This window comes from Abramis brama (genome assembly GCF_963993115.1).
Source record: "Abramis brama genome assembly, chromosome: 9".
NCBI classification, from domain to species: Eukaryota; Metazoa; Chordata; class Actinopteri; order Cypriniformes; family Leuciscidae; genus Abramis; species Abramis brama.
In genome coordinates this window covers 15,153,178-15,225,266 of record NC_139971.1, presented here as the reverse complement: position 1 = coordinate 15,225,266, position 72,089 = coordinate 15,153,178, and the positions used below count along the sequence as shown (strand labels likewise).

Genomic DNA, 72,089 nt, shown 5'->3' with positions numbered 1-72,089 from the left:
ATATGTCACCTGATGAATGGGAAGATAGATGGCCCACTAAATTTGACAGACACCACTTTAATCATACAATTGGGGATTTTATGAATAATAACCACCTGATATTTGGAGAAGTTTAAATTCAGGAGTTAAACAATACTCCTGGTTTAAACCTAATAACACCTGTAAATCCAGAATTGACTACTGGCTCGTTGATCACTCACTTAAAAAATTTGTCTCAGACATCTTGATTTCCAAAGCCCCATTAATGGATCATTGTATTGTAGAAATTAAATCCAGTTGATAAAATAAGGAAAAATAAAGGCTACTGGAAATTTAACTCCGGTCTGTTAAAAAATAAAGATTATTGTACAAAGATAAAATAAATAATATTTGAAACTGAAAATAATGAGACTAGAGAGTTTTTGCAATAAATGGGAATTTGTAAAGTATAGAATTCGAGAATGTTCCATTAAGGTTAGCAAGGAGATTGCCAGGGAAAAAAAGAAGAGAAGAAGTGAATCTGTTTCAGGAAATTAGTAAATATTTTGATAAGACAGAATTAAACAGTGAAGATAGAAGCAAATTATTGATATTGCAAGCCAAATTAGACGACATATTTAGCAAAAGAGCTCAAAGGTGCGTTTGTGAGATCACGGAGCAAAGTGGATAGAGGAAGTAGAAAGGAACACCTCATATTTCAGTAATTTAGAGAAGAGAAGACAGGAAAATAAGGCAATATCAAGTTTACTGATAAATGGAGTAGAGTGCAAAGACAATAAAACCATGGAAAATGCAGTTTTTACATTTTATAATAATCTTTACACCTCTGCATATTCCAAACCAGATTCCTCAAATTTTTTAAATGAAATTAAGGACTTCATACCCAAGATTGATGTTTCGTTTAAAGAATTCTGTGAGTCCGATATGAGAATAGAAGAATTGGATGACGTGAGCTTGAAATTGTCATTGAATAAATCTCCAGGTACCGATGGGCTCACTGCCGAATTTTATAGATTCTTTTGGAAAGAAATCAGAAATGTATTGTAAGGCCCGTTATATTGGCCCAATTGCCGGTTCGCCAATACACGGGGAAGGTATCACGTGTTCTGTCCTCACTCATTCAAAGTATTGGTTGGTTAAATTTACAATACATTTAGTTATGTATTCTCTCATTAATTCATCTGACTCCATAAATGAAAGGGTTTAATAATATCTGTGCCTCACTAAAAGTGAGCGAATGTTTGACTATTCCGTTTAACTCTTCAATGAAAATAATGTCAAAGTCAGTTAGAATAATCAAATGTAACAATTTATTATGTCAGGTAAATGTATCATGCCAATTTCATAATCAATTCAAAGATAATCGATACAAAACATCAAATGCTCTGGAATAGAGATAAGATGCAAACCCAACATTTAAGAAATACGTTAGGCTGAGAGATCTACATCTCCCAGCCTAACGGACCCATCTGAGGTACAGAAAAGGCCCCGATCTCCCTGCTGCACTTCCTTAAATAGACAAACCTTTTCACCTGGAACCATGTAACAATAGAAATTTGCATGCAGTGGTTGCATCTTCATGGGGGTGTGGGACCATTTGCTTAGAGACCACCTTCCTTTGTAAATCAGTTATCCATAAGCTCTTAAAAACCTTATTACCTTTTGTTTTATCTATCTGGATATGAGATATCTGTACCAGTCGCACTGTGACATTTTAAATGATACCAAACATGAACATACTCTGTGATAATCATTCACATTAAACTATACATTTTCTTGGGTGATTTCAGGTGATTATCTGAGCATGAGAGAGGGGTGAGGGGAGAGGGAAAGAGATGTAGATTAGGATGACTCGGAGGTGAGACTTTCGTCTCGATGGTGCATGAGAGCCAGTTCAAATGCTAATCTCCAGAGAGGTCCTTTTGTCCTCTCAGGGCCTGGTCACCCCCAAAACAGACTGTTTGGAATTTCCTAATTTATCAATTCTTACAGTTTTCCCTCCTTGACTCCGTGGGTCAAATTCAAATGAGCTCCTATGGAGTCACTGATAAACGTCTGTTGTCATTCTTGAGATGTCACCCAAAAATTGTCTTTTCAATGTTAGCGTCTGTAGAAGCTTGCAGAGGGCTGTGTTCACCTGCAGAACACCTGGTCTCACCAGGTGTATGTTGCTTGAGTCCAGCAGGTGGATGAATGCATTCAGGTTCTCTTCCTGTGATGCGAGCAAAGTTCGTAGAGTCAATCTGGACCTTTGTGACTTGTTCAGTTGATGTGTCATTCCTCCATGGAGAAACTTCTGCTTCTCTGGCACCTTCTCCACGATGATGATCTGACCCTTCTTGACCAATCCTGTCACCTCCAGCGGTGCGGTTGTCTGGGCAGACCTCAGTGGATGAAGGGGTTCTCCTTAGTTCACACTGCTTTGTGTGAAAAGCTTGAGACACCTGAAAAGCATCTTAAATGTCCACTTCACGATTGAGCACTTATGAACTTGAAGTCGTATGGAAATGCATGGGAACATATAATGCAACAAAACGAAATCATGTCATGTCTAATTTAAAATATCATGTTCATGTCAGCAAGTGCGAATGGTACATCTGGTCTCAAATGTTTCTCAGGGTCATGTAGGATGGTCTCATTTTAAATGTCCAATTCTTCACTACCACTGTGATGTTAAATGGTAGTGGAATTTAATTATTCTTGATCTGAATTATTCAAAGGAAATGCAGCAAGAGGTCGGTGTAACCTAAATAAATAACAGCAATAATAATATTCAATATAATAATCACTTTGTTCATGAATCATCCAATGCAAGCCACCTGTGCAGATCTAAGAAGTGACTTGGAACATGTTTAAGCATATAAGAATGGAGATTGTTCATTCATTGAATTTGTCAATGGAAATGCAGAAATCAAAATAAGTTTCAGAAATGTTTTTCTGAACTACTCAAAGGAAATCAAAATAAGTTTCAGAAAATTAAAATCAAAATAAGTTTCAGAAATTAATATCAAAATAAATTTCAGAAATTAAAATCAAAATAAGTTTCAGAAATGTTTTTCTGAATTACTCAAAGGAAAAAATGCAGAAATCAAATAGGTTTCAGAAATGCAGAAAGAGGTCGGTGTAGACCAATCAATGGTTTTGTGTGTTTGTGTGAGAGTATTTTTTAGAATGTCAGAGTGTGTTTTTGTCTGTGAGCGTGTTTGTGTGTGTGTGTTTTGTTGTTGTTGTTGTTGTTGTTGTTATTGTTGTTGTTGTTGTTGTGTGTGTCTGTGAGAGAGTGTGTTTGAGAGTGTGTGTATTGATCTGGCTAAGTCACAGTCGATGACAGAGTTGCATTGTAAATTTTTGTACTTGGTTGATTTATCCATTTTAGTTATGTTTCTGTTATTAGTGGTAAGTTGAGAAATCAGGGGCCCTCTGATCTTCCAACTCCCACCAACAATCATAGAGTTTGAAATTTAATGGCAGGTCTGCCTTAGAATTTGTCTTGATTTGTGACTATAGCCATTCATGTTCATGTGTGTTACATTAGTTGTCAGTTTGTTGTGAATAGCGTATGCTATTCTCTGTGTCTCTGTTAGACCACGATCATGAGATCAGCTCCACCCTGTGTGTGTGAAGCTATCTGGATCTGTTAGTGTGAAGATGACACATCTTCGTCTGATGTGCAGTGTTCAGCCTGGATAGACCATCTACCCCAGGTGATGATGCTGTGAGGGTATAGTGATGGAGGGGTGTGTTCAGTGTTCATTTCTAGGAGATGGGTGGAAAATAATCTATAACAATTGTGTTGCAAATTTAGTTCCAGTTCTAAACTGGGAGGCCATATTTACGTAGTGATGTACTATTGTGAGATGTGAATGGCCTCTTGAAGTGTCTTTTCACCCATCTCCCGAGGTTGATCCAGGTGGGGTCCGGCCCATCCTGGCTAACGTCCTTCGAGGAATTTGCAGAAGTAAACCTGAGACATAAAACAGAGGAGAGCGAACCACAGACAGATAATTCCAATATTTCAAAAACGTTAAATTTAGACGTGTGGAATTCTTTTACTTGTTCCATTATCATGTCAGTTGCAATTTTAATTCCAGATGTCACATGAAACCGAGTTTCATTGACCACGTCTGAATTGTTGCTGTTGTCTCAGTGTGTTGTGACACCTGAAGCTGCTTTTCCAGTTCAGCCTTCAGTCTGCTGCATGTGCAATGCTCATTGCTTTCTCTCATTACAGCCAGATCTCTGGGTTGTCTGGTTAGCATTTTCCTGTTTATGGTGTCGTTCACACATTTTAGTTAGTGCAGATATTTTTTGACCTGCAAAAAACTGTGGTACTTCTGTCTGCTGTTTAGCATTTCACACCCTCCTTGTAAATTTAGTTCTCCGATTAGATTACATTTTAGTTGTTGCACAATTTGGTTTGCTATTACCTGTGCCACAATTCTTGCCGTGTTTTCTAACGGTGAAAAATAAAGGCATACCCCTCCGCTTTTTTGGCACTGGGTAGCACACAAATAAAATTCTGTTTCAGAAATTCAATTTTAATGACGAAAGTCACACTTCTCCAATTATTATTATGCTCTGCGAGTGTAATATAATGTTTATTATAATTCAGGTTATAATATAATTATATTCTTTAACAATACAAGTCAAATTATATTGTTTTCGGTCTCTGAAGAGTCTCTCGAACAACAGCGCATGGTCAAATCTCAGCTTGTTCTCATGTCAATACATTTGAATATAAAAAAGGCTTTTTTTGGCTCTGGGCTGATAAGATGTACATTCGCTATTTCTCTTTTTTCTTTGCTAGGTTTCAAATACCTTTTCTTCTAATTTAGTCTTTTTCAATGGCCATTATAATGTTTGATTCTTCTATTTACTCTTCCTTTAGATTTTTCCGTTTATAGATAAGGAAACTATATCGCTTTGCAGTCCTTCTCCTAAGGATGCACGACACAATCTCGCCAGTCTGACTTACCAAAACAGAGGTAATTGGCTAAATATCTGGAATCTGCCGTATTCACACGTACAAAATAACAGACACTTAAATAGCCCCCTTGAATGCCACCTCAGGAACTTAATTCAATCGTTTCAATTAGTAGAGGTCAAGACCACCATTAAAAGACGTTAGCCGATCAACTTACTTTTCTTAAAATGGCTTTGGTTTAGTCAAGCCCGTGGGATATCCACGTACACTTATCTAAAAGAACATTAAATTAGAACAGAGGTTATGGAACGCACCCGAATCCAGGTCGATCAAACAGCATTAGCTGATTCTGGACGGAAATTAACTCGTCCCCCTCATTCAAGTACACTTGAATCTGATATTCAGTATTAGTCGTCACTAATGTCTGGCGCAAACTTGTGGAAATATACGAATCCGGTAATCTATTTGGGAAAAATAATTGCAGAGCAATCCAGAATGAGTTCAAACGTGACAATATTTAGTTCTCTGAAGCCTTAAATCTGAAAAGGTTTTTGTTTCAGGATTAATGAGATGCGTTCACTGTTTCTGATTTTCAGATTTGTTTGTCTTATGATTTACATCGTAGCCACCAAATTTAGCATAGACACACGTGTTTAATTCAGTTTTACACAGGACACACGGCCTAGAATACAACATCTACAACCCTTTTACCTAAGTGTTCCAAATACACTCACAGCAAAGCAATAGAATACAACATCTATATCACCTTTGCCTAAGTATTTCAAATACACTTACAGTAAAGCAATACTGTGTTAAAGAATAAACTTTAAATTAGCCTATGTGCATCTAGCACAAACAACTATAAAGTGTGTTCTAGCACAACGTGTTAAGCACGACTACAAATTTGAAAATCCAAACAGAATATGCATTGCTCAGAGTAGTATTCTCAAACATTTGAACAGCTTGACATCAAAATCAGGATGCGCGCGATCATAGCTAGTTATAACGGCGCCTTTTTATACTTGTATTATCCCAGCGTGTTACAATGTTTTAGAGTTTATTCTGCCATCGTTTTTACAGACTCGCCACATTTAACAGCTCCTGTCAGTTGTGTTGGATATATTTTAGAGATTACTCTGCCATCGTTTTTACAGTCTCGCCATATCCCCAACCACCTAACAGTGATAACCAAGCAAAATTTTCAAATTTTCCAGAATTTTTGACTGGATAGCATATCAAATACTTTAGAGGTTTACTTTTCAGAGGAACTGAAATAAGCCAAATTAAATTGAATATCTTAATTTAATTCCATCAATGTTAAAGTTTTAGCATTTAGCATTAGCCTTGAATGCAGCATGGACAATAGCATTTAGCATTAGCCTTGAGCGCAGCATGGCTTTAGCATTTAGCGTAGCCTTGAGCGTTTTGAAAGCAACATGGACAATAGCATTTAGCATTATCCTTGATATTTGAGTTTTAGCCTGTACATCATATCATCCTGTTTTACCAAAATTTTCTTTTCATAAACAATGCATTGATCTGCCTTTTTATTTATAAAATCATGTGTTTTCCGATTGTTTACAAACATAGATTTTTCTTTCTCTGTTTCTCGTTAGTTTGCTCATTCTCTTCACGTGTTGCTGGTTTGTTTAACAAGCCCAGATACAACAATGGCCGGAAAACATGCGGCTGATTTAAAAACTTTTTAGGCTTTACTTTTTTCAGCTCTTCATCGAGTTATTAATTATTTGGAAGATGTTATTCTTATTTTAGGTTTTGCTTCCTGTTGCTTAGGCAAAACAAGGAGATCTTTAAAATCTAATCAATCTTCATCTGGCTGCCGCATCAAACATTCCTTCAACACTTATAAAAATGCAAAGAAAATTGACTTACCACAATCACGGAAGAAAGAGAAGATGTTAAAACCTCTTGTTGATTCTAAACTCCCAATACTTGCTGGAAAGGACGTTTCTCGTGAAACTGTTTTGATCTGTTTTGAGATCACGTCCGAGGTCACCATTTTGTAAGGCCCGTTATATTGGCCCAATTGCCGGTTCGCCAATACACGGGGAAGGTATCACGTGTTCTGTCCTCACTCATTCAAAGTATTGGTTGGTTAAATTTACAATACATTTAGTTATGTATTCTCTCATTAATTCATCTGACTCCATAAATGAAAGGGTTTAATAATATCTGTGCCTCACTAAAAGTGAGCGAATGTTTGACTATTCCGTTTAACTCTTCAATGAAAATAATGTCAAAGTCAGTTAGAATAATCAAATGTAACAATTTATTATGTCAGGTAAATGTATCATGCCAATTTCATAATCAATTCAAAGATAATCGATACAAAACATCAAATGCTCTGGAATAGAGATAAGATGCAAACCCAACATTTAAGAAATACGTTAGGCTGAGAGATCTACATCTCCCAGCCTAACGGACCCATCTGAGGTACAGAAAAGGCCCCGATCTCCCTGCTGCACTTCCTTAAATAGACAAACCTTTTCACCTGGAACCATGTAACAATAGAAATTTGCATGCAGTGGTTGCATCTTCATGGGGGTGTGGGACCATTTGCTTAGAGACCACCTTCCTTTGTAAATCAGTTATCCATAAGCTCTTAAAAACCTTATTACCTTTTGTTTTATCTATCTGGATATGAGATATCTGTACCAGTCGCACTGTGACATTTTAAATGATACCAAACATGAACATACTCTGTGATAATCATTCACATTAAACTATACATTTTCTTGGGTGATTTCAGGTGATTATCTGAGCATGAGAGAGGGGTGAGGGGAGAGGGAAAGAGATGTAGATTAGGATGACTCGGAGGTGAGACTTTCGTCTCGATGGTGCATGAGAGCCAGTTCAAATGCTAATCTCCAGAGAGGTCCTTTTGTCCTCTCAGGGCCTGGTCACCCCCAAAACAGACTGTTTGGAATTTCCTAATTTATCAATTCTTACAGTATTATTTAAGGCAATTCAAGAATGCATAGTGAAGAATGACTTAACAACAAGCATGAAGCAAGGCCTAATAATACTTATTCCTAAACATGGCAAAGATAAAAGATTGTTAGATAATTTAAGACCAATCACACTTCTTAATATTGATTATAAGTTGTTATCGGGAATTATTGCAGCTAGGATGAAAAAGTGCCTTCCACAGATAATAAATGAAACGCAGTCTGGCTTCCTTGCTGGAAGATCTATCCATAATAACATACGATTGGTACTAGACTTAATCGAGTACAGTCATACATTTATAGAACATGGTTTTATTGTATTTTTAGATTTCTACAAAGCTTTTGATTCAGTAGGACACCCTTTTATTTTAGAAACTTTAAATCATTTTGGTTTTGGACAGAAATTCTCTAATTTGATTAGGCTACTTTATAGTCTAGATGGGATGTACCCAAAAAGTGAAAGTGAGGAGCATTTATGGGTACAAGTCGGGAACCGGCCTACTTTACATATTTCAAGGGTGCTGAATCCAAAAAAAAATGGTACCCAAGCGAAATTGTGAGTTTTTGACCTTCTAATTTGCATATCAAAATGGCCGCCAAATTGCCTATCTTGCTCAGTTGTTGGACCATTTTCCCCTAGTTTTTTTGTAAGTAGGCAATCAATCATTAAGTTTCTAGATCGATAGTCAAGGGTCAGAGCAAAGATATAATGGAGGCTCACTGCCTTTTTTATGTATATATATATATATATATGCAAAATACCAACTTTTAAGGTGAAATTAAGCATTATTTGTGTCATTTTTTAAGGCCGACATACATATTCAATCAATATCACTCTTAAATGTTCCCAGTGTATATATGATATGTGATGTATTCCATATTACATAATAACTAAGAAAAACACCATTGCAAGTTGTCTGAGATTTAATTTTTTTATGCAAATTAAGCATTTGTTCTCTAAATTCTAATACGGGAAAAACCCAGGTGAATAGGGAAAAAAAACACCATGAAACTTCCTCCGGGACATCGTGCATAAAACGGCCAGCCATCGCTGTCTGCGAGCCGCCGTATTCAAGCACCGAGAGCGCACGCACTGCGCCCGTGCCTCCGAATCAGGTTCTTGAGCCCGCGGAATGCGGCAATCGGACCCCGGAGGCCATTCTGCCCCTAGCCGTACATGCGAAAGTGTGGGAGGCTATTCCAGGTGCGTCAGAATGGGTGCTGAGCACAGTAAGAGAGGGCTATACATTGCAGTTCGCTCGCCGTCCCCCGCGCTATCAAGCGCGAACCGAGATGAGAGTGAATGGGGAAGTAGCACACCTACTTAATGCAGGAATACTGAAACTTCTGTGCAAAGGGGCCATAGAACCGGTACCCCCTTCTCTGAGCGAGTCAGGCTTTTACAGCCATTACTTCCTCGTGCCCAAGAAGGACGGAGCTCTCAGACCGATTTTAGATCTGAGATATTTGAACAAAGCTCTTATGAAAAGACCGTTCAAATTGCTCACAACCAGACAGATCCTCGTGCAGATTTGCCTGAGGGACTGGTTTATTTCTCCTCGATCTGAAAGACGCTTACTTTCAGATCCAGATAATACCCCGTCACAGGCCATTCTTGAGATTCGCCTAAGACGGTCGGGTATATCAGTACACCGTCCTGCCGTTCGCCTGTCTTTAGCACCCCGTACATTCACGAAGTGCATGGACATGGCTCTCGCTCCCCTGAGAGGTCAGGGCATGCGGATTTTGAACTATTTGGACGATTGGCTGATTCTAGCACAGTCAGAGGAAGAACTTATCTCTCACAGAACAGTGCTTCTCAGCCACATGGAAAGCCTGGGTCTCACGGTCAACTGGACCAAGAGCTCATTACTGCCCAGTCAGTCAACCTCTTTTCTGGGTTTGGAACTGGACTCTGTGGCAATGACGGCCCGGCTGTCTTTTCGAGGGCAAACCGGTCTTTGGCCTGTGGTCAGACCAGGAGAAATGCCTCCACATAAACTGTTTGGAGATGATAGCGGTCGAGAACGCACTCAAGCGCTTCCTCCCACATATACGGGACCACCATGTGCTAGTCCGCTCGGACAACATGTCCGTGGTGTCCTACGTGAACCGACAGGGCGGTGTCAGATCCAGGAATCTCTGCAAACTGACAGAACGCCTTCTCGTGTGGGCTCATCGCTCGTTGCGCTCGCTGGGAGCTGCACACGTGCTGGGCCACCTGAATGTCGGCCCAGACAGACTGTCCAGAGACAACATTGCCCCGAGAGAATGGTCCCTGCACCCCCAGACAGTCCAGCTACTGTGGCGCCTGTTTGGCAGGGCGGAAGTTGACCTTTTTGCGTCAAAAGACAAAGCTCACTGCCTGACGTTTTTCTCAAAGAGCGGGGACGCGCTGGCCCAAACCTGGCCCAGCCGCCCGCTGTATGCTTTCCCTCCGATCTCGCTGTTACCACAGGTAATCAAGAGGATCAGGGAAACGCGCCACTCAGTGCTCCTCATAGCCCCGCGATGGGAGAACCAAATCTGGTACCCAGAGCTAGTTAGGCTGTCACACTCAGCCCCATGGCCGATCCCAGTGAGGAAAGACCTTCTCTATCAAGCCGGTGGATCAATCTGGCATCCCCATCCAGAGCGCTGTCTCTGCATGCATGGATAATCAACGGATACCCGTTGATTTGCCAGAAGGGGTTGTAAACACGATCAGCAGTCTAGAGCTCCTTCCACTAGAAGGTTCTACGCGTCTAAATGGTCAGTGTTCTCCAAATGGTGCGCTACTAAGAGCCTGGATCCACACACATGTGGGGTTTCACGGGTGCTCTCCTTCCTACAAGAGCTGTTGGACAAGGGTGGGTCCCCCTCCACGCTCAAAGTGTACGTTGCGGCTATTGCAGCGTTCGTGGAGACGACGTGCAGCCGTGCAATAGGAAGGAGCAAGCTTATCATTCGCTTCCTTAGAGGAGCCAGGAGGATGAACCACCCGCAGCCCCCCTCGGTTCCTATTTGGGATCTTTCTCTAGAGGCCCTGAAAGCGTTTCCCTTTGAACCGCTAGAATCTGTGGATCTGAAATACCTTTCACTCAAAACCGTTTTCTGACAGGTCTGTCGTCAGTAAAACGTGTGGGGGATCTACATGCACTGTCTGTTAGCCCCGCATGTCTCGAATTCGGACCAAATGACTCCAAAGTCATCCTCAAACCGTGACACGGGTATGTCCCCAAAGCGATTGGCACTCCCTTTAGGGCGCAGATCATTTCCCTGTCGGCTCTGCCAGCATCCGATAGTGAGGACAGTGATAACCTCTTATAGAGCCCGACCGATATATCGGCGGGCCGATATTATCGGCCAATATTAGGCATTTTCCTAACTATCAGTATCGGCATTTATAATGGCCGATAAATTAATGTTTAAAAAAATGTAGCGTGCGGTGATTTATGTAAGGATGGCGCTGCCAATAAAGCACCTAAAAGCTGTCACAAAGAACTGGCAAAAGTGGCAAAAAATAATGGCCGCGTCCGGTGTAGACCAGAGCATGTGAGCGGAGTGGAGCGGGAGCGAGCGGGGAGCGGGAGCGGGCGGATCTTGGACAGAGCGCAGAGCGGCATTTTTAAAAGGACGGAGCATCGCCTTATTTCCCGCTCCAATTTCGCTCCGCTCACACCACGAGTCTGAAGCATGCTCAGTCAAACCTAAACCAGAATCCATCTGTCTTGCACAGTCATCAACAGTAGACTGTTTTCAGTCAAAACTCGGCTCAATAATGGAGTTCAAAAAGTAGACTACTTCAAAAAGGAAAATGAGAAGTCATACAGGTCAGGTGTACTATTAATATAACTAACTAACAATGATAGTGTGGTACAAGAAAACGAATGTGGAGACATCGTTTCAGTCAGCAAAGATTCATTTTGGAATCTCAAAAGACACATGGGGGAAGAAAACGCTGGGAAGAAAACAAAAGGTTAGCAAATTGAATATGGTAACTTGTAACAAAGTGTAAATCAAATATAGCGTAATATTCAAACAAATTCGTTTTTTCATTCAAGTAGCCCTTATGGTTCGTTTTATTTAGCCGAATTTGTGTCGTCCGTAATAATATTTATATTATTAGGCCCATTTATTCGTTTAATTTTACAGCAGTTTGTGTGTATGGAAGCCAATTTAAATTTTAATCGTGCGCGTTCCGCAGAAGTTCACTTATCAAAATTCTGGCCTTATAGTTAATTTACTTTTAAAAAATGTATCATATTTTTGTTTATATAATTTTTATTATTTTATTAAAAAATTATTATTTTATTAGGCCCATTTATTCGTTTAATTTTACAGGACTTTTTGTGTAGGCTATATTCCTTCTTACATAGGCCTGTAATTTGAAATAAAACATTTCTATTTGAAAAATGTTGTTGTTACTCATTAGTTTTTTTTTATTTTTTTTATTTTTATTAATGCCATGAACCAGAATAATACAATGAGACATAATCACTGAAAGTAAAACAAATACAAATAATAAAGTAAAATAAAATAACAGTGCCAGAGGACAATCATTTTTAAACACAACAGAAAAAGGGTGCTATTTTAAACAACATCATACCTGCTTACAATGCTATAAGCTCTAATTGCCTTTTTACTTGTGCAGTTACACAAAACAGAACAATAAAGCTTAAAATAATTTTTAAAGCGAGGAAAGTTAGGTTTGGAGTCAGACCATTTCATTTTATGAATATGAAACTTTCCCATTAATATTAACAGTTGTATGAAATATACCTTATCTTTCTCAATCCCATTATCATTGAAGTGTATCATTATGTCAAATCCACTCAGCTGTAAATCAATGTTCAATTTTTTCTTAATTAAACGCTCAACATCAATCCAAAATATTTTTGTATGCAATGGAAAAATAAATGAAAAATTGTTTCCTTTTCACCTTTACAAAAATTGCAGGAGTAATCAATATCTAATTTAAAACGTTCTAGCACATGTTTTACTGGATATATTCTATGCATTATTTTAAAAGAAACTTCTTTAACTTTGTTATTAATGTAAAATGTATCTACTGTTCGCCAAGCATTACGCCAATTTACATCTCCAAAAACAGATGACCAGAAAAACCGAGCTGAAGGGTAAACAATATTATTAAGTATATTTCTAATATAGTTATTTGAGATTTTATTTTGTAAAATATTTATATTACCAAGAAATATTTTACCCATGATATCTGTAAAATTTAGATCTTCCTCCTGTGATGCATTCCTAAGAAGGATCAATACTTTCCTAGGAATTGCATCCATTACAACAGCAAAGTATTTAGGTCTAACTGGTATTTTAAATTTATTCAAAAATTCTTTATATGTTAATAAATTTCCATCATTGTTCAAAAGTTGACTAACTAATATAATATTATTTTCAAACCAGTAATAAAAAAAAAGAGATTTATTTTTGTAAAGGATGTCTTTGTTCCAAATATAATATCTCCTAGGTGAAAAGTTATGTTTGTAGGCAAGTGTCCATGCCATGAGAGCTTGTTTATGAAATTCTGCAAGTTTAAATGGTATTTTTTCAATTGAATAATTACACTTCAATAAAAATGAGAGGTCGCCCAATTGTTTGAATAGATAGTTAGGAAAGGAATTCCAAATACTGTCTTTATTTTTTAAATACTGAATAAGCCAATTTATTTTAAAAACATTGTTCAAAGCATCATAACTCAAAACCTCTAAATCACCATGATCTTTGTGATTGCATAAAATTTATTTTCTCAAATAATGTGGCTGGTTTTTCCAAATAAAATCAAAAAGCATTTTATCTAATTGTTTGGTAACTTTAGGGGGAATATCCAATGATAATGACACATAGACTGATTCCTTCAGCTTTTGACAAAAGTACCCGCCCCTGAATTGACAGATCCCTTTGTAACCACGCATTGAACTTCTTACTAGTTTTGTTAATAATTGGATTGAAGTTTAGATTGTTACGCAGATTTTCATCTTTACATATAACAACTCCCAGATATGTTACTTGATTTGCAATTGGAATATTACAGAAATTAGTTAAACTACATTCTTTAAGAGGAAACAGAACAGATTTATTCATATTCATTCCTAGCCCTGATACATCTGAAAATTCTTTTATGCATTTCACTGCTTTAATTATTTCATTCTTATCTTTCAAAAATAAAGCAGTGTCATCTGCAAACTGACACAACTTAAATGTTTTCCCTAATGCTGTAATTCCTTGAAAATGTCCTTTTTTAATGTGAAGGGCCATTATTTGCGTGGCTAAAAAAAACAAAAATGGGGAGATCGGACACCCTTGTCTGATCCCTATTTCAAATCTGCCAGAAGTCCCCCTTGCTAATTTTACAGAACTGGTACATCCTCTGTACAAGGTTTTGATAGCTTTTTGAAAATAACTGCCAAACCCCAAAAATTCAATTGTTTTAAATAAAAAGTTGTGAAAATCAATCAATAAAATAAAACTATCATCTAAAACATAATCATTGTAGTCTACCATATCAAGTATCAATCTAATATTATTACTAATGTGTCTTCCTTGAATGAATCCAGTCTGTTCCTCATCTATAATATCTTCTAATCCTTTTTTCAGTCTTTTAGCAAAGATCAAAGCAAATAATTTGGCATAATTATTTAATAGACTAATGGGTCTCCAATTCTCTAAACAAAGAATGTTTTTGTTTGGCTTCGGAATTAATGTAATAACACCTTGTTTTAAAGAGGAGGGCAGTTCCCCTTTTTCAATAGATTCTATAAATACGGCTAGCAAAAATGGAGCCAACTTATCTCGAAACACTTTATAAAACTCACTGATAAGTCCATCATTACCTGGAGAACGATTATCTTTAAGGTTGCCAATACACTCTTTAACTTCCTCCAACCTTAAATCACCATCACAAAACAATTTAAAATCATCCTCAATAACTTTAGCTTCATTTAAGACATTATCTAGAAAGTCATTCAGATCTGAAGACACTAAATTGGGAGTGTACAGACCTTTGTAAAACTGAGTAACAAACTGTGATATATTTTTTTCATCCTCTGTGACTGCATTATTAATTAACAATTTGTTTATAGAGGTCAATTCACCATTTCTTTTTTCCAAATTAAAAAAAGTACTTAGTATTTCTTTCCCCCTGTTCCAACCATTTGTGTCTTGATCTGATAAATGCCCCCTCTGCTTTTTCTTTATATATGTTATCCAATTGTATTTGTAATAATGACAAATCCATTAGTTCCTGAGTGTTCAAATTTTCTTTACTTGATAGGCGCATTATTCCTTTGATAACAATGTATTCTTTTTGTCTTTTAGCTGAAGCAATCGATTTCCCCACTGAAATAGCTAGGTTCCTAATTTTGTATTTCATTATTTCCCAATGTTCTCCATAAACATTTGTTATTTTAGCCTGAGACCAGTGTTTATCAATTAACTTTGATGCCATCAGTTTAAAATTTGGATCATCTAATAACTTTTTGTTCAATTTCCAATAACCCCTTTTTAATTTAGATTCATCTGGACCGTGAATATTTATCAAGAGTGAAATACCCTTATGATCAGTTAAGACTGACGGCTCTATAGAAACCACCTGGACACACTGTTCCAGTTCATGTGATATTAGGAAAAAATCAATGCGTGATTGTTTGGAATAATCTTTGTTGCTCCATGTGTATATTCTTTTGTTTGGATTTTTGAGTCGCCAAATGTCAACTAAACCAACACGGGTACATACATTTCTGATTTCACAACGAGTTTCATCGTTTCTTGATGGCCATCGATCTAAATCCCCATCAAATACACTATTGAAATCACCTCCCCATACTATTTTTACTAAGGGAAATTTAGTTTTGACTTGTTTCAATTTAATTTCTATATTTCTGAAAAAAGTTTCATTAAGCTGTCTATTATTGGTGGCATATGAATTCACAAGAGTGTAATGAGTTTGATCAATATTAACATGCAGTATTATCATTCTTCCCAAACTATCGATTTCGTGGCTAAGAACCTGACCTCTGAATTTCCCTTTTAGTATAGCGACCCCTGCAGATCTATTGCTGAAATGTGAGAACCATATGTCATTTCCCCATTGACTTCTCCAGAACTTTTCATCCTCCTTACACGCATGCGTTTCTTGCACAAAATAAAAATCGACACCCTTCCCTTTACAATATAAAAATAAGGATTTCCTTTTCAAAAGATCACGTAAACCTCTGGCATTAATCGAAAAAACTGAAATACTGTCACGGTTGTCAGATCCACTGTCTCATTCTAGTCTTATGTGTTTGTGTTGGGTGGGTGTGTCTCGTTACGTTCCTTGTTTCATGTGGGCGTTGTCGCTGATCAGAATGCTGTTAGTCATCATCAGCCTTATTTAATGCCCTGTCTTTCGTCTCATGTTTGTCAGATCGTTGTTTGATGCTTCCTGTTCGCGTGCTTGTCTCCCTGTTCCTCGTGTTTCTTGTGCACCGGATCCTGGACTACATCACCGCCGATCTCACCACTCACCAGCCGTCATCTGCACTCTTCACTGCCCGTCTCAGTCCCTGCGTCACCTCTCCTGCTGTCTGCGTTCCTGATCGCCCGAGAGTGAGAGCACCCGAGAGAGGAGTTCCGACGACGCTGAATGTTTTCATGCTGTTTGACTTCTGAGTATTTCTTTACTGAAATAAACACTTTTACTTGCAATTGCTTCCGACCTGTTTATCATTACAGAACGATCTGACCAAACTATGGAAGCAGCAAGTGCAGCATCACTCAAGGAATTTATCGATCACAGCATCTCCCGAATGGACCAGCAGCAGGAGAGCATCTCGAACACCGGACGCGCTGTCCAAGCGCTTGTGACGCAGGTGTCCGAGCTCACCCAGCAGGTCCAACTTCTAAGCATTCCCACTGCGCCGCCCACACCGTCCGTTCCCCCCACCATACCCGAGAGAGGGCCGTTGGCGGAGCCCCGCCTTCCTGTACCAGAGAGTTACGCTGGTGAGCCCAATTTTTGCAGAGCTTTCCTTACCCGATGCTCTATGCATTTCTCGTTGCAGCCCCGGACGTTCGTCACAGAGGAGAGTAAAGTGGCGTTCGTTCTCACGTTACTAAAGGGCCGTGCAGCACTGTGGGGGACGGCGGTGTGGGAGAACAAGGACCACTGCTGCGACTCGTTCCTAGCACTCAGCGCCGAAATGAAGAGGGTCTTCGACCGAGCCGTGGCTGGTAAGGAGGCTGCCAGAAGACTCGCGGACCTTAAACAGGGGAGTTCATCGGTCGCAGATTACTCCATCGAATTTCGCACACTGGCGGCTGAGTGCAAATGGAACGAGGAGGCGCAGTGGGATATGTTCCTGCATGGGCTGGCCGACCGTGTTAAAAGAGAGATATACATGCTGGACCTTCCTTCCACGCTCAATGGACTTAGAGCTGGCGTTGCGGGTGGATGCTCGCATAGACCAGCTTGGTCGCCATCTTCATGCCACCCGCGATCCCGCAGGAGCGCTTCAACGCAGCATCCCGGAGGAGAACACGGTCGGTCACGTCGACGATCACAAGCCCATGCAGGTGGGTAGAGCTTTCCCGGGAGGAGAGAGAGAGGCGGAGGTCCCAGGGACTCTGTCTCTACTGTGGTGGCCGGGGACATTTTCTACACGCATGCCCGGTAAAAGAGCAAGCCCGATAGTAAAGTTGAGGCTACTATCGGGTGGGATCTCCGCCGGGAAGTCCTCACCATCCACTCTCCTTCCGGTAAGACTGAGATGGGCCAACAGTACGCACACCTGTCGAGCACTCGTGGATTCCGGAGCAGAGGGTAACTTCATGGACATTAATCTTGCATACCGACTTCACCTTCCCATCTCACCGCTTCCTCACCAGATCTCTGTCGATGCCCTGAATGGCCAACAACTCCCCAACATTACCCATTCTACTGACCCCATAACCCTTATCACCTCCGGCAACCACACTGAGACCATCCCTTTCCTCCTCATGTACTCCCCGGTTGCACCTGTTGTGTTGGGTCACCCCTGGCTGGTTAAACACAATCCTCGTGTGGATTGGGGCTCCAACTCCATTTCTATGTGGAGCGAGCCCTGCCACGAGTCCTGTCTTGTTTCTGCCTGTCCGTCTGTGTCTGTTTCTGTGTTACAGGTGAAGCCAGCGGATCTGTCAAACGTGCCCGCGGAGTATCTGGACCTGAAGGAAGTGTTCAGTAAGTCTCGAGCTGCTTCGCTCCCTCCGCATCGTCCCTATGACTGTGCTATAGACTTAGTGCCAGGTAAGTCTCCGTCTAAAGGCAAGCTTTACTCTCTGTCTGTTCCTGAGAGAGAGGCCATGGAGAAATATATTTCTGATTCTCTGGCAGCCGGGTTCATCCAGCCTTCCTCTTCTCCTGCGGGGGCGGGGTTCTTTTTTGTTGGAAAGAAGGATGGTTCTCTGTGACCTTGTATTGATTACCGAGAGCTGAACAACATCACGGTAAAGAATACTTACCCTTTGCCGTTGATGTCTTCAGCTTTCGAGAGGTTGCAGGGAGCATCCATTTTCACAAGACTGGACTTACGTAATGCTTATCATTTGGTCCGTATCAGGAAGGGGGATGAATGGAAAACCGCTTTTAACACCCCCAGGGGGCACTTTGAATATTTGGTTATGCCTTTCGGGCTTTCCAATAGCCCAGCGGTTTTCCAGGCACTCGTCAATGACGTGTTGAGAGACATGGTAGACCAGTTCATATATGTCTACCTGGATGACATATTGATTTTTTCTTCGTCTCTCCAGGAACACGTTCAACACGTCAGACGAGTGCTTCAGAAGTTGTTAGAGAATGGGCTTTTTGTCAAGGCGGAGAAATGCGATTTTCATGCACAGTCTGTCTCTTTTCTAGGATACATCGTCTCGTCTGAGGGAGTGCGCATGGATCCTGACAAGGTTAAGGCTGTGATAGATTGGCCAAGTCCAGATTCCCGTAAGGCCCTACAGCGGTTTCTGGGGTTCGCCAATTTCTATCGACGTTTCATTCGTAATTTCAGCCAGCTAGCTGCACCTCTGACTGCCTTGACCTCTCCCAGAACGACGTTCAGGTGGTCGGACACAGCCGAGGCTGTGTTTACCAACCTCAAGAGCCGCTTTGTTTCGGCTCCCATCCTTGTCGCCCCTGATTCCACACGTCAGTTCGTGGTAGAGGTCGACGCGTCAGAGGTGGGGGTAGGAGCAGTTCTTTCCCAACGCGCTTCCTCAGACGACAAGATGCACCCTTGCGCGTTTTTTTCACATCGCTTGTCGCCTGCCGAACGTAACTATGACATTGGTAACAGAGAGTTGTTGGCCGTCAAGTTAGCGTTGGAGGAGTGGCGTCATTGGTTAGAAGGTTCGGGGGTACCTTTTATCGTTTGGACCGATCACAAGAACCTTGAATATATTAGATCCGAAGGTCAAGTCGAAGGTCAAGACGGCCTTGGAAGGGGTAACGCCTCCGCCTGCTTGCCCACCGAGTCGTTTGTTTGTTCCGGAGGAGTTACGGTCCGACGTCATTCGATGGGGTCACTGCTCCAACGTGGCCTGTCATCCAGGAGTAAGTCGCACTAGTCACTTAGTTAAGCAACGATTTTGGTGGCCACTTATGGCTCGCGACATTCACGATTTTGTTTTGGCTTGTTCTGATTGTGCCATGGGTAAGACGTCTAACCGACCTCCTGATGGGTTACTTCGGCCGCTGTCTGTCCCTTCTAGACCCTGGTCCCACATTGCGCTAGATTTTGTCACCGCCCTCCCGCCCTCCAGAGGCATGACGGTTGTTTTAACCGTTGTGGACCGGTTCTCGAAGGCGGCACATTTCATTCCCTTGCCAAAATTACCATCAGCCAAGGAGACAGCGGTTACTGTGATTGACCACGTCTTTCGGTTACATGGCCTCCCGATGGACGTGGTCTCTGACAGGGGTTCCCAGTTTGTGTCCAAATTCTGGCAGGAGTTTTGTAGATTGTTAGGAGCCACGGTCAGTCTGTCTTCGGGCTAGGCCGGTCTCCAAGGCCGATCGCCACCGGTCAAGGCCTCCCGTATACGTCGTGGGTCAAAAAGTGTGGCTTTCTACTAAGAACATTCCGCTCCGCTCCGTTTCTAATAAGTTAGCTCCCAAATTTATTGGCCCGTTTCCTGTCACCAAAATTATTAGTCCGGTGACAGTCCGACTCAAACTTCCTCCGGCGTACAGGAGAATTCATCCCGCCTTCCATGTGTCAAAGATAAAGCCTGTATTTTACTCTCGCATTAATCCGCCTACCCCAGTTCCCCCACCGCCGCGTCTCGTAGATGGGGAACTTACATATTCGGTACGTCGTATTCTGGACTCAAGACGGAGGGGACGCGGATTCCAGTATTTGGTGGACTGGGAGGGTTACGGTCCGGAGGAGAGGAGTTGGGTTCCTGCTCGAGACATTCTGGATCACTCCCTTATCGATGATTTCAAGCGACAGGTAGGATCCTCTGGGAACGCCAGGAGGCGTTCCTAGGGGGGGGGGGTACTGTCACGGTTGTCAGATCCACTGTCTCATTCTAGTCTTATGTGTTTGTGTTGGGTGGGTGTGTCTCGTTACGTTCCTTGTTTCATGTGGGCGTTAGTCATCATCAGCCTTATTTAATGCCCTGTCTTTCGTCTCATGTTTGTCAGATCGTTGTTTGATGCTTCCTGTTCGCGTGCTTGTCTCCCTGTTCCTCGTGTTTCTTGTGCACCGGATCCTGGACTACATCACCGCCGATCTCACCACTCACCAGCCGTCATCTGCACTCTTCACTGCCCGTCTCAGTCCCTGCGTCACCTCTCCTGCTGTCTGCGTTCCTGATCGCCCGAGAGTGAGAGCACCCGAGAGAGGAGTTCCGACGACGCTGAATGTTTTCATGCTGTTTGACTTCTGAGTATTTCTTTACTGAAATAAACACTTTTACTTGCAATTGCTTCCGACCTGTTTATCATTACAAATAGACATCAACGTGAAAAATGAATTATTGAACTAGGGTCTTTTAAACTATTGTTTGTTGCATAAATATCTTCTATATAATGCTCTGCAATATACCTTGAGAAAAAAAAAAATATATATATATATATATATAAATACAAATTTTGTACTTATAGTTGCATATGAACACAAAGATTGTTTCGCAAAAACATTTTTAAATGTAACTTTGTATAGGTAGCGTGCCATTCTTATAACATAACTTGTTACCTATACAGCAAAGACTCCTACTTAGGCCTACTCAAAAGTAGGAAATTTACTCCATTTCAGTTACTGAAACATTAGGTAACTTGAACCTCTTTCTTATCTATGTAAGCCTTGTTACCTACAAAGTACGCTCTCTTTCCCTCTTTGCGTGCTTTTTCAACAAGAGGCCATAACTTGGTGCGTGCTTCTTTGTCTGCAGCCGTCAGATCCTCTTTAAAACGGAGATGCTTTCTTTGTAGATATTCATTTGCTTTGGCATTTCTCCATACCAAGTCTCTTGCCGTCCGTGAAAGAAACCTGATGATCACTGGTCGCGGTGTAACGTTGCTCTTCACCTCAGGAGTTTTGCCAATCCTGTGGACTACATCGATTGCGCCTGTCACAAATGTGCATTCAGTTTCTGGAAGGATCTCTTTGCATATTTCTTTCACAGCCGCTTTAACGTCTTCTTCTGGTCTCTCAGGGGAACTATAGAGACACAAGTTCCAACGCCTGTTATATCGCTCAGCCTCGTTTAACTTCTGCTCCATTTCATGAATCTTCTTTTGAGATTCCATGCTCTGTGTTTTAAGACATGCACTTTCTTTCTTTAAATCAGCAATGTCTTGATAACAGTTATCGAGTGATTTTTTGAGTCCTTCAATTTGTAGTGTTTTGTTTGACTGCCATGTCAATTTGATCGGATCGTTCGTCGATTTTCGCCGTCAGAACGCGAATGATGTTCTCTTGCATCTCAGTCAAAGAAAGTTCATTTCCTCCATCATTCTTAGAAAAGGGAACGAGTATTGCGTAACCTGCTGTGTCGCGCCACGAGCTTATTCGCTTCAGTCTATGAAAACCAGAATTTCAGCCTGTGAGCCCCTCTTTTATACACGCTAACCACACCCATTCTGGCGGGCTGAGGAGTGTGGAGCTCATTGGGCGTGACGTCACGCAGGGCTCACTGGTAGGCTGCTGCAGTTGCCGCAGGGCAGCCAATGAGCACGCTTATACTGCCTGCTATGGTCTGCTGGCTGCCGCACTGCGTTGACAATAAATACAAAATTAAGGATAATTTTTTGGCTGAAAAATTAAGGATAATTTTTCTCACTGAATGCCGCGCATATGCGCCATTCAGAGACACAGAAGCGTCTGAAAGCAGCCGAGCCTATAAACGTTAGTGAGTACCGGTACTCCATTACAAATATGTACAATTCTGCAAAATTCCGCGTTAAAACTAGATTCTGCGTCCGCAATTCCGTCCGCGATTCCGTGATCGCGGAAATCATATGGCCCTAAATTTTGACCCACTATGGTTGAAAAAGTATCATTTTGGATAAATAGGGTAACAAGTTCAATCACTAACTAAGGAATATTGACATTGTTTGTCAAAAAAAAAACAAAAAAACAGGAACTTTACCAAAGCGTGTGAAACTGTTATGATCCTCTTTGCTGTTACATTCACCTCAGGCAAAGGGTCCTCAGAGATGGGACTGACCATGCTATGATCTAAATATTCAACTTGGGAAGTTTCATGGTGGTCTCTTTTTGAATATTTTTCCCTATTCACCTGGGTTTTTCCCGTCTTAGAATTTAGAGAACAAATGCTTAATTTGCATAAAAAAAATTTAATCTCAGACAACTTGCAATGGTGTTTTTCTTAGTTATTATGTAATATGGAATACATCACATATCATATATACACTAGGAACATTTAAGAGTGATATACTGATTGAATATGTATGTCGGCTTTAAAAAAATGACACAAATAATGCTTAATTTCACCTTAAAAGTTGGTATTTTGCATATATACATAAAAAAGGCAGTGAGCCTCCATTATATCTTTGCTCTGACCTTTGACTATTGATCTAGAAACTTAATTTCCTCATCTTGATTGCCTACTTACAAAAAAACTAGGGGAAAATGGTCCAACGACTGAGCAAGATAGGCAATTTGGTGGCCATTTTGATATGCAAATTAAAAGGTAAAAAACTAAAAATTTCGCTTGGGTACCAGTTTTTTTGGACTCAGAACCCTTGAAATATGTAAGGTAGGCCGGTTCCCGACTTGTACCCATAAATGCTCCTCACTTCTTATAGAAGGCCATTTTTCTGAAATCCATCTAGTCTATTACAATGATATTAACAGCTGTGTATCTCTGGAGCATGGCACATGCTCACGATTCGCAGTTAAGAGGGGCATTAGACAAGGCTGCAACAGTTCTCCTTTGTTATTTATAATGGTCGTTGAACTATTGTCTATTAGGATTAGAATGAACAATTCTGATGGCTTCAACATCATGGGAAAGCACATCATAATAAGTCCGTTTGCGGACGACACGACTTTATTTCTAAAAGACAAAAGGCAAATTTCCAGAGCGTTAGATTCAATCAGTCAGTTCTCAAAGGCATCAGGTGTTATATTGAACACTAATACATGTGAAATTCTAGCTTTACATGACCAACCAGCTTGCTTAATTGATAATATACAGGTTAAATCAGAAGTCAAATATTTGGGCATCACGGTCTCCAGAAATAAAGAAACAAGGGAAAAAGAAAACATTCTTAAAAATATTAATAAATGTAAAGTAATATTAAATTCGTGGCTGCAAAGGGATATAACAATTTTTGGCAGGACTCTTCTATCCAAAATGGAGAGTATATCAAGAGCCATTTACCCTGCCTTTTCACTAGAAATTTCAAACAACATGATTGAATTAATAAATAAGATAAATTTCAATTTTGTTTGGAAGGATAAATGCCATTATATCTGGAAAAATGACAAGATTAAGAGTATTGAAGAGGGTGGCATGAATGTCATAGATTTTTCTGTGATGAATGGTGTACTAAAACTAAAATGGTTGAATTCCACCTCTGTGGAACAACAGGTATATTCTGAGTAATAGAAAATCCTTGTTTTTAGGAACTTGGATGGAAAAAGGAATATGGGTGTTGACACATTTGATGGATATTTTTGGTAATTTGTTGAATTAGAGATTTTTGTGGAAATTCAATTTCCAGTGCCCAATTAGAGAGTATAATAAAGTGTTAAAGGCAATCCCAGCACCCCTGAAAATTATGATTAAACAGTTTGTAATGTACTCGAACTCTCAATCACTTTGTATTGAAGGAATTAATTTAAAGGTCCCGTTCTTCGTGATCCCATGTTTCAAACTTTAGTTAGTGTGTAATGTTGTTGTTAGAGTTGTTGTTGATACCTCCTTGGTGATTTATATAAGCCACCACTGACATGTTGTCCGAACGGACCAGGACGTGGTGTCCTATTATATGGGGACAAAAGCGCCTCAGCGCGTTGTCGACTGCCATCATTTCCAGGCAGTTTATGTGTAGAAGCTTCTCCCGTTCTGACCACTGGCCGAAGAACGGTCTGCCCTCTAGCAGTGCTCCCCATCCCGAGGTTGAGGCGTCCGTAGACACCACCTTCACACTCGAGGAAGTCCCCAGGCTTACACCTGATCGGTACCAATCGGTCACTGACCAAGGTTTCAGAGCTGCGATGCATTTCTGATCGACCTTGAGGCGCAAGAGACCGGAGGTCCACGCTCTGCGCGGAACGCGCGGTTTTAACCAGTACTGCAGCGGGCGCATGCGAAGCAGACCCAGCTGAAGCACTGAAGATGCTGAAGCCATGAGACCCAGCATTTTCTGAAACTTTTTGAGCGGGACTAACGTGCCGTGGCGAAACGTTTCTGTCATGCGCTGGATACTCAGCCTGCGCTGCGGTGACAGCTGTGCTGTCATAGACAGCGAGTCCAGTTCTGTGCCCAGAAAGGATATTTTCTGACTGGGAGACAGCGAACTCTTCGCCCAATTGACTTTGAGACCTAAATTCTCGAGGTGATCGAGTAATATGGTCCTGTGTTCTATGAGCTCTGACTGTGATCGAGCTAGAACCAGCCAATCATCCAAATAATTCAGCACTCGTATGCCTCGGAGCTTGAGGGGTACGAGCGCTGCATCCATGCACATCGTGAATGCACGAGGTGCCCAGGGATAGGCCAAACGGCAGGACTGCGTACTGATATGCCTGGCCCTCGAAGGCGAATCTCAAAAATCGCCTGTGATGTGACGCTATTTGTATTTGAAAATAAGCCTCTTTCAGATCTATCGACATGAACCAGTCCCCTTGGCAAAATTTGTGAGAGGATTTTCCTGGTCGTGAGCATTCTGAACCGTCGTTTCAGAAGTGCTTTGTTTAGCCGTCTTAGATCTAGAATGGGTCTGAGACCCCCGTCTTTTTTGGGTACCAGAAAATATCTGCTGTACATGCCCCCTTCGCTCTGAGCCTGTGATAAGGGTTCTATAGCCCCTTTGCTCAGTAACTTCGCTATTTCGGCTCGAAGCAGGTGTGCTGCTTCCTCTTTCACCGTAGTTTCGATTCGCGCCGCTTGACGTTGCGGGCGTCGACCGAACTGTAGCGAATAGCCTCTTTCTATAATGTTCAGCATCCACTCTGATACCCCGGGAAGCTCTGCCCACGCTTTCGCGTGAGTGGCTAGGGGTAGAATGATATCTGGGCTCTGATCGCGACCTAGTGGCGAGCGGAAAGCACCGGTGTGCTGTAACATGAGCGCCACGCTTGCAGCGTGTGAGACTGGGGGCGCGCTGATCACAGCGGGCAGCCTGCCCGCGCTCAGTTCTCCTACAGCGGTGTGCTGAGAGAGAGCGAGCGGGGCAAACCCCGTGGGGTTTATTATGTCTGTGAGCGAATGAGGGCGCGGGACATCGGGCCCATGCAAAACGCTGAGAACACCGTCTGTTTGTGCAGACTGTATGTGCGTTGGTTTCGTTTTTACAGAAACCGTGAGACATGTAGTGTGTAGTGTTTGCGGGCACTGGGACGTGGGCACAATCACTACATTTGTTGCACAATCGACATGAGTCGATTTTATTTGTGCGGGCCGTGTGTGGCGGGCCGTGTTTGTGTGTAGGAATGGGCACTGGGCAGTGGGCATTTTTACTACACTCATAACACCATCGGCCGTGGCCGGAATACCAGAAAATACACTCTTTATGGGATTTATCTGGGTCGCCGTAAAAACGGCGTTTGTGTGCAGGCAAGCGGGCTGTGTTGCCGACTTGTTTACTGCAGAATACACTGGAACAGTCGCAATTACTGGAACTGAACGAGCGAAAATTTTCGGTGGAAGTCCGGCCGCAGCGGGACTTGAACACCGTCGCTTCCTTAAGCTGGCTAGGAAGACTTAGAGGCCTCGGGCTTTACCACAATCTTCGGCCGGGGCCCGGGCAGCGGAGCGAGAGCGCGGTCTCTGATTCCGGGCCTGACCGCGCTGTGGAGCGGCGGCAGCTGAGGGTTGCGGCTGGAAGCTGCGAGCAGGCGGCTGTTTAGGGCGACCCGCTGCGGAGCTTGAGTGCTTGGGCAGGAAATGTTTCATGGCCTGCGATGTCTTCTGAACCTCAGCGAATCTGTCTGCGAAATCCTTGACAGAAGATCCGAAGAGGCCAGCGGAGGAGACGGGGGCGTCGAGAAACGCAGAGCACTCCGAGTCCGACATCTCCGAGAGCGTAAGCCACAGGTGCCTCTCAGCCACGGTAATAGAGGCCATGTTCCGCCCTATGGCCTGTGCAGCGGATTTAGTGGCGCGAAGGGAGAGATCCGTTGCGCTCCTCAAATCCGACAGACTCACAGCTTCCGGTCCTTCCTCGTCCATTTTGCGGAGAAGGTTGGCCTGGAAGATCTGGAGTATGGCCATTGAATGAAGCGCCGAGACAGCCTGCCCGGCGGCGGTGTAAGCGCGACCGTGCAAAGCTGACGTAGTGCGGCAGGCTTTAGATGGCAGCGCCGTCTTAGCACGCCGTCCAGCGGAGGGCGGGCAAAGATGGGCGGCTACCGCTTCCTCGACGGGGGGGAGAGAGTGGTACCCTTTGTCTTTAGCACCGTCGACTACGGAGAATGCTGCAGACACGGGAGCACGCACTCTGGCTGAAAAGGGAGCGTTCCAAGACTTAGCGACCTCTTCATGAAGCTCAGGAAGAAAGGGCGCTGGTCTTGAAGGCTGAGAAGCACGGTCCCTTTGCAGAAAACAGCCGTCCAGGCGGTTGTGTGCAGGCTGCTGGGGCGTCGACCACTCAAGGCCGAGGCTCTCGACGGCCTGCTCGAGCAGACGCATAAGCTCCGCTTCAATGCTGGCTCTTTTCCCAGGGGGCCAGTGAGAAGACGGTGCGAGGTCCGCAGAGCTCGACCAGTCCTCACTGCCCGACGCTAGGAGAGAGCAACTGTCGTCCTCCACACATTCAGCTTCCTCGTAGTCCTCTATGGCGGAAGCGGCGGCAGACAGCGGCCGCTGACCGGCAGTGAGAGACTCGGGTGAAGCAGGCGGCGAAGCTGGCGGGCGCACCGGCGAGCTTTCGTGGGATGGAGGAGGTTCCGGGACCCGCTGAGCGCGGCGCTTTTTACGGCGCGGCAACGCAGCGGGCGAAGGTGCAGTCTCGGAGAAAAATGCCAGGCGAGTCCGCAGAGTCACCATAGGCATTAACTCGCAGTGAGGGCAGCCGCCTTCAGCGAGCGCGAGAGCTGCGTGATCCTCACCCAGGCAGGAAACACAGATGACATGGTGGTCCCCGTCGCTGAGTGGAGCTCGGCATGAGCCACAGGATGAACGAGGCATCTTGATAAAGACGCTCGTGCTCTTTTAGAGAAAATGTGTGTCGCGGTGGCGAACACACACAGCAGTAAAAGGATATATACACCGGAAAGCGTGAGCAGGAACGGCGACTGAAGGCGGCGAGTTGTCGTCCAGCAGCTTCAGATGTGGCGCTAATCCCGCTGAGTGCTTATTCCAGACGGCGCGGCTTCCTCTCTGGATCCAGCGATGCGTGAGCTTCGCTGAAGAGATGAAAAATTGGTCAAACCAGCCTCTCGAGGCTATATTTATAGCCGAGCCCCACCCTCTTTTGGCGGGACATGACGTATTGGGCGCGAAGCGCCCTCATTGGTTCTGACGTCATGATGGGCCTCTCTCGATAGGCTGGTGCAGTTGCCGCAGAGCAGCCAATGGGCGCGCGAGCTGTCTCGCCCATGTCTGCATGCTGCTGCAATGCGTTTTACATTATTGCAAAATTAAGGATAATTTTTGGCTTCAGTATCTCGTGGAAAAGAGGTTTTCCCCTAGCGTAAGATATTACGCAAGTACGAGAGAACCTCTCGTAAGAGAACAGCGCGTTTTTCTGAGCCCCAAAAAATGACAATTTAAACATGCTGTAAAAAATGATCTGTTGGGTATTTTGAGCTGAAACTTCACATACACACTCTGGGGACATCAGAGACTTATTTTACATCTTGTGAAAAGGGGCATAATACGGGACCTTTAAATAGTAAACAGTTTACAAATAAGTTTATTAGAAATGTGTTATCCAAACAGTTTTACTCTGGTCAACTGAAAAGAAAATATGTTCTAAAAGATTTCAGTGATGAAGAGGCTAAAAAAAAAAGGAAGCGGTATTTATCTTACCCAATCCTTCCTAAGGCCAAAGAAGTGACATTTAAAATCTTGAATGACATTTATCCATCTAATTGCTTTTTACATGAAAGATTAAATTGGGAAAACAATTCATGTGGATTTTGTGAGAAAGAAATTGAGACGGTAGAGCATATTTTCTTTCAATGCGAATTTGTACAAGAATTTTGGATTACATTTCAGAGTTGGTTACAATTTAAAGAGATATCACTTAACCCTTTGAATGCGAGTTCAATTAAAGTTGGAGTGTTTTTGAATGATAAAAACTTATAAATATAAAAACCTGTTCGCAGGAGTGATGAGATACTTAGTAGATTGTCCTCACTCAATGGCTGGATGTCTATGTGGTGTCCGCAAAATAATATAGAATTCATAGACAATTGGAAAAGTTTTTGGGGCAGACCTGACCTGTTAAAAAGAGATGGTATTCATCCCTCCTGGGATGGTGCTGCTCTTCTCTCTAGTAATATAGAACATTGTCTTAGAGCTCAAACATGACTTGGGGCTCAGGTCAGGAAGCAGACAGACTGGCTAAACCGACCGTCTGCGAGCTGTCTCACGTCACCAAGGTCAGATAAATCCCATCACATAGAGAGCCTCTTTCACCTAGATATCATCATATAGAGACTGTGTCTGTTCCCCAAATTAGGACATACAAAAAACTTCCAAACCCATCTAAGGGTAAAAATGCAATTGATGTTCAACAAATAAAAAACAGATATAATACAAATGAGCAAATGATAAAGCTTGGGTTGCTGAAAATTAGATCCCTTACTTCAAAAGCACGTATTGTCAATGATATGATTACAGACTATAATCTAGATGTGCTGTGTTTGACAGAAACCTGGCTAAAACCAAACGATTACATTACTTTAAATGAGTCCACTCCGCAAGATTACTGTTATAAACATGAACCTCGTCTGAAAGGCAAAGGGGGAGGTGTTGCTGTAATTTATAGTCATATTTTCAGAATTACTAAGAAGTCTAGTTTCAAATTTAATTCTTTTGAAGTGTTGGTGCTTAATATAGCAATATATAGTGTAAATGATAAATCACCTTTGAGATTTGTGCTGGCTACTGTGTACAGGCCACCAGGGCACCATACAGACTTTATCAAAGAATTTGCTGACTCTCTATCATAGTTAGTACTGGCTGCAGATAAAGTCCTAATTGTTGGTGATTTTAATATACATGTGGATAACGAAAAAGATGCATTGGGATTGGCATTTAAAGACATTCTTAACACTATTGGAGTTAGACAACACGTGTCAGGACCTACTCATTGTCGTAATCATACTCTAGATCTAATATTATCACACAGAATTAATGTTGATGCTGTTGAAATTCTGCAGCAGAGTGATGACATCTCAGATCATTATCTAGTCTCGTGTAAGCTTCATTTAGCCAAGGCTGCAAAGCCGACTCCGTGTTACAAATATGTTAGACCTATCACTTCTGCCACTAAAGATTGCTTTATTAAAAATTTTCCTGATCAGTTTCATCATCTCAGCATCCCATATAGCTTAGAAGAACTTGATATTGTGACAGAAACTTTTAATTCTCTCTTTTCCAGCACTTTAGACACAGTTGCTCCGATGTGCTTAAAGGAACACTCCGACTTTTTGGGACTTTAGCTTATTCACAGTATCCCCCAGAGTTAGATAAGTCCATACATACCTTTTTCATTTCTGTGCGTTCTGTAAGTGTTATTTGACGCACCCACCGCTAGCCTAGCTTAGCACAAAGACTGGATGTAAATGGATAAGGTAGCATACTAATTCCATTAAGTGACAAAATAATGCAAACATTTTCCTATTTACATGTTGTGATCTGTATAGTCACAGCGTGTACAAATAACAAGGCTATATGAGACAGAGACCATTTTTAATCGTATAAATACTGGGAACTATATTCTCACTAGGCGTAGGAGCACAGCTACTTGGGCGGAGTGGCTACTTGGGCGGAGTGATTAGCGCAGCACACAAGACGCCCTGTGGTGAGGAGCAAAGAGTTCGCTCAGAGTTGGAGTAATAGAGTCAGCAATTACTAGATAGTAAATTTATAGTTTACAATCATGGGTGTTCGCTGTATTGTAAAGAGCTGCGACAATAAACAGGGGAGACCAGGTAATACTATGATGTTTTATAGAATTCCAACCAAAAACGCTGACCTGATGAATCGATGGCTACTTGTTCTGGGTATAGATCCAAACACACCTGTAAACAGCATCAAGAAGTATTTCGTTTGCTCTGAACATTTTACTATAGACGACTATTTTGAAAAAATGCAAGTTGCCACACGGACCATGAAACGTGTGCTAAAGGATACAGCCATCCCATCGATAATAAAGACAGGACAAATTGGATCACCTGTTGCTGCGGTAAGTGTTCCGTTATGTTTTGAGATGACTAACATTAGCCATACTGTAACAGTGCCATGCTAATGTAATGTAACCTTAGTAGTGACACTATTACGTGAATAGGGGCTCCGTGTATCCCCTTTATTGTTATTATTGTGTTGTCATGAACACACTGTATCGCTCAATAACAAATGAGCGGCGCTAAATGTAACTCTCAGGACTGTAACATTCAACTTGCTAATGAACAGCTTCCAAAGTTTGTTACTCCTCGTCTGTGTATTCTGGCTCAAAACTATATGGTTCTGGATCTTGGTTTGATACACAGTAAAATTCCTCTGACAATTCCGCAAAGTCAGCCATGATCACGAGTCACGTTTGTTTTGTTTACGGAACCATCAACAGGGCGTCTCGTGTGCTGCGCTAATCACTCCGCCCAAGTAGCCACTCCGCCCAAGTAGCTGTGCTCCTACGCCTAGTGAGAATATAGTTCCCAGTATTTATACGATTAAAAATGGTATCTGTCTCATATAGCCTTGTTATTTGTACACGCTGTGACTATACAGATCACAACATGTAAATAGGAAAATGTTTGCATTATTTTGTCACTTATTGGGATTAGTATGCTACCTTATCCATTTACATCCAGTCTTTGTGCTAAGCTAGGCTAGCGGTGGGTGCCTTGCCTTGCCTGCCATGTATGGACTTATCTAACTCTGGGGGATACTGTGAATAAGCTAAAGTCCCAAAAAGTCGGAGTGTTCCTTTAAAGAAGATTAAAGAAAATAGTCCCACGCCGTTAGCCTGGGTTTCCCCATGCTGCCTTGCGTGCAGCGCGATTTTATTCACGCTGCTAGGCAGCCTGGATTCCATGGACCAGATTTTTGCCTCAGCGAGGGGACCAATCACAGAACGGGGAGGGAGCAGCAAGACGATGACAACGTCTATGCGACACACCGAAGCAGTTTGTTTATATCTATGGATCCAACATGGCAGCAGACGCGAAGTTACCTTTCGATGCAGCCTTAGATAGTGTTCTAAGTAGTTTAGAACGCAAGTTTATTTTGAAAAAATCATCGTCTTCTTCCTCGTCGAATTTCTGTCGCTCTACATATGTCATCTGGTATAATTGAAACGATTGGCTATGAGCTACGTACAGGCGCATTTGATAGACATTCGTAGCGTCCAATAAACGGCTCTGGGCATTCGTAAACCACGCCTCAAATACGAGAAAATGAACGTGGTTCCCAGACCACGTCTCAATGAGACGAGGTCTGACGTTAGCCAGGCTACCACGCTGTGGTACAACGAGCACAATCGGGCCCTTAAGTGAGCAGCCAGAAAAATGGAGCACAACTGGAAGAAAACAAAACTAGAGGTATTTCGCATTTCATGGAACGTGAGCTCGATTGCATACAGAGAGGCCTTAAAAGCTGCTAGATCTGCTTATTTTTCAACCCTATTAGAAGAAAATAAACAAAACCCTAGGTATTTATTTGAAACAGTGGCTAAACTAACGAAAAATAAAGCTTCAAGCCCAGAAGTTTCCAAGCAGCACAGCAGTAATGACTTTATGAACTTCTTCACTTATAAGATTGATAATATCAGGGAGAAAATTATAACCATGCAACCATCTACTACAGTATCGCATCAGGCAGTGCATTGTAGTCTCCTTAAGGAAAAATTTGATTCATTCATTGCTATAGAAGAGGAAGAATTCGCTAAACTCGTTAAATCATCTAAATCGACAACATGTATGTTAGACCCTATACCGACTAAGCTACTGAAAGAGATGCTTCCAGAGGTCATAGATCCTCTTCTTAATATCATTAATTCATCTTTGTCATTAGGATGTACCAAAAACTGTTAAGCTTGCTATGATTAAACCGTTTGTTAAAAAAACGCAACTTGATCGTAAAGAATTAGTCAATTACAGGCCGATCTCGAATCTACCTTTTCTGTCAAAAAACTTCCTCATGTAATAACCTAGAATACTGTCTAACACTTGATGGCTGCTCTTCGTCAAGTCAAGATGTCAAGTCTTCGTCGTCAGTTAGGAACCTGGGATGTGCTCTTTGATACCAATCTTTCATATGAAAGTCACGTGTCTAGTATCTGTAAAACCGTATTTTTCCATCTTAAAAATATATCTAAAATACGTCATATGCTCTCATTGACAAATGCGGAACAATTAGTTAATGCGTTCTTGACATCAAGGCTAGATTATTGTAATGCTATTATGGGTGGTTGCCCTGCACGCTTAAATTACAGCTGGTCCAAAACGCAGCAGCTCGAGTTCTTACCAGAATTAAACATTACAAAGCACTAAATGGTTTAGCTCCGCAGTACTTGAGCGAGCTCTTAACACTTAACGCTCTTAACGCTAATCTTAAGGATTATAGTCCTTCACGTCTATTGCGATCTCAAAATTCCGGCCAGTTGATAATACCTAGAATATCAAAATCGACTGCTGGCGGTAGATCCTTTTCCTATTTAGCACAAAAACTTTAGAACAGTCTTCCTAACATTGTCCGGGAAGCAGACACACTCTGTCAGTTCAAAGCTAGACTAAAAACACATCTCTTTGACCTAGCATACACATAACACATTATCGACTTCTATAATTCAATATTAGGCTGCATAGTTTAGGTCAGCCGGAACCGGGAACACTTCCCATAAATCCTGATGTACTCGTTACATCATAAGAAGAATGGCATCTACGCTAATATTAGTCTCTCTGTTTATCCGAGGTTTACCGCAGTCCGCCGGATCCAGGCTGTATCCAGATCTGATGAAGGACCTGTGCCTGGACATGATGACAACGCAGTCCTGAAGTCTCAACCAGTCTCTCCCTGTTTACTGAAGTTAGCTGGACCCCGGCCGTATCCAGATCAGATGGTGGACCTGCACCTGGACCCATCCATGACGCATCCCTGAAGTGCCAGCCTCATCAGCCCTGTGAAGGCCTCATCGACACGACCAATCTGACTTCTGACCTGTAATGCTGCCTGGATCATAATCATACACTGTTCGCTCGTTGGCCAGAGGTGAACTGGCCCCCGACTGAGCCTGGGTTTTCCCAAGGTTTTTTTCTCCATTCTGTCACCTGATGGAGATTTGGTTCCTTGCCACTGTTGCCTTGGCTTTTGGCTTGCTTAGTTGGGGACATTTAATATTCAACAATATTATTGATCTGCCTTACTTAGGGTGGACAATGACGCAATTTTCTTCTAGAAACAAACTTTGTTGTATTATTTTCATGTTATCTGTAACGGTCACCAGCTGGAGTGCCCTTGAGTGCCACCAGAGGGCACTCCACATCAGACTATCATTATTCACTCACAACTACATTTCCCATAATTCACTGCCCGGACTCATCATCCCTGATTATCACATTCACCTGTGTCTCATTATATAGTTTAGTTCACCCCATATAAGCCTGGTTCACCTCATCATTCCCTGCGAAGTCTTGTTTGTGTCACACTGCATTTCTGAGCGTTTATCCTGTGTTTTGTTTATCTGGTTTTTGATCTTGGACTGTTTCCTCATTTGTATGATTGTTATCTGCCTGGCCTGGCTTGGACTGTTCTTGGACTTTTGATTATTGCTGCCTGCCCCGAATTCTGCCTGTTATCTGGATTACCCTTGCTGTTTGATCTACATTGCTCTGTCTGCTCTGTTTGACCCCGCCTGTACGACCTTCTTTATTAAAAGCTGCATTTGGATCCTCTACTCTCGTGTCTTGGAGCAGTTACGTGACATTATCAATGTGAAGCTGCTTTGATACAATCTGTATTGTAAAAAGCGCTGTATAAATAAAGGTGACTTGACTTGACTTCACTATTGCAGCCGACACTGACACAGAAAAACTAATTTATTAATAAACAATTAAAATGTGAAGACTTCAGATGCAAAAGCCTCTAAGTGCCATCTGAAATTTTCTTCTAAAATAAGCATTTTTATCAAGTTCGTATATTTAAGTTCAGTAATTTCACTTTAATGACAATTAATAGGTAATTTTCATTGCCATTAAAGTGAAATAACTGAACATAAATATACAAGCTTGATAAAAATGATCATTCTAGAAGAAAATTTCAGATGACACTTAGAGGCTTTTGCATCTTCAAGTCTTCATGTCTTCTTGCTATATTTGACACATTCATAATCATTACTTTTGCCGGTTCTGTGTGACAGCTTTTAGGTGTGTTATTGGCAGCGACACGTCACCCTCTGGTTACGAACGCGTTACCTATTGGATATTCTATAATTAAATCAACTAATCGAATAGGCCTATTCGAAGATCGTGACTCATCCCTATATTAACTGCTCGTCGTCAAACATTTATCTCCTGAAAGTTTTGCGCGCATCTCTGTCTCCTTATTGCATCAGAAGCCCTTACTGGCAACTCCAAACCACTTGAGAGACCTCTCGAGCTGTCTTAAATAACTGGGAGGGTAAGAGTGATATTTAGCTTTAAGAAATCTTCATTTTTGGAGTATACCAGCTTAAACCTGCTCTGTCGTCATTGGAAAGGCAAGTCAACTGTGTTGTTATCGACGCTAGCTGCCCTTGTTTGTTGGTAGCAAGGATAGCAATATCACTGTGAGAACAGTAGACTCAGTATGAAATCTTAATCATTTAATCCCAATTTTTTCCCAGACATGAAAATATCCGAATGATGTGTCATTAGTTGCCCATTGAAATAATCTTTTTTTTTTTTTTTTTTTTTTTTATGTTTATGGACAGTGTGTGAAAATTTGTGTTTATGTCCAATCATAAACCGGTGAGATAATGTATCTGGTATATATATATATATATATATATATATATATATATATAAACTGATATTAACACATTATCCCACCACCGGTCACAATTGTGACTGAACATAAAACACATTTTTTTCACACACTTTCCATAAGCATTTAAAATGCTTTTAAATGCTTTCCTCCACCTGTTCTGGAATCCAGGCGCACAGCAGCTGTCCACCATGTTGAAATAGTAATTAATAATAATAATAATGGACCATATATTTTCCCCATCAAAAAGGCTGTTCCAATAGAGACTGCAGGAGGGGATGAGACAATGTTCTCGAGGAATAGAATTCTTATTTGATAATTTCTTCCTTCTTTTCCATGTGAAACATACATCACCAATAGGCGTGTTGACAGGTTCAGTCAGCAAAGGGAACTGTTCCTAAAGGCATAGTATTATTTTTGAAAAGCATGCATATGCCAGATGGAATAGCATCCATAACAGTGGCAAACTCTTTAGGAGTTACTGGTAGGCTATATTATATTCTGAAAAGAAAATTCTGTATACCTAAAAAGCAAACCTTTCTTGTTAAAGATCTGGCAAACATAAAATATTCCTATTGTTCCATATGTAAGACCGGTGGGGAGAAAAGTTATGCTTGTAAATGAGAGTCCATGCTAGAAGAACCTGTTGATTAAAGTTAGATAGCGTGACTGGGAGTTTTTGGGTATCATTACACATTAAGACAAACTTTGTGCCACCAAGCTGTGAGAAGACAAATTTGGAGGAAAATATTCCAAATAGAAGTGGGATTTCTGAGGAATCGATTAAGCCAATTTATATTAATTGTATTATTTAATGAGCTAAATCAATAAAGTTTAATCCACCCTTATTTTGAGAATTCAATAAGACCAGGGCCGGATTGGGACACAATTTCAGGCCGGGAAATCCTACACCCATCCAGGCTGCATTGTATTGTCTTTCTCCATCTTCGCCATGGTGGTAATAAGGTCAATGAAAAGTGCCCCCTCAGGATTTCTAAAATGTCCAAAAACTTTGCGTAGTGCTTGGTCTTTGCACCAACACCGTGTTTCTCCTATTTGAGCAATACGTCTGTGTCTCCTGTCCTCACTGACCTCCTCCCACACTTTCATGAAAAAGAAAAGTGATGCACTTGACACTACAATTCCAGTTGTGTCTGCCAACACAAGGTTAAGAATATGTGCATAACACCAAACATGGACTTGTGCTGGTGCCTCTTGTTTGAGAAGTGCAGAAAATCCCTTGTACTGCCCTTGCATGTTTGCAGACCCATCTGTTGAGTTGCCAATGCATTTCTTGATGTCAATGCCAATTTTTTCCAAAACTTTTTTCAGCAAAACAACAAGATTTTCTCCAGTAGAGGACTGACAGTCGATTACTGCAATTAGTTTCTCATTGATGACATTGGTCAAATATCTGAGTACAATGGCACATTGATTCTTCGATGTCAAATCTTGTGTCCAATTGTACTGAATACATTCCAGCTTCCTTAACTTCTTCAGCAATGCTTTGTTGGATTAAGAGACTGATAACACTAATGACTTTGTTTACTGTTGTCTTTGACAGCAAAGTCACAAGGGATCCTCTTCCTTTACGTCCACCTTCATGCAGCTTTTTACTCTTTTCAATGCATTCACTGACATGTCCTTGCAGACAGGCATCATATTTGCTCAGCAGCAGTATTAATTAAAAAAAATTTCCATGATCTAAAGTCTTCTAAGGAATAAGCACTCTCGTGTCCATCACCACGATAACTAAGGCCACGCTTACCAATGACCTTGATGACATTAATCACACGTTCCATGACCTGTCGCTTCTTCCTTACTTGATCTCGATGTGCTGATATCTGTTTTTCTGTCAGTAGACTACCTATATCTCCCTTGTTTGCACTGAGAAAATAGGCCTCTGCACTCTCTCTGTGGATTTTGCTCCCTTCATGCTCAGCAATTCTTTGATGAACATGCTTCCATGCACTCATTCCACCTTTGATAAATTAACTATCACTAGCTGAGGGTTTGGCAAATACCAGACAAATGGAACAGTATAAAGAGTGTGACTCTTCACAGTATGTCAACCACTTCCTGTTTATTTTGTCTTTGCTGTAGAAGATGTTAGGAATGGCCTGTTTTGGGCTTTGCTGTGGATGGTAGCGGAAAAAATGGTCTAAATCCTTAGGCTGGGGCCGTGCAAAATAATTAAAGGCTTTCTCTTGAACGGTACCCTCACTTCCCTTTTCCTTCTCTTCATTTTCCCTAAGATCTCTCTGTCTTTCCCTTCCACCAGGATCATCAGCCTCATACACTAAGTAAAGAGGAGTACTAGTCTTATTGGAAATTTAAACTAAAACTTGAATATATATATATATATATATATATATATATATATATATATATATATATATATATATGTATATGTACGTAAGTATGTATGCATGTATGTATAAAGTGTGTGTATTTTTCTTGTACCTGTCTCTTCTTTACCTGTCACTTCTTCTTCTGGCCTCATACAAACAGAACTGTCTCCACCTTGGTGCAAAACAACCACCTTATTGTAAATTGTTTGCCCAGAATCTACATCTATTTTAGTAAAAATCAAAGTATTATATTTATGTTTTGTTTTTTGTTTTTATCTTTAAATTACTTAAATATCCAACATTTAGCACTATATTTCATACAATATGTTAAAAAATATTTTTTTCTTTTTCTTATTTTGCTTCTACCTGTCATCTCACTCCCTGGCTGAATCTGATGTGTGACCATTGCACCACAGCTAGTGCTAGGTTGACTGTCTCCACCTTCATTTGATAAAAAAAAGAAGAGAAAAAGTTTTAAACCTCACAAAAGCGCAGACATAATTTTCTAAATTGTCTAATAAAATGTTATTGCATTATTTTTTGTTGATGTCTGCACTATCACTCCTGTCTCCCTGCTCCCATACCATATAAAATGTTAATATTTGTCTGCTAAATTACTAATGTAACTTTACACTAAATAATATTAATCTCCTTTAGCATACAGTATTTTGAGTGACAATAGTAATAGGGGCTTACTACTGCTAACATTTGCTAGCAGTTCAATACTAAGTTAACAAAGAAAAAAGTACAGTATTTACAGATGAAACTGACCTGCACTTGAAGCCCTGAACAGGTCAGTAATTTTGCAACATTTTGCTGCTTCTTCTTGGAGTGCTTTTTTTTTTTCTTTGTTCTTTCCCTCTCTGCTCCACCTGGCCATTTTCTCTCCATCATCGGGTGCTGCTCGCATTTTCTGTTTAACCGTTTGGCTGAGGCGTACAGATTCATGATTTTATTTATTATTATTATTAATAATAATAATTGTATTGAATGACGAATTCGAAAATGATCTCTGGTAAAGGTAGTAATGTAAAAAAAAAAAAAAAACGCTGGCTGGCAGCAGGCCAAATTAGTCGCCAGGCCACCGAGTGTTCTGTCGATGTAGCATACTTTGTCAGAATAGCATACCAGAACAAAGAGTATAGAAGTACCAAGAGGCGAAACTCAATAGAATGTTCCATTGCAACAAACGCACCCATACGCAGAGCTGCAGCTCCGCCATCTTGGACTGAACGCAACACCAATTCAAAAGCGGTTAAGGGAACTAAATAGTAGTTTCTAGTTTTTAACATCTCTATAGCAGACATCCCAAGTCTCCCGGAAGTTCCGGGAGTCTCCCGCATATTGATAGCGGCTCCCTGATGCCTGCAAATTAGCTAAAATCTCCCGGAATCTAGAGCGAGCGAGCGAGCAAGAGCGCGCAGCTCCAAACCGTGTAGAGCACACGGCAGAAAGGGTGAGGGAGCGAGAGAGACCTTGTGTGTGTGTGTGCTAGTGTGCGTGAAAATGTTTTAGACATAAAGAAAAATATTATGGATTCTCGGTTTGTGATGCGGCTGCGAGCTATAACGCACATATATGTGCTCTTTTTATGTGTTTATTAGAGGTTGAATTCAAATCAAATACTGCCAAACTACCCATACTTCCTCTGAATAGGATGTCTACTTCATAAATTGTAGGCCTATGAAAATTATGGAAATACATGGTTCAGATCAGATCACTCAAAACATATATGAAAATAGAGGCGCCCTTATATGGTCAGTAAGGAAGCTTGGCTGTCCATTTAGTGAAAAAGTTTGGTACTATGCCCAAATAAAATCTTACTGAAAGCTCATTTTTTGAGATATCAACCTAAAATGTGGAACACAACTTGTTCAGATTTTTTGCTTTCATTTTCTTGCAGTTATAGAGTAAAATATATTTTGTAATATATATATTTTATATAAAATATAAATAATTATATTTTTAAATTTGTACATTTTAATAAACTCAAACTTATATAACTTTTTTTCTGTTTCACTTTCATAATTTATTTCACTTCAACAATAATCTGGCAAATGTCTTCTTTAAAACAAGACCAACTATTCCAAAGCATTCTTGAATTACAACCATTTAAGTTTGGATAGTGATTTACCAGAGGGTTGTTCCATAAAAGACGCTTAGAAAAGCGGGGATTAAACTCCAAAACCGGACTTGAATGAGCCTAACAAATAAGTTGGGGCTAAAGTGGTTCCATAAAAGGTCATTGAAGTTCACGCAATCTCACTAATTTGATCCAGGTTTATCAAGTCTAGATAATTGCGTGTGCACGCGTTTTTGAAGCAGCCCTAGAGGTCGATCGTGGATCAAATCGATCCACCATCAAACAGCATATATTTTATGCTGTTTTTTTCCCCCTCAGTGCAAAACTTACATTTTACAGTTATATTCTCCATCTGTAAATGTTAGAAAGTTATGCAAATGTATCCATTTTGCTGCTAATCTTCATATTGAACGAGCGCTGCTGCGCGCCAAATAGGAGCGCAATAATTCTGACTAAAATATACATTTTGCTTGGAAAATTAATACGCGATATTTTATAACACTAGAAATATCTTCTAATTATAATAATTTATCTTTAGGATGTTGGATACGTTGCAGTGAATTTCTAGCGAACAGAAGTAGGCCTACTTCAGTGAACAGAAGTAGCCTAATTCAGGGAAGTTTATTTTAAGAAACTAAATATATAAAGATACAAAATATAGTTTTGGGTATAGGACCTATGCTACTTAATAAAGATGATGTATACTTATTTAGAATGCTGAGAATTACAGCTTTTAATGCAATACTTTTTGGAGAAAGCAAGAATCCCCAGTTTTAAATGAGTAGATTTAGTTTCTAAAGTACATTATGGAGAGGATAACATGAAATTAAGAGCAAATGTATACATTTTGAAAAGATATGTGCAACTCTAAAATCAAAGAATATTCCATAAAATAAAGGGATATATATTAGCCTACATTAACTACATTTTTATATAACCCTCCCTTTTATTTCTAGTTATTTTATTTATTTACTTATTTAATATTGAATATTTGATATTTAAATAATATTACTTGAATAACTATTAGGAATTATGTGTCATTATAAGAGTTTGATATAAATATGTGAATGTTAGATTTTGATTAATATTTATTTATTGTTTTTTGTCTTTTTCCCCTTAAATCATATGTATGTGTTGGTGGGTATTATCACAAAAGAAAAAAAGTAGAAGGAAAAATAAGGAATATTTATTGGGGGAAAATATGATGTCTTTAAAGGAACTGTCCATTTGTATAATTGTGTTAAATGTGTTTGAATTGAAAGACATAATATATATATATATATATATATATATATATATATATATATATATATATATATATATATATATATATGTAGGATTATCCTTGAACAGTTAATTTCATATGAACCCAACACCGCATTCCACAGTTTGGAACGATTCCCCAGTTAACCATTAGTAAGTCATAAAACACAGTCATGGTGCCGAGATGGCTAAAGGAGACGTCACCCCCCTTTCCCTTTTGGTGCGTGTCTAATCTAAAACCAACGATGCCAGGACAGCAGGAAAAGATTTCTTTGTTCCCCAAACTTAAGACCAAATGGCCCAGGAACCCTGTGGTGACCCCAAGGCATAAATCCACAGTCTTATCAGGAAACGAAGGATGCTAAAGCATTCTTATGACCCAGAATCGCCACAAAACCCTGTACTAGGGGGACACCTCCTTTCTGCAGTTGTAAATTCCAGAGACCTTTGTCTTCAAAAAAAAACCAATAGACTGAAATTAACCCACTTTAATACAAACAACGGTCTCAAAATTGCTACCAATAAGCTGAACTGATCACCAGTATTTACCTCACATATATCTTAAGTATTATGTATGTTTTATATAACCTGTGGAGTCCTTTCTGTGTGTTTAACTTTCATTACAGCCTATTTGTAGGGTTTTCTACCTCAGTTATAGGAGCTAATCACCAGAAGTTCAACTCATACATGTGTATTCTCTGTATTATGTATGCTTTATATTATTCAAGTAATTTTAGTGTGTTAAACACGTATCACAGCTAAATCCTTATTTACTTCCACCTCAACTATGGGAAGTATATGTATTTTGGTACCTACTTGATGGGTAAATGATTTCTAGAATTTTGATATAAAGTAGATGTGTGTAGGATGCACCATATTTAAACTATTAAGTTTGCTTATTAAAGCGTTTAACTAAACTCTCAGGAGTTTGGGCACGCATGATCACGTGGACATTACACTAATTACATGCAAGAAACGGAGAACGGGGCTTAGGTCCCGCCCAAGACAATATCTGATTGGCTGTCGCACTAGGAAGGACGGGTCAGATGGACACGCTTATAACCCAATGACAAGCACCTATGCGTTGCTTTTTGCTTTTGCTTTTGCCTGCTTTGTGCCCTGCTCTCGCAGTGACTTTTGCTCTTGCCTTTGTTTGTGCTGACCTTTCCATCGTCCAGCGTGTATGCTTACATACTCTTCAAACCACCAAGAGCTCACTCAAAACTCATCAACTCTTCCGTAAGATCCTTCGTTGAACTTCGTCAAAGGAAACCCTCTCAGAGTCGCTCCAGACTCAGAGGAAACTCCGTTGCATAGCAACCCGCAATCCAGGAAATCCCGCGAACGAAGCGCCACCCGGCAAAGCCAACCAACCACTCACCATCGAGTGCTGTCCCACAGAACGCATCATCGATCGACTGCCAGCCAATCAGCGCCAGAGATTCCCTCTCCAGCAACTTCGCAACAGAAGGGAACGCACGCGCACACAGGAGCAACCAAACGCAAGTACACGATATCTCCTAATTCTGGCTGAACTGGTGCAAATCTTATTAAGAAAACAAACTAAGATTAAAGTGCTAGTAGATTGATTCTCTCAGGTTGCGGTCAAGAAATAGTGTCTAACGCTAGACATTTGGGACTCCATTCACCATCCGTTAATGACATCACTTTTCTCTCACTGTTTGAATGAATGTGTGTGTTTTCGTTAGTTTAGTTTGTGTGTATTAGAGTAGTTCAATAAAGTCTTGGTTGATTTTACATATACAAGCGTCTTGTGCTGTGTGCTTACAAGTTACTGCCTTAAACTGTAGATTCTGTTACCTTGCTCATATTAATCAGTTATCATAACTTTATGCTATTATTACCGTAGGCCACGGGATAATATTCTGTCCAGAATTGATAAAATACCCTAATCTCAACTTATCGGTGGACGAATAGTTGATAAAGTGTTAAATATTAATTCTGAATAATTTGCATATTAATTCGGCTCTTATTCCCTGTAATTCAATCCCCGTTGAGTTATTGATCCTAATTCCCTTATTAATCTTACATATCTGGTGGAGGATGCGGGCAGTTTAAACTAAATTGTAAGCACAAAACAAGTCATTTGTGATTGTAGCTAATCTATTGGTCCGGAAAGATAGATTAGAGACACAGGAAAACGAGTATTTTATTGTTGATGTGTAACGTTAAGAGCGCATAACAGGACGTTGTGTGAATGAATGTAAATCTAAACTCACGTTTAGTTTGTATAAGTGTTTTGTTGTTATTGTTGAAACTGCAGTAAACGAATTTAAGATTGTCTGTTGAGACAAAAGAAAGTCGCCTTACAGCGCACCAGGACAGAAGTAAGCGTGTTCCTTACTTTCTTCCTAAAAGGCCTTGTTATAGCTAGATTGATTAATTATTGCGTGTTCCAATATTAAATCAACTAAGCTGTCTCCCTAGGTTGACATTAGAGTAGCTAACTAATGTACCTGTTGTATTGACTCACTTGGTGAAGTAGATACTGTTACTCGTGAAACACTACGTGTCCGAGTCTGATTTGAATGGGAGTTTTGTTAATCTTGATCAAGTAAATTGATGCAGTAAATCCTGCATGCTGTGTTGCGTGTCCACAGAAACTGACACGAAGAATTCCGATCCGCCGAGATCGCAATAACGTTATTGTTTTAACAGTGCATCTGCAGTGCACGAAATATTTTGCCTCACTCACAAAGAGCTGAGATTTATTGAGCGCTATATCGTAAAGAATTAGCGCCCAGTGTTTGTGTAATACTGAAATGCGCCGCCATTTCATGTAATGTTTTGAACTTTGTCTGCACGCAGACATACCCACGTGCGTCTCGAACTGTTTGGCTGTGCGTCACCATAGTAACAGCCGTGACACGGAAGTCTTAAAAGATTTTCGGGTTGACCCTCAAGTGCGCATGCGCGCACTGTTGTAAACAACTCAGGTGTTCACGGAAGTCTATGCTAAAGCCATTAGCCTCGTAGGTTAGCGCAAGCATTGGTGTGGCTCGCTGAAGCTGGATGCAGTGTGTTGTGTAGCAGTGTTGAAATGATTTAACCTTTTCACATCTCCACTCTAACAATCTGTGAACATTCCCATTTTATGTTTTACTCTTTTTCACCTCCCTCTCCCCATTAAAGGAATATTGACTCAGAAGTATTTAATTTGTGACGAATATACAATTAACTAGAGTTAAATCTAGGCTAATCGTAATCACCAATACCCTAAGCATTACATTGGCAATAGCTCTTCAATTGTGTAATAGGAAATCTTGACCTTCAAAGTTTAAGTAAACCAGTTACCAATTAGATCAGCCATTTTATTTTTCTTTATTTTTGTATTATTTTATTATTATTAAATTTTTTTTCTTCCTTTTTTTTCTTCCTTTATTTTACTTTATTTATTCACTCTGTTTTATTGTTTATTTCCCATTTTCATTTGTTTTCTCTCTCATTCGGTACCGTCATGGGCGGTCCCTTTGCATGTTAATTATTATTAACGCTTGGATTACACTGTTAGTCTCATTTCTTTTAAACAAATGACGAGGAACTTCATCGTTCATTTGTTTTAAATAAAGAGACGACAATAATTACAATTTTGTTTATTTACTTTTAATTTTACATTAATTTGATTTTATTTTTATTTTATTTTCTTTTTTTTATTATTTTCTTTTAATTAATTTTGTTTTCAAAATCTCCTATTGCCAGTATTGTTTTCCCTTCCGCTCCATTTTCCCTTCTCCTATCTTCAGTGGGAGCAGTAATGTATGTATATATTTATTGACATAAATGTATAGATAAAACACTCTGCGAGTTTAATGATAAAGTGGAAACAACTCCCTTTTGACATTGTTTTATTTAGATGTGCACCAAATAAAAGCAGCCTTTAATCGCAGCAAGGCTTAGTGGATTAGCATATAACCAAAGCATAACTATTGGTCAACTAGTTCCACATGCTAATTGAGTCAGTATCCCTTCCCTCACTTGCATTTAACTCCTTCCTTGTCTTTTCTGCTCTTCTCTCTTCTACCCATGATATTTCTGTAACTGAACCTGTGAGAATCAATCAGTAATTACAGGAAGTTTTCAAAAGAAACTGTTCGCAAACATTCTGAAGTTTTTAACAGTTGTGTGAATTCACCCTCCTTGCACCGCACACTACCCTCTCAGATTTTGGCATCCTATACGGTCTAAGCCAAATAAATTGATAGGAGGAGCAATAAACGACTACCACTCACGTAACGCATTCCAAAAAAAAAAAAAAAGAGCACGTAACAGATGTATGGTGTCAATCCTATAAGAAGGAGCACGATTATTGTCGTTAACACTTTCTTTCTACCAGGAGGAAGTTATAACAACAATAATACACGGAATTAAGAGATTCCAGGTATCTTTCAATTTGATCTTCATTGAAATATCTCTATTAAATTATTTACAAAAAAAATAAAAATAATTTTCCCTTCCTTGAGAATATTACTATTCTTTTATTTTTAGTGCTTTGTTTCACAGCTCTGATTGCTATCTGCTATCTTTGAGTATCACCTTGCTTTGTCTGGTCTTTGCTCACTCTCCCTCTTCTTAGCTGTATCCTCCAAGCTGTATGCACTATTTTCTCCCACAGAGACTACGAGTAGCAGTACACGTCAAAGGAGGCCCACAGTTCCAGGAAACCACACTTAACCACCCATCACATACTTAGCTCACACACACTTTCACAGATCTGTGCCAGTCTCTTTTCCAGGTTTCCCTACCTTGTGCCAACATGTCTCACACTGATGATCACACCACCCACTGGGAAGACTTAGAGAACTGGTTAAGTATGGTGACAAGCAGCCTCTTGCCCCAGGCTGCTGACAACCTACGACAGCACACGCAAGAACAACTGGATGCCAACATCTCTGACATCACGGCACAGGATCCAATCCGCAGCTATAACCACAAAGAAATAGCAAAGATCACTGGCTCCCTGAGTCACACGCTGATAGCCTCACTCAAACTGAGCGATGAGCACGAAGCTCACCTCCAGGAGAAGCTGACTCGCGCAAAACAACGCATCAACCAGTTAGAACTGGAAGCACAGGACCAACAGGAAGGGTCCGACGAGGTGGAGCCAGGCGCCAAAGAGGAAATCGAAAAGCTTCAAGAAACATTAACAACCACCAGCAGAGAATTAGAACAAGCTAGGGCTGCCCAAGATGATCTGGCCAACAAGTTACAGTATGCAGAGCAGCTACTGGAAAAGGCCAAGGCTGACTTCAGAGACAAGAACAGCCGAATAAAGGCCCTTGAAAACCATCTTGAAAGGTCACGAAATCAGATCAGCGACTTGACTCAACAGCTCGACTATGTAAAAGAAGAATCCGACTCAATCAGAGAAGAACTCAAGCATGCTTATGAGCTGCACCCTGAGCCAACCAGGACAAGGCGTCCTCTGGTCTCACCCCTGCCCAGCAGAGTTGCGTCCCCTATCCTGGGATTGCCACATCAAAGAAAAAGTGAAGAATCACCACCAAAGCCCTATCCAGCTGTCACGGAGGAGCGCTACCCTGCTGACAAGAGAAGGGGGTCTCTCCGAACCGACTATGAAGCTGCACATGGCCTGGAACTCAAAGACCTTGACAAACTGGCCAGGAACATCAACAAATTCACCCCAAATGTGTCAGGAAGTCAAGACGTGCAGGCCTACCTGCAAGATATTGAATTCCACTTGGAAATGAGATCCAATGTGACAGACAGAGACAGACTCTATTTGCTTCGAACAACATCCAGTCCTGAGGTGCGAAGTTTCTTGGATAGACAGCCTACACACACCAAGTCAGACTTCCACCTCCTCCGAGAAGCCCTAATTAAAGAATTTGCAGACCCAGAGGCAGACCAAGGACTGGTGGCCGCCCTAGAAACCAAACAAGGCCGGCATGAGACACCCCAAGCCTTTTACAACAGACTCAGACGAGCGTACTTTGGTTCACGCAATGAACCCGATATGGAGGAGGACTTGAACTTTAAAACCCTCTTCCTGAGAAACCTCCACCCTGGAGTAAGCCACCACCTAGGCGTCATGGCCTGCCCTCGCACAATGACTACACAACAGCTGAGGGATTTGGCCCACAAAGCCTATGGCAAACAAAAGATGGCCTCAGAAAAGGGAACCAAACCACCAGCAGTTTGTGATTTCAATACGCAACATCAAGGATTAGCCCTAGAGGGCACCCAGCATCACGAAAGCACCAAGCTGCCACCTAAAGAACAAAGACACTCCTCCTTCAGAAAAGAACGGGACTCTCATGTCAGTGTCAGACCCAAACAACCAAACAATCACTGGCACAAGCAACGAGACCCGCCACACATGTCTGGACACCACTGGGAGAAATCATGGGACCAGTCATGGCCGCACGAAAACCGCTGGGATAATTCATGGAACCAGACACGGTCGTATGGAAACTCAAGAGGAAAAGGTTCATGGGAGGCCAACTGGACGTCTAAAGGAAAGCGACACACGCCCCCAGGAACAACTAGCCCAAGGAGTCGACGACGAAATCCACCCAGGCATCAATCAGACCAACCCCACACTGAGTCCACACAAGAACAACAGACTGCACCAGGTATCAGTTCACAAGAAATGATGCAGATGTTCATGAAAGAATTCTTCAAACGCAATGAAGAGGACAGGAAATGGGAAAAGAAAGACAAGTCAGATTCAGCGTGACTAGAGGCGAAGCAAGGGAACAGCGACCACCTGGTACACATCAGCCAGAGCAATAACCACCTCTCTCACATTCACCACCCTCAAAACACGACAAGTAACGCTGCCATAACACCATTGTCAAGGAAACAAGAGACTGAACCTGAATGCCTAGCAACAGATTCAGAACCTGATCCGACACATGTCAACTCATACCACGGAAACCTCCAAGAACCAGAGGAGGATGGAACCACTCAAGTACCAGAAAGCGCCATCTTGGTTGTCTGTCACCCCTGCGAGCAACAGCAAACAAACCACAACACTCTACCTGTCTCAACCCAAACTCCAGTTCCTCAACTTCTGGGTGACCTCATCGAGAAAGATGTGGCAAGGAAGTTCTATCTCTCCATCACACTAGAACACCATGTCAAACTAGAGGCCCTAGTAGACACGGGAGCCGACATCACCCTAATGTCCACTCAGCTCTTAGAAGAAATTCAAGAAAGAACCAAAAGAACCAGTGGAACCCTCAGACTTCAAAAGTGTGCACTCAACGTTCAAGCCTATTCCCACACGGGACTGCGGTTGGAGCAGGTGGCCCCAATCCACCTGACCGTCGGACCAATGAGCCTTATACACCCTGTGTACATCTCGCCGTTGGACACATATCCTCTTCTCATCGGCAAAGACCTTCTGAATCGCTTTGAGCCCTTAATAGACTTTAAGCACCTAAAGATATGGGCCCAAGTTCGGGAACCCCTTCCCTTTCACTCACAATGCTCCACAGAAGCGCAGTGTCAAGTCACAGACACTGGTTCCAGCTCACTGAGCGAAAACTCAAGCCCAAGACCAAAGCAAGTCTCAAACTTGGTGCCACATGGCAAGAATCAAACTTCTCTTCTGTGCGCATTCAAAACCACAGAACCAGGCTCAAATGGCTTTCAACTGATGACAGCTATAGACATTCAAGGCATTACAGTACCTGACTCTGTGCTAGCCCTATGGGCAGAAAACTCAGCCATCAGCCTGAAGCTCTTCAGAGCCTTAAAGAAAGACAAGCCTGAACTGCCACATGCCACCAAGCATAACCGCTTCCCTCTGAATCCATGCTCCTTAACCATGATTACCTCTAAGACTGTCTGTGCCTTAGACATGTGCTGGAACGACAGACACCTGAGTCACTACTTCCTCGTTGTCCCCGACCTGCCACACGATATCTACATCGGAGCAGACATTATGGTCAGAATCAATGCCTACGTGGACACTTTGAACGAAGCTATATGGGCTCCCTTGTCTCGCCAAATAAGCACTTCAGTCAACCTCAAGAATCTCCAATCTGGGCAAACCATACCAGAAGTATGTGCCACAACCAATGAACAGGAGATCACGATACCTGCCTACACCAAGAGTGTCAGTGTCCGCCTCAACATGCGACCTGGCCAAAACCTCAACCACAATCTGGGCTTCTTCGAGCCTTCCCAGAACTGCTTAAAACTGGGACTAACTCTAGAAGCCACGCCTCTCATGGAAGTGTCATCTCGTGCTGTGTATGTACTGTTCAACAACTGTACTGCCAACGACATCAAGATCCCCAGAGCAAGTCACCTGGGATGGCTCATCAGCCAAACATTCCATGACTTTGAGCTCTCTGTACCTGTCATAGGCCCCATACCAGCCCACTTACTGCCAGAAGAAAGCATTGACCACAGAGTTTTCACAGCACCCCTCAAAACCATTGCCATCACCTCCATCCTGCCAGTGTCCCAAGAAAACGTCTGCAGATCAGAACTTACGGATGACGCACACCTCGCTGTGTACACCATCTCAACACAACCTGTGACAGAACCAAACGAACCGGTAACCACCACAGTCAAGGGCCTCTCCGACGACCCTACAGTGGAAGAGCCGTATGCAGGATTCAACGCTCAGCTCCAACAAATTCTGAACGAGGCAGACGCCCTCCACAATGACACTGACCGACAGGGACTTCACAAAGTCCTGTATAAGTACAAAGACTCCTTTGCAAAAGACTCTTTGGACTGTGGACTCACCAACATCCACACAGTACGCATACCGACGCACCCAAGTGCGCCACCAACTTTTGTACGGCAGTACAAAATTCCCATTGCATCATATGAGCCTGTGCAGGAAATCATCGACTCAATGTTGGAAAACGGAGTCATCCGTCCTTGCAACAGCACCTATTCAGCCCCCATATGGCCAGTCCTGAAACCCAATGGCAAATGGAGGCCCACCATAGACTATCGTAAGTTGAACCAACAGGTGCCCTTATCACGATGGCCCATGACACAGCTGGACCAAGAAATTCCAAAAATCAAAGGTGCAACAATTCTTTCAACTCTGGACGTCGCTTCAGGATTCTGGACAATTCCTGTGCACCCAGAGGACCAACACAAACTGGCATTCACCTTTGGGAACCGACAATACACCTTCACCCGGTGCCCCTTCGGGTATGCCAATTCACCAGCAGAATTCAATATCTTCCTCAACAAAGCATGCCCTGATGCACGAACCAGAGGCAACCTTATCTATGTGGACGATGTACTCATGAAGAGTACCAATGTCGCTGATCATCTGAAGGAGATAGATCATGTTCTGAACCAACTAACAAATGCAGGAGCTAAGATTGCTCTCCACAAAGGACAGTGGTGTAAAACCAAAGTAAACTATGTGGGCTTGCGCATCGGACCTCAAGGTATCGAGCCACAGTCGAGCCGCACCCAAGCAATTCAGAACATCAAAACGCCCACTAATGTGTCAGAACTTCGCAGCTTCTTAGGCGTATGCAATTACTCACGACAATTCATCGAGAACTACTCAGACATTGCACGTCCACTCACTTCCCTTCTCAAGAAGGACCAACCATTTGTGTGGTCAGAAGCTCAAGACCAGGCCATGAGCGAGCTAAAACAACGCCTCTGCTCTGCCCCATGTCTGACCTACCCTGACCCAGGGAAAGAATTTTACCTGGAAGCCGGATTCTCCAGCCAATGTCTCAGTGCGGGCCTATACCAACTCCACGACAGAGATAAGCGAGTGGTCGCCTATGCTAGCAAGACGCTGCTTCCACCAGAGTCCAAATACTCAGACTGCGAAAAGGCCTTGCTCTGCACAGTGTGGGCCATTCAACGTTTCTCAAACTACATTGGTGCCCAAAAGGTCATCATAGAGACATGCCACCAACCTGTAACTTTCCTTAACAGCCAGAGAATCAGAGACGGCGTGGTCACCAATGCTCGCATAGCCACATGGCTGATGACACTCCAAGGACGTGACGTCGAAGCACGCTATGCCCAAAGCCACAAATCCTCCTTAGGCAATGGACTGGCAGCCTGTCAAAACTGCTCCGATGACACCCCAAACGATTTACCTGAACCTAAAGAACCTCCACAACCAGCACAAACAAACCACAGATACTTTGAGGAGAATGTGTGTCAAGGGATGCCCACAGCATATGTTGACGGCTGCTCATATAATCACCAGGGTAACCTCAAGGCGGGAGCAGGTGTGGTCTGGCTCAACGACAATCCCGGCCCACCACAACGGCTCCAACTGGGCCCTCACACATCACAATATGCAGAAATAGCAGCCATCCTCATCACGCTCCAAATTGCTGTGTCTCACGACATCAAAGAACTCCTCATCTGTACTGACTCAAACTATGCTCGACTGAGCTTCACATGCCACATACCAATATGGAAACAGAATGGGTTCAAAACATCCAACAACAAACCTGTCAAGCATCAAGATCTCTTCCAAGCATGCGACGACATAGTCACGAAACACAACATGCTCGTCTATTGGAAAAAGGTCCGTGGTCATTCACGGCAACCAGGGCAAGACAAAGACTACAACGACCAAACCGATGCCCTGGCCAAAGCTGGCGCGCTACATGGCAATCCTTGGACTTTTAAACCCCTCCCACCCAGCCCATGTGTTTCTGTCATCACACGCCACCAGCACGCACAAGCCGTGCAAAACCCCGCCTCCTCCCAAATCAGCATCTCACCCCAAATTTCCAATGATGACATTATAACTCTCCAAACTTCGGATGCAGCCATACAAACTATTGTTAAACACCTCTCTGACCCACAATCAAACCCCATAACCAAATCTGACCTTGCTGCTTCCTCTGACCTCCGGCATCTTAATGCACTCCTGCACATGCTACATCTCAACCATGGCATACTGGTATATGTCCCTGATGAACTCACTACGCCCAAGCTTGTTGTCCCTCAGTGCCAAAGGGGGGTTATGCTCACACATTCCCACGATGCACCATGTGCCGGACACCACGGCGCCAAAGCCACTTATGAAACGCTAAGACAAGTGGCATACTGGCCTGGCATGCAGCAAGATGTAGCAGAATATGTAAAAGGGTGCCTGGTGTGTTGCCAATTCCAACCTGCGAACCCGAACCACAGAGCACCACTACAGCGAAAAGGAATGTCCTTCCCATGGTCGGACCTCCAAATCGACTGGGTCGGACCCCTTCCAAGGTCAACAAGGGGTAACAAATATTTCCTCACCGTTGTCTGTGAATTCACCAAATGGGTAGAGTGCCTGCCCGCTCCCAATGATACAGCTCAAACCACGGCCTGCCTCCTAATGAACCATATCTTTTCAAGATTTGGACTGCCGCTGAAAGTCAACTCTGACCGCGGAACACATTTCACTGCCGAAATCATGCAGGAAGTCTGGAAACTCCTGGGCATACAGGCCAAGCTTCATATCAGCCACCACCCTATCGCCTCTGGGCAAGTGGAGCGTTCCAACCGAACCGTGGTCAGCATGCTAAAGAAGTATGTGTCTGCGAACCAAAAGGATTGGGATATCAAGCTCCCGCTAGTGCTAATGGCTATCAGAGCAACTCCTAACAAGTCCACCGGGGTGCCACCCTTTGAGCTAATGACAGGACGGCAAATGACACTGCCGCTCCACCTGCTCTACCAGCCAGGTGACATGAGCCTTGTCACAGCATATACCACCCACCAGTATCTTGAAGAGTTGCATCGCCATCTAAGAACCGCCTTTGCCTTTACGCAACAACAACTACAGAAAAGTGCAGAAGGTCGCAAAGCCTATTACGACCAGAAAGCCTCTCACCAAGAATTCAACATCGGAGACAAAGTGTGGTACTACAGTTTTGTGCAGTCACAACAATCGGGTCCCCATCGCCTGTCAAAGAAGTTCCTGCCTCGCTGGACAGGACCCCATGAAATCGTGGACAAGCTCTCACCTGTCGCATACCGAATCAAGATGAGCCAAAAGCGCAATGAGCCAGTTCTACGTTGGGTCCACCGAAACCAGATAAAAGGGCACTTGGGCTCCAACAGACAAGAAAAGGGGGAAACCAAAAGTGACTGACACAGATCAATTTCACCACACTCTACACCCCATTTAATGAAACACTCAATTGTCTTCATAAACACCTTACTCAGAGGTATTCAAATGATATGCACCCACTCTTTAGAGATTGCCCCACTAACAAGAAGTAATTACTAGAAGTCATTACTAATGCACACTTTCTTTATTCCCTTCCTTCTCTTCCACTTTCCACTCCTCTCACCTAAACAATCTTAAACCTACAGAAACTTGGTATAGGGCCTGACGATAGGATTGACTCACTATGTCCACTGTGCAAAAACGTGGATTGCAGAGTCCCGGGAGCTACCGGTCATGGCACTCTCGCAACCGATTAAATAATTATAACCATGCAGTTATACGTAGATCCTCCATACCAATGATTTAGCTTTCAATCACCTATCAGGCGACAATATTCTCAAAAGCGAAATCTTGCACCAGAACTCAGCTAAGTGATGGAGTGTTGTGTTGTGTTTGTATGTGTGGTTGTCTCTCTCTCTCTCTCTCTCTCTGCCTATTTTATCCAGCGCTCGCCGATGTCCTCACCTGGAACATCACCGACCGAAAGGGGGAATATGTAGGATTATCCTTGAACAGTTAATTTCATATGAACCCAACACCGCATTCCACAGTTTGGAACGATTCCCCAGTTAACCATTAGTAAGTCATAAAACACAGTCATGGTGCCGAGATGGCTAAAGGAGACGTCACCCCCCTTTCCCTTTTGGTGCGTGTCTAATCTAAAACCAACGATGCCAGGACAGCAGGAAAAGATTTCTTTGTTCCCCAAACTTAAGACCAAATGGCCCAGGAACCCTGTGGTGACCCCAAGGCATAAATCCACAGTCTTATCAGGAAACGAAGGATGCTAAAGCATTCTTATGACCCAGAATCGCCACAAAACCCTGTACTAGGGGGACACCTCCTTTCTGCAGTTGTAAATTCCAGAGACCTTTGTCTTCAAAAAAAAACCAATAGACTGAAATTAACCCACTTTAATACAAACAACGGTCTCAAAATTGCTACCAATAAGCTGAACTGATCACCAGTATTTACCTCACATATATCTTAAGTATTATGTATGTTTTATATAACCTGTGGAGTCCTTTCTGTGTGTTTAACTTTCATTACAGCCTATTTGTAGGGTTTTCTACCTCAGTTATAGGAGCTAATCACCAGAAGTTCAACTCATACATGTGTATTCTCTGTATTATGTATGCTTTATATTATTCAAGTAATTTTAGTGTGTTAAACACGTATCACAGCTAAATCCTTATTTACTTCCACCTCAACTATGGGAAGTATATGTATTTTGGTACCTACTTGATGGGTAAATGATTTCTAGAATTTTGATATAAAGTAGATGTGTGTAGGATGCACCATATTTAAACTATTAAGTTTGCTTATTAAAGCGTTTAACTAAACTCTCAGGAGTTTGGGCACGCATGATCACGTGGACATTACACTAATTACATGCAAGAAACGGAGAACGGGGCTTAGGTCCCGCCCAAGACAATATCTGATTGGCTGTCGCACTAGGAAGGACGGGTCAGATGGACACGCTTATAACCCAATGACAAGCACCTATGCGTTGCTTTTTGCTTTTGCTTTTGCCTGCTTTGTGCCCTGCTCTCGCAGTGACTTTTGCTCTTGCCTTTGTTTGTGCTGACCTTTCCATCGTCCAGCGTGTATGCTTACATACTCTTCAAACCACCAAGAGCTCACTCAAAACTCATCAACTCTTCCGTAAGATCCTTCGTTGAACTTCGTCAAAGGAAACCCTCTCAGAGTCGCTCCAGACTCAGAGGAAACTCCGTTGCATAGCAACCCGCAATCCAGGAAATCCCGCGAACGAAGCGCCACCCGGCAAAGCCAACCAACCACTCACCATCGAGTGCTGTCCCACAGAACGCATCATCGATCGACTGCCAGCCAATCAGCGCCAGAGATTCCCTCTCCAGCAACTTCGCAACAGAAGGGAACGCACGCGCACACAGGAGCAACCAAACGCAAGTACACGATATCTCCTAATTCTGGCTGAACTGGTGCAAATCTTATTAAGAAAACAAACTAAGATTAAAGTGCTAGTAGATTGATTCTCTCAGGTTGCGGTCAAGAAATAGTGTCTAACGCTAGACATTTGGGACTCCATTCACCATCCGTTAATGACATCACTTTTCTCTCACTGTTTGAATGAATGTGTGTGTTTTCGTTAGTTTAGTTTGTGTGTATTAGAGTAGTTCAATAAAGTCTTGGTTGATTTTACATATACAAGCGTCTTGTGCTGTGTGCTTACAAGTTACTGCCTTAAACTGTAGATTCTGTTACCTTGCTCATATTAATCAGTTATCATAACTTTATGCTATTATTACCGTAGGCCACGGGATAATATTCTGTCCAGAATTGATAAAATACCCTAATCTCAACTTATCGGTGGACGAATAGTTGATAAAGTGTTAAATATTAATTCTGAATAATTTGCATATTAATTCGGCTCTTATTCCCTGTAATTCAATCCCCGTTGAGTTATTGATCCTAATTCCCTTATTAATCTTACATATATATGCTAAAATATTTGTTAGTTAGACATTAGATCCCTTATTTAGAATTTTAAACCTACAAGTGTATTTTTATGATAGCAATAACTGTAAAGGGACTATTGTAATGGGGTAAATCAAATGTAGGTTAATATACTGTCAATTACTAAGCTCAGATTCATCTTACCAGTTAAAATTTATATTGTGCTTTTGTAATTATTTATTTTCAATTTTGTGATTTTAACTTCTGCTTTAAAAAGCTTTTTTTTTATATTGTGTTCTAATGTTCTTCTAATAATCATAAACATGTACTACAGCTGCCAAACAAAACCAGAGAGAAATGTATTCATAAATCTTTAAAACAATCTAATTAAATCTTGGGCACAAAACATTCAGCCAGTAAAAAAAGAAAACCTGTAGTATATATATTGTATTTATCTATCTATATCTATAAATACAGTACATATATTTATATATTTGAAGCAGCCCTAGAGGTCGATCGTGGATCAAATCGATCCACCATCAAACAGCATATATTTTATGCTGTTTTTTTCCCCCTCAGTGCAAAACTTACATTTTACAGTTATATTCTCCATCTGTAAATGTTAGAAAGTCATGCAAATGTATCCATTTTGCTGCTAATCTTCATATTCACTATATATACATATACAGTGCCGGCCCGTGGGGTTGTGGGGCCCTAGGCAAGATCATGAAAACTGGCCCCACTGGAGTAAAAAAACTCTCATAACAATTTTATGAAGGAAGAAAAAGCACATGATACGACAATTTCAATATTTAAGTTTGTAAATGTGTATTAAGTGTAGCATTCAAAAATGAAAAAAATATTTACATGAAACTCAAATAAATGAAATAAAATGTATGAATTGTACATAAATTATATATATATATATATATATATATATATATATATATATATATATATATAAATTATATATATTAAAAAAATTTGGCTATAGATTGCTCAATATTTAAGTTTATAAAAGTGTAACATTCAACGTGAAAAAACACTAAGAAACTAAGAGATTTCAGCATAGCCCATAGTACATAAAAGACAGAAAGCACACATAAAAAATAAAGCATATAAAATAAAGCATAAATTAAAGGTGTTTTTGTAAATGCATAAGATACAGTTACAATTATGCATAATGACTAGAAATGCAGTAGGCTACTACATTTTAACTTTTAACTGATGATCACAATAATAAAAATGTTTTGTATTATTTATAAATGTTATGGTGGTTTAAATATTAATTTGGAAAGAGGGAGAAACCTGTTTTTAGGGAGAATGGGTTAGGACTGCATGATAATAATGAAACTGATAATCACGATTATTTTGCTCAAAATTATAATAGTGATTATTAATGACCATTATTCTCAGTTGAGAAATTGCAGAAAAAGAGACAGTTAACATAAATTAATTGCATAATTAGCCTATCAAAAGGGGTAAAACGGCCATTTTGAGGTCTGAGATGGTCCACCTTAAAAAAACTTTACGATAACAAATTTAAAAAAACTACGATAACTTCATCAGAGGGTAAAAATCTATACAAAATGCATGGGTAGATAATTCTTAACACGCTGAATGTGGCCCAATTTTTCCATGTCTGTCTGCGATCATGGGCATTGTTACATTTATTATTAAAACTAATAATACAGCAATAAATAACGCACTAATTATAGAAGTCAGAAGAACACACCTTTACTTTGAGCTTGTCTTTATTCCTCAACCATTCTCCTCTTCCTTTTTTCAGCTCCAGAAAGATGGCGTTTGGATGCCATTTCTACCACAATTTAACATCTATTCTTATTTCAATTAACTAAAATTAGCATTGCTGTATGACTACGACTCTGACGAGACTTCATGACGTTATGACAGACAAGAGGCAATCCAAATATGTGAAGATATTACAGAGATTATAATATTTGGTATTTTATTTTTGACAGCACATTTTCTGTCATGCAAAATGCCTCATATAGGCCTAAGAAATTAAGCATTACTAAAGAGTAAGAGCGCAAAAAAAAAAAAAAAAAAAAAAATTGTCTCTTGTTTCTAAAACATGAGCATTTTGGAGAGAAGTGTGGTGGAATCCGTGTGTGTGAATACTGGGATAATTACGGTACTCGAGGACTCCCACTATATCTCGGGCGGTATTATGCAAATTAGCGTGTGACGAGCTACTGTGTATTTCTTTGTGAACTGTATCATGATTAGTCAGGTCCATGCAATGCGTCGTGCACAAACTGCGGAAGTCAAGATGCTCGCACCCGAATTTTCAATAATATAATTAATTAAGGTATTATAATATATAGTATTCGTGAGGTTCAGGGGCCCCCTCTGGCAAGGCGGGGCCCTAGGCGACCGCCTATGTCGCCTAATGGACGGGCCGGCTCTCTCTCTATATATATGTATATATAGAGAGAGAGGGAGAGAGAGAGAGAGAGAGAGAGAGAGAGAGAGAGAGAGAGAGAGAGAGAGAGATCTATATTGTCTAATTTATCATTGGAGCCTTATTTAAGTTGATTTTCTGTATACTGTGTATTTATTTTTGGACTAATAATGGTTAATAAAGTCCAATAATGGTATGAGAGAGTGTCAGTGGTAATATCATTGTGTTCCTATTGGTCAGTGTTAGAGGATCTGTGTAACAGCTGAGGCTTAGCCTGACAGTTAGCCTGCCCTGGACCAGGCTAGTTTCCCAGCATAAGTTGCCAGGGTAACTGAGTTTGAACTATTTTAAGTTTGCTTTATGAAAGAGTCACGAACGCCGTCGATAGGATAGCTGGTCGATAGGAATTACGTTTGTGAAATCTAACGTGGCACGGTGTTCGTGGCTCGATTAGTCGAGACTGTTTTCCAAGATGGCTCCTGCATGTCAACGCGTAATGTACTGTCTTTATAAAGTATCTTCTTATTAAACTGTCTGTACACTTACAAAGTTCTCAATGCTTCGGTTTGTATGTAAGGACCCTCATTATGTTACCGTGTTAGTGTGAGGCTATTTTGAGCCTTGTTAGTGGTATTAACTAGCGATTTATTTTTACTTACTCTGTGCCCCATATACTACTGTTATGAGTTAATCTGTTTTTAAAGATAAAACTCGAAACATTCGATTTTCATGAAAACGCATCGCAGGGAACGATCGACTCGGTAACCATGTGTTAATTACCCCTAGGTTCATTTTTCACTGGATTTGTCCTTTAATAAAAATAGTTTCTACAGAGGTATGCTGTTTTGATAGCCCCTGGTTTAATAAAAATAGTTTCTACAGAGGTATGCTGTTTTGATAGCCCCTGGTTTAATAAAAAAATACAGTTTATAAAGGGGTATGCTGTTTTGATAGCCCCTTGTTTAATAAAAAATACAGTTTCTACAGGGGTATGCTGTTTTGATAGCCCCTGGTTTAATAAAAAAATACAGTTTATAAAGGGGTATGCTGTTTTGATAGCCCCTTGTTTAATAAAAAATACAGTTTCTACAGGGGTATGCTGTTTTGATAGCCCCTGGTTTAATAAAAATACAGTTTATAAAGGGGTATGCTGTTTTGATAGCCCCTGGTTTAATAAAAAATACAGTTTATAAAGGGGTATGCTGTTTTGATAGCCCCTGTTTCGATAGGTCTTGCTTCATAGAAAATGAAGTGTTGGGGTATCCTTTTTTGTTAGTTTTCACACTTACCAGCATACCCCTTCATAACCTATTTCTGTGTATCTTACTAAAAGAAAATAAATTATAAAAACATTCATTGTTTATAGACTGGTTGAAAAATATTGTAATACAAATTTCAAATAGGTACATATTGTACAATATGTACAATATAGAACTTTTCAACAGTTTGAGGCAAACATTATGCATTTAACACACACTTTTTACACTTGAAATGCTCTGAGGCAAGGGTTGCAGGGGTACACTCCTTGTGCGTCCATCTTGAGCATGTCACACTGCACCTTTAAAGACAAAATTTAAAAAATTCACTTTAGAAGTGCAATATATAATCAATGAAGCATTGAAGAATTGTTACAAACTTTTTCAGCTGTACTAGCAGTAAGAAGAAATACATTTCTTCTTACTGCTACAAGAGCCTTAAATAGCCATAGTTAAGACTATTGTAATGTAAATTTTTTCAAGGATGCCTGTATTGCCTGCTTTAGTGAAAGCAGTTAGGAATGTCAGATTGCTGATTACTGACTACAGAAGAGTGGACTGTCCCAGAATACACCATGACATCTTACAAGGCCATACCAGTCCTGAGAACATTTTATCTAATGTTCATGTGGGCTAGATTGGGGGGCGGATATGAGTGGGGGAGAAGAGTCATACAAAATGCTTTGCGTTCTGCTCTGCTTGTTAACAAGCTGCAATAAATTCATAAAAAGACCAAAGGATTTTGTTGCCATCCCTTATGAAGAAAATGTCACAAAGACGTTATATCTTGCTAGCCCAGAAAATGCATTAAAGACATCGTTAATATAGTCCAAGTGACTACAGTGTCTCAATCTTAAGTTTATAAAGCGACAGGAATACTTTTTGTGCGCAAAAAAAACAAAAATAACGACTTTATTCCACTATTCATTTCCTTCTCTCTGGGCCTCGAGTTTTTTCACATAGTGTTTTAGCGCAGCGCGTCTGTGTTGCACGTCACCACGTAGGCTCACTATTGGCCGACGCTGGTCATGTGTGTGATGCGTGTGACATACAACACAGAAGCGCTGCGCTATTACACTACGTGAAAAAAGTATTCTTGTCGCTTTATAAACTTAAGATTGAGCCACTGTAGTCACTTGGACTATATTAACGATGTCTTTAATGCATTTTCTGGGCCAGCAAGTTATAACGTCTTTAGAAGCCTATGGAGATCTTCCACACCATCTTAAATGAAAAACAAAAATAGTGCAACACAAGCAATGTTAATTTAAAGACATTTGCTGCAAGACTTTAGCACAATTTATCCCGAATATAGTCTCTTGTCAAAGGACAAGTCAGACATGGATAATTAATGGATACCTTTGCATTCCAGAAGAGTGGCTGCAATTTTGACTCTTGCGGCTGAGACCTCCTCTGTGTCTGTTTGAGCAACGCAGATACTTCTACCTTGGAGAATGAGCTCTGCAAATTACAAAGAGTCAGTGTAGGTGTAAAGTAACACACATTCACCCCAATTACATATATCAATAATATCCATACCATCAAAATTAAGACTCCACAACTAGAGCCGTCCTGCTGCAGATTGTGTTTTGCCGTTTGGATCGTCCACAGGCCTTCACTGACATTTATTGCCTTCCAAAAATTTCTGTTATTGTACAAGTGATTAGTTCAGAAACATATTCAAATACATAAGTCTACAAACACAGTAAGAAAGGCTTGTTTTACATCACCTCCAATTCCGAAGAATTTTTCTCTGGTACATATTTTCATTACCGAGGGGGTCTATCACAAGGAGGGATTTTTCATCCATTTTGACAATCTGTTGAAATTTTAAAAAAATGTATTAGTTAATCCTAAAACAATCCCTAAAGATTTTATAGACACACCAAAAACTACCAATAAAGTTTGTGGTAAATACAGAATCAAGAAAAGTACCACTAAAATCCAGTGACCTCCAACGTTTACAGGACAAATCCAAGTTGAGGCTGTGGGTAACTTCATCTAAAAATAGAAGAGAGCACTTAAAATCCAAAGTTCCAACATGCATGTGTATAAGGTTACATAGTCTGTAATAAAACCATATTACCTTTTGAACAACTCTGAAATGGCCACGATGAAAGACAGAGGACCCAAGTACAGCGTCCAACCAATGCACAGGTATCTGTAACAGTATTGGTCTGTTAAAATCCAGTATTTCTAACAACAGAATGAAAACACAGATAAGGAGTGAAATTTCATTTATTGCCTTGGCTAATTTCATAATGCAGTGCAGGTATGCATCAATGATCTGTATAAACAAAAAAAGTTGTTAGTAATTTAATTTTATACAGCACTGAAACATTAAACTTGTATATCACATGGATGTACTTTCACCTCATCTGAAAGCCAGCCGTGTCCCGATAGTGTTCTAAAAGAGGTATCATACATTTTGTATGGTCCCACGACCGCTTCCACTTGTCCTGTATCTTTAGAAGACCGAAGTATTTGGACTGCAACACAGAACATTTCAAATTAGTCTTGTTAATATTTAAATGAAAAAATACCATTTACATTTTCAACAAAGAACACATGCAACCATGACCAGGAACGGGTCATGGGAGAAACATGCAACTTGATGACCAACCGGTCTAAACCAACGACCAACAGGTCGGAACTAACTTATGAGTTTCTATTGCACCTTGTTCTTGAGCACTACTCCAAACAGGTACCAGAGAACTGGTATGAGCTGGGACCTGAGAGCTGGCTTGAGCTGGGACCTTAGACCTGGCTTGAGCTGGGACCTTAGACCTGGCTTGAGCTGGGACCTGAGAGCTGGCTGGGGCTGGGACCTGAGAGCTGGTTGGGGCTGGGACCTGAGAGGTGGCTTGAGCTGGGACCTGAGAGCTGGCTTGAGCTGGGACCTTAGACCTGGCTTGAGCTGGGACCTGAGAGCTGGCTTGAGCTGGGACCTGAGAGCTGGTTGGGGCTGGGACCTGAGAGCTGGCTTGAGCTGGGACCTGAGAGCTGGCACTACTTTTTTTATAAGGTTTCAGGTGACTGATGTTATATTTTGTTTTAAGACAGACACCCTGTGGTGTTTGTAAAGTTGCTGTCTTTCCTGAAATCTCCTTAATTGTGTAGGTTCCAGTGTAGTCTGCTTCCATTCGCCCTCCTTTCCTGCTTCTCTTTCTCATGTTCAGTAAGAGTACTTCATCTCCCTCTTTAAACTCCACATTTCTGTACTTTTTCTGAACTCTTTTTGCAAATGCCTCTGTCATTTTTTTTGTGACCGTGCAATATTCTCCTCAACCTTTTCTCGTGCTCTCTTGCATTCTCTGACTGTCCCTGAGAAATTCACTGCAGTCTTCAGGGAGTATTATTGTTGAAAGCTACAACAAAATAGATAATGACTTGTACATTTCATAGTATAGACTTTTACACTAAATTAATCTACAATAAAATATTAAACATGTTTCCAATAAAGCTGAGCTTCATGGGCAATATATCTGCATTTATATATTACTACTGCATCTAATGGATATATGTGGGATCTGGGAGTTACAGGAAAATATATTTTGGTTGGGGTATTCAGAAAACCTGAGCAAGGTAAAAGAGGAGCAGTGGCACCTTTTGGGGTAATATGCTATGCAACCTCAAATCATACTGGTTTATAGGGCTGTCACTTTTGTGAAAAAATTCTGTTCAATTTTTGAGACATAAGTGTTCAATGAATCGATTGTAAAATCAATTTTCCATGTCTAAAGACGTTTCCATTTTAAACGCCAAATATGGGCAAATCCACAGACAACTAACAGGCATTAGGACGAACGTAAAGACGGCGCTTGAGACGCGCACAAGTCAGCAATATTCCTGATGATTTATTGGCGTGAAGTTTCGTGCACAATGACAAACAGGAGTGCAACATTCTCGAAAAACAGTAAGCAGAGTGGACTACCATAACATTAATGAAAAACGTTACTACAGTCTTCAACATGGCTGTGTTTACGATTAGAAATGTCAAACAAATTTTGCCTACGTAGGCGATTGTAGCCCGAATCTGTATCTGTATGCATGAGACTGTCTGAATACCGGCAGAATTCACACTTTTGTAGTAAAAAGAGAAACATTATGCAGAAGTATAATTTGCTGTTATTTGTGTTTGTCAGAGCCTGCAGTTGCTGTGTGACGCGCGTTCGCTGCGGGCGTATCGTGACAAGCTGGACGCGCTCCGAGAAAAGACCGTTAAAATCGATTCCCTATTTTCATTTTCAAAACTTGTGTTGGTTGGTCTGATCGATTGTGCAATCGATTTTCGAACGTAAAGTGACAGCCCTACTGGTTTAAGCTATATTATCTAAGCCTATCTTTTAAAATGTTTGGTCACTTGATGCTTGGCCCTAACAGAAAGCCATTTTCAAGAAAAAGACAGAAAAAAAAACCTACCGGCAGTTCAACAGGCACTTCTGATGGAAATCTAGCTTCTCGCCCATACATTAAAAGAAATGGTGAGAATTTTGTTGTGGTGTGTATTTTGGATCTCAGCGAAAAAAGACTTGCATCTAGGTACTGGTCCCAGTCATCTTGCTGATCATTAACAAGCTTTTTAAGTGCCCTAGAAAAATAATTTTTAGAATTATTTCTAAATGAATGTATTTCAAGACAGAAACTACCAACTTTTAATACACTCTGGTAATAATGATCAGAAGAGCTACCAAATAAACAAAACCTTGAAAATAAATGCAAGAATAATGAATGCTTACCGTTTGATGTTATCATTGGTTTTCTCATCAAGCCCATTTGTTTGGGGATGGTAAGCAGCCGTAACACTCCTCTCAATAGAGAGCAGCTCACAAAGTGTGCTGTTGATCTAAAATTAAAAAAAAAAAAAAATCAGAACATTATTTTCATTTGGTTTATAGTACTTCTGTCAAATATTTCAAACAATAAATCTGTATTTGTTGAGCACCAAATCACAAATGACATCATCAGAACAAAATGCATAAAGTGAAGCTTACTTGATTGACAAACTCCCGTCCTTGGTCTGACAGTATGCACTTAGGGCAGCCATGTCTATAAATGACTGTACAAAGGTTTTTGGCTACTTCCAATGCAGACTTTGTCTTTTGAGGAAAGGCCTCCACCCACTTGGAAAAATAGTCAGTGACTGTCAATATATACTGATACCCAGTAGATGTTTTTTGGAGTGGACCAGTGAGATCAATGCCGATGAGCTCCCAAACAGCAGATACCTATTAGTGATTTGAATGCATAATAGATTAAATAAAATAATGCTTAGCATTGTTAAAATCTAGTCGATTACAAAAGATGGTGACCTTGATGCAGTCCAGAGTTTTAAAGCCCATCTTTCAATTTAATTGTATAACTTAATTTATACAGAATCTTGTATGAAAATGTCAATTTAAAAAGACATACATAAGAATACATGTTTTACAACACCCACAGGCAGAAATGAAGGAAAAAGTGTACCTATTATAAGCTAGGCTCCCAAAAACCGCCCTTTTCCCAGAGAACGCGTCATATGGCGTAACGACAGGCAAACATAGGCGCTGCTGTCCTGGTTCTCAGTGTGGGTTTACGTAGTCTGAGAGGTGGTAACAGAAAAGAGAGCTTGTCGTTATCGTTATAGTTGAGTAGGTTTGAGTTGTCACAATGGTGAATTCTTGTGTTTGTTTTGGATGCAACAACTCCAACTTGTCTGGCCATCGGGTCCACCGATTTCCAAACAAGAAACACAAAGATTTCCATGCTTGGATACGTTTCGTCCAGGCAAAGAGAAGCAATTTCGCTGCCTCCTCGGTGACAAGACACACGGTGGTATGTGAAAAACACTTCACACCGGACAGCTACAACCAAGGAGATCTTATGGAATTTTGCAATTCAATAGGCGTCGACCTCCCTACAGCACACACTCTCCACTGCTGATGGCATAGCCTCACATCTACCACACAAGCACCTGTTAAACAAAATGTGCTAAGATAAACTCACTCTCCTTCCCTCCTTGTAGCTCTAGTGGTTGGTGTAAGACCTTGTAAGAAACGACATGTAGACTACTTATTTCCTAAAGCTTAGGTAAATATGCACTGTGAAAGACACACCCCCTCCATTTATGCACAGTATAGGCTGTCAATTAGATGCATTTATCTGCATGCCTTACACCCAGTATCCCTCCACGTGACAATAAAAGATCCTTGAAACAATGACTATATTTACATGAACAGCATATTCCCATCCTAACCGGAACACTAACTGCTTTCATACACGTACTCCACAGTACATGCGAGCTCATATAATGTCCGTCGGAAATACTAGGAGGGGAGTAGTATAACAGCCGGCTAAGTTCGGAATTCCAGCTGGCCGGTTATGTTGTTCAGATATACGGTCCAAACACTTGACATCTGCAGAAGCAGAACATGCGGACACCTAGGTCTGAAAGCAGCTACTGATTAAAAATCAGCTAGCAATTTCTACAAAATTTCACGATAAATTATGTTGTGCAGAAATGCAAAGCATTTCCATCCCTGTCCAGACTAGCTGACCGTCACAGATGTAAGCTATAGCCTACATCCTACAGCATTCATTTAAAATCTGGGATCTAAATTAAACATTTTAAGACACATGTTGCTGGCATAGATGGGGACAATCTACATGGATGCTTGAAAAACAACAAAGTTGACAGCAATATTGCTAAATATGATTTATTAAAGATACTGCAATGTGATAAACATGGAGACAACGTTAGCCACAATTAGCTATAGCCTGTGGTCACTCACCAAGACACCTGCCCAATTCTCCACCGATTCTCCTCACACCACAACTCTATCTCTCTCCTCTGTCCATTTACCCTTCCCCTTAACTCTGCCTGACCCCTCTCGAGTCTCGCCTAGGCGGCTCATAATTTTACGGCAATGGCCCATCGTAAGAGTTGACATTAACCCCTACTGCAACCTCTTCACTGTCTGACTCCATTACGAAGAGATGAGATTTACCGGCCGTTGCGTCACGTCCGATCAGAGCGTTTTTGACAGCGGAAGTAATTTTACTCACAATTTCTTTAAAAAAACTTTTTTAATGCACATTTATGATTAATTTCTTAACGCAAATCGAGTTCCTACACTATTTATCTACACGTTCATTCACAGGGATCTTCAACTTGAAAGATGGGCTTTAACTGCATTCAGGGGTGGTCCCACCCGTTGACATTGGTCACATTCAGATATCTTGAAAAAAAAAAAAGTTCAAATTACAAACAGTAAGTTTCACATAGCTATTAATATGTAGATATAGACGTATAAAAATACAAATTTTGGCTTATGGATGAACAGATAAACTACATACCCATTTGTCAATGTCCACTGTCATGCCATACCATACCAGTAGAACCGTGAACACATGGCAGCTCGTGTTTTTAAGGTTCCTGTATGTCCTCCAATAGGTGAGGCATGAAATTCTTTAAATAAATTCATAGCCTCCTCCTTTGTCTTTATGACTCTTCTGTGACTGCCAAAGAGTAGTTCTCCATCTTTAAGGAATATTGACATAACCAATAATAAATAATACAAAATATGAACACGTGCATATTCCTGTCAGTATTATAGACGTATTTTGATGGTAAATACTGACCGTGAATCCTGAGTTTCGAGGAGTATTTCCTTAGGCTTTGCTTCTGCACTTTATTTAGCTCTGCAGGGTATGAACCCTTTAAAAGGTAATTGAAAATTTCCTCCCACTTATTTTCCATGGTTAAACTACAGTTAGCAGAAAAATAAGCATTAATCATTTAAAAGCAAAACATTAGTCGATGTGCTTAATCTCGGTCAGATGGCGCCAAACGCTAGAACCTCGAGTTAACACCAGATTTAACGTTTTAACACAACATTACGCGACTTTACGACTCCACTTGCTAAAAATAATATATTGAAAACGTCTGTCAACATTTCTTGTAATTGTACAAGGCATGTAATTAGGTAATGTGTATATAATATGCGATATAATACACCAACACTTACCGCTTCTTCTTCTTCTTCTTCTTCTTCTTCTTCTTCTATTCCTTTCCGGCAGACTAGGCACTTCTAGTGCATTGCTGCCTCCCACTGGTGATAAAGATAATCTACATTAAAGCTCCCCCTAGCCTATATTTTCCAATACATGCCAGTGGCCTTTAGGAAGTGAAATAATTCCAATGCTCTTTCTATTTGATTAGGACCGTCACTCATCAGAGTTTTAACAGAGAATAAATCAACTCCCAGAACGTTTAAACCAATGATTAACAATCTCCTTTCTTCAGCATATCTCGGACAGAACATGATGACATGCTTGACAGACTCCTGTACTCCACAGGCTCCACACTTGCCGTCCATGTGCTTTCCCACCAGAAACAGCCCATTTGCCAATCCACAATGACCCAGTCTTAGTCGGGCCAACTTAATCTGATCCATCCGAGGCAGGATAATTAAATTCCCAGGGTTGACTAATGGTTTTATGTCATAGAACTTTCTCCCACTAATGTCTTTACTCCACTCGTGCTGCCATTGTTGTGTCAGTCTTTCATTAATGATGCTGCGACACTCCAGTCTGTCAAATGGCACCTCCACCTCCACATTTCCCCTAACTAAACTTGCCCTAGCAGCCTCATCAGCAGCCTCATTCCCCTCAACCCCCACATGTGCTGGAACCCACAAGAAAACCACACTACACCCCCGCCTCTCTAATCTATAAACACTTGTTAAGATCTCCCCGACTAAATCTAACCTAGCCCCTCCTCTTTCTCCCCCTATCGCCATCAAGCCAGATAGCGAGTCAGAACAAATGATGGCTTTCTCCACCCCACCTTCTTCCACCCACCTCAGAGCCCATATGATTGCTACAAGTTCAGCTGTAAAGATTGAAAGACCATCAGGCAATCTATGACACTGTCTAACATGGAAATGCGGAACATATAATCCAAAGCCCACTTTCTTACTCTCAGGGTCTCTAGATCCATCTGTATAAATATCTATGTAGCTATTCCATAAATTCCTAAGATGCTCCTGTACATAGGAAGCAACATTTCCTACACTTCCTTCCTTTATTGCATTTTTAATAGATATATCTACATCAGCCTCAGGCAATAACCAATGAGGGATAGATGGCCAATAGACAGAAGGCACCATTTTCCTTTCATTAAGCTTAAGCTCCTCTGCATATGTCTTAACAGAATGTAAAACACTAAATCTATTAAGTCTACTCTCACCCTTCCTAAACTCCCAACACTCTGCTAACAAAGAAAATGAAGGAAGAGCTGACCCAGAGCTTTTAATTTTAACGAAATAATTTAATGCCAATTTTGCACGTCGCAGCCTCAGCGGAACTTCCCCTGCTTCCACCAGCAGCGACAGAATCGGCGTTGTCCGGAATGCCCCAGTACATATCCTCAAAGCCCTAGATTGAACCACATCTAACTTACTAAGTGTGGACCTAGCTGCTGATCCATATGCAAGACACCCATAATCAAAAACCGATCTTATCATAGCTTTATAAATCATCAGCATAAGATTCCTGTCTGCACCCCAAGAGCATCCCACCAAACACCTCAAAATATTAATAACCTTTCCACATTTACTCACCATTCTACATACATGTTCTTTATATGTTAACTTTTCATCTACCCAGACCCCAAGAAACTTGAAGACCCTAACTCTTTCAAGAGATTCCCCATACAACTTAAGACCTAGACTTACTATATTCCTCTTCCTGCCAAAAACCATATACTTTGTTTTTGTCAATGATAGCCTAAAGCCCCACTTATCACTCCAAGCCTGCACCTTATTCAAAGCACACTGCATTTGTTTAAATAAATACCCAGTATTACGGCCTCTTTTCCACAATGCCCCATCATCTGCAAACAAAGATCGTTGAAATCCACTTCCTACCTCATCAAACATATTATTAACCATTATATTGAACAGGACTGGACTGATTACACTACCCTGCGGAGTCCCATTATCTACAAACACAGATTCTGAAAATCTCCCACCTACTCTAACCTGAATACACCGTAACCTCAGAAAGTCCTTAATCCAATTAATCATTCTACCCCGAATCCCTGCATCATACAACTTAATGATAACTCCTTCTTTCCACAGCATATCATATGCCTTCTCGATGTCAAAAAACACCCCTACCACCACCTCTTTATTTGCAAGGGCTTTCTTGATATCATCATCCAACACTAAAATTGAATCCATAGTACCACGACCAAGTCTGAAACCATTCTGATATGTAGAGAAAAAACCTTTCTTTTCTAATCTATATACCAACCTATCAGTAACCATCCTTTCCATAATCTTACAGATAACAGCTGTAAGAGCAATTGGTCTATATGATCCAGGGCTTTCAGCTTCCTTACCGGGTTTTAAAATCGGCACAATCACTGCATGTTTCCATTCAGCTGGAATTGATCCTTCCTCCCACACAGTATTAATCAATGCCAATACCTCCTCCAATGCAAAGTCATCCATATGCTGAAAGATCTCATATCCCAATCCATCTCTCCCAGGAGTAGTGTGCCTCCCTCGTCTTATTGACCTTCTTAATTCATGTAAAGAAAAGAACAAATTAATTACATCACTATTGTCATTATTTTTGTTAAGTTTATGCCCTTCCTGCTCAAGCATTAGCTCCCTCCTAATCAAACCATCACTACCAACATTCTTATCACTGTGCACTTGCTGGAAACTCCTAACCAACAGATCAGCCTTATCCTCGTTACTAACCACTTCTCTACACCCTTCTACCAAAACAGGAATAGAAAAACCTCTATTAATTCCCGCCATACGATGAATCATATTCCAAACCTGTTTAACAGTAGTCTCAGAACCAAGAGTGCCACAGAACTTCTGCCAACTCTCTCTCTTCGCACACTTTATAACCTTCCTAGCCTCAGCTCGCCGTTGCTTATATTCAACAACAAGGCTCTCAACAGGACATCTGCGAAGCTGATTCCACCACGGCACTGACTTCCTCTCTTTCCTCTCTCCCTTCATTCTAATGGCTTTTTGTGCTGCTTTCCTCACAACTCCACAAAAGGAAATACTCCATTCATCAGTACTACCTTGGCTATTTACATCTCCTAAACTTCCTACCAACTGATCTCTAAATTTATCCCAATCTGCTTTTAGAAAATTAAACCCTCTCTCCACTCTCTCCTTCTCCACCTGCAAAGCACTGCCAAATTCACTAAAAATAGGGAAATGATCACTCCCTAAGGTGTTAAGATCCATAGGATAACCACTTCCCACACCTAGCAAGTTCACCTGATGCAAATGTTAAATCAATACATGACAAACTCCCACTATTCACCTGAATCCTAGTTGGTCTTCCATCATTTAATACCACCAAATTGTTTTTATCTATAAAATCTTCTATTAAAACCCCATTTCCATCTCTGATTCTGCTGCCCCAAATAGGATTGTGAGCATTAAAATCTCCTGTCCACACTACTGGAGGTCTCACCTGATCCATTATATTATCTAACTTATCCATTTCTAACCGAAGACAAGGATTATAAAAATTCACCAATGAAAACCTACCTGCTGTACTCCATACCTCAATTGCTAAACATTCAAGCCCTGATATTATATTAACTTGCTTATATTGAACACCTTTTTTAACAAATATTGCACAACCCCCTCCAGTCGAATTTCCGTCTTTACGTAAACAAATAAAACCTGGCATCACAAAATCTAAAGATGGTTTTAACCATGTCTCCTGAATACATATTAACTGCGGTTTATTTTTTAAACCATCCACAAACTTTTTTAAAATCCTGTCCATTAGCTATCAAACTCCTGGAATTCCACTGCAGGATACAAAACATTAATAAACTAACTATCAATTTCACCATCGTCATCATCTTCCATTTGACCTCCATTATTCTTACCCCTTCTGTCTCTTTAGAACACATATCTATAGAGGGCAGCTGGCTCAACCTCTACAACCCCAAGACTCCTCTCCGCAGCCTTCACCACACTTCTAACAACGTCTGAATTGTTCTTAGTCTGCTTCATGTCACACATCACATCCACAATGAAAGCCAGGAATTTCATCTTACTCACCACCACTGAATCTTCTGTTACATAAGCTACCGCCGGAGGGCATTCCTCTTCTCTTCTCCTTGAATCACTCACCTTACTACATGTTGCAATCTTTTTAACAGCCTCAGCATAAGACACCCCTTTGTTAATCTCCCTAAACTGCTGCACCCTCATAGCCTGCTTATATTGTTCACATTCACGATTTCCAGCTATGTGCCCTCCACCACATGAACCACACTTTACCACCTTCTCCTTACACTCAGAGAACTCATGCTCACCTCCACATTTTCCACATCTTCGATCTCCTCTACAAGCAGCCGCAATAT

At 41.1% G+C, this 72,089-nt stretch overlaps 1 protein-coding gene across 2 annotated transcripts; it reads right to left on the bottom strand.

The window, feature by feature from the left end:
• Positions 1–58,566: 58,566 nt before the first annotated feature.
• Positions 58,567–67,828, bottom strand: LOC311090062 (sentrin-specific protease-like). Of its 2 annotated transcripts, XM_084125159.1 has the most exons (14): positions 67,699–67,828; positions 67,313–67,437; positions 67,028–67,211; positions 64,687–64,920; positions 64,432–64,538; positions 64,115–64,283; positions 62,066–62,181; positions 61,938–61,979; positions 61,779–61,853; positions 61,628–61,693; positions 61,423–61,511; positions 61,232–61,337; positions 61,052–61,153; positions 58,567–59,994 (listed from the first exon to the last, which is right to left on the bottom strand). In XM_084125159.1, the coding sequence occupies exons 7-14, from the start codon at positions 62,117–62,119 to the stop codon at positions 59,917–59,919; spliced, it is 612 nt and encodes a 203-aa protein (XP_083981285.1). In that variant the 5' UTR covers positions 62,120–62,181; positions 64,115–64,283; positions 64,432–64,538; positions 64,687–64,920; positions 67,028–67,211; positions 67,313–67,437; positions 67,699–67,828; the 3' UTR covers positions 58,567–59,916. The 2 variants fall into 2 exon arrangements, with proteins under 2 accessions (XP_083981285.1, XP_083981286.1); XM_084125160.1 differs by lacking the exons at positions 64,687–64,920; positions 67,028–67,211; positions 67,313–67,437; positions 67,699–67,828 and having other exon boundaries at positions 64,432–64,674.
• Positions 67,829–72,089: the final 4,261 nt, after the last annotated feature.

What these genes read in the sequence shown, in the direction of transcription:
- LOC311090062 (XM_084125159.1), bottom strand. Translation starts at nt 62,119, where the DNA reads ATGTATGATACCTCTTTTAGAACACTATCGGGACACGGCTGGCTTTCA. An exon ending in ACGGCTGGCTTTCAGATGAG is followed by an intron (nt 61,980 to 62,065) that starts GTGAAAGTACAT and finishes TTGTTTATACAG; the next exon opens with ATCATTGATGCATACCTGCA. An exon ending in ATTTCAGAGTTGTTCAAAAG is followed by an intron (nt 61,694 to 61,778) that starts GTAATATGGTTT and finishes TTCTATTTTTAG; the next exon opens with ATGAAGTTACCCACAGCCTC.